Source organism: Pseudophryne corroboree, unplaced genomic scaffold (genome assembly GCF_028390025.1).
Source record: "Pseudophryne corroboree isolate aPseCor3 unplaced genomic scaffold, aPseCor3.hap2 scaffold_796, whole genome shotgun sequence".
NCBI lineage: Eukaryota > Metazoa > Chordata > Amphibia > Anura > Myobatrachidae > Pseudophryne > Pseudophryne corroboree.
This window is the reverse complement of record NW_026970375.1, coordinates 1-67,648: the sequence shown is the minus strand read 5'-3', so window position 1 is coordinate 67,648 and position 67,648 is coordinate 1. Positions and strand designations below refer to the sequence as shown.

General features: G+C 45.6%; 31 non-coding genes and 2 pseudogenes across 31 annotated transcripts; 12 read left to right on the top strand and 21 right to left on the bottom strand.

Moving 5' to 3' along the window:
* Nucleotides 1-25,683: 25,683 nt before the first annotated feature.
* On the bottom strand, nt 25,684-25,847 carry LOC135041170 (U1 spliceosomal RNA). Its single transcript, XR_010234887.1, has one exon. It is a non-coding gene; the product is annotated as a U1 spliceosomal RNA (small nuclear RNA).
* Nucleotides 25,848-26,518: 671 nt separating this feature from the next.
* On the bottom strand, nt 26,519-26,681 carry LOC135041228 (U1 spliceosomal RNA). The gene has a single exon (XR_010234934.1). It is a non-coding gene; the product is annotated as a U1 spliceosomal RNA (small nuclear RNA).
* Nucleotides 26,682-26,833: 152 nt separating this feature from the next.
* Nucleotides 26,834-26,997, bottom strand: LOC135041288 (U1 spliceosomal RNA). Its single transcript, XR_010234990.1, has one exon. It is a non-coding gene; the product is annotated as a U1 spliceosomal RNA (small nuclear RNA).
* A 668-nt stretch (nt 26,998-27,665) lies between these two features.
* Nucleotides 27,666-27,829, bottom strand: LOC135041214 (U1 spliceosomal RNA). The gene has a single exon (XR_010234923.1). It is a non-coding gene; the product is annotated as a U1 spliceosomal RNA (small nuclear RNA).
* Nucleotides 27,830-27,981: 152 nt separating this feature from the next.
* On the bottom strand, nt 27,982-28,145 carry LOC135041256 (U1 spliceosomal RNA). Its single transcript, XR_010234959.1, has one exon. It is a non-coding gene; the product is annotated as a U1 spliceosomal RNA (small nuclear RNA).
* A 670-nt stretch (nt 28,146-28,815) lies between these two features.
* Nucleotides 28,816-28,978, bottom strand: LOC135041227 (U1 spliceosomal RNA). The gene has a single exon (XR_010234933.1). It is a non-coding gene; the product is annotated as a U1 spliceosomal RNA (small nuclear RNA).
* Nucleotides 28,979-29,130: 152 nt separating this feature from the next.
* Nucleotides 29,131-29,294, bottom strand: LOC135041260 (U1 spliceosomal RNA). Its single transcript, XR_010234963.1, has one exon. It is a non-coding gene; the product is annotated as a U1 spliceosomal RNA (small nuclear RNA).
* A 702-nt stretch (nt 29,295-29,996) lies between these two features.
* On the bottom strand, nt 29,997-30,131 carry LOC135041224 (U1 spliceosomal RNA; annotated as a pseudogene).
* A 152-nt stretch (nt 30,132-30,283) lies between these two features.
* Nucleotides 30,284-30,447, bottom strand: LOC135041272 (U1 spliceosomal RNA). The gene has a single exon (XR_010234975.1). It is a non-coding gene; the product is annotated as a U1 spliceosomal RNA (small nuclear RNA).
* Nucleotides 30,448-32,808: 2,361 nt separating this feature from the next.
* LOC135041232 (U1 spliceosomal RNA) lies at nt 32,809-32,964 on the top strand. The gene has a single exon (XR_010234936.1). It is a non-coding gene; the product is annotated as a U1 spliceosomal RNA (small nuclear RNA).
* A 674-nt stretch (nt 32,965-33,638) lies between these two features.
* LOC135041188 (U1 spliceosomal RNA) lies at nt 33,639-33,802 on the top strand. Its single transcript, XR_010234903.1, has one exon. It is a non-coding gene; the product is annotated as a U1 spliceosomal RNA (small nuclear RNA).
* Nucleotides 33,803-33,954: 152 nt separating this feature from the next.
* On the top strand, nt 33,955-34,117 carry LOC135041221 (U1 spliceosomal RNA). The gene has a single exon (XR_010234929.1). It is a non-coding gene; the product is annotated as a U1 spliceosomal RNA (small nuclear RNA).
* Nucleotides 34,118-37,698: 3,581 nt separating this feature from the next.
* On the bottom strand, nt 37,699-37,862 carry LOC135041262 (U1 spliceosomal RNA). Its single transcript, XR_010234965.1, has one exon. It is a non-coding gene; the product is annotated as a U1 spliceosomal RNA (small nuclear RNA).
* Nucleotides 37,863-38,517: 655 nt separating this feature from the next.
* Nucleotides 38,518-38,680, bottom strand: LOC135041179 (U1 spliceosomal RNA). Its single transcript, XR_010234895.1, has one exon. It is a non-coding gene; the product is annotated as a U1 spliceosomal RNA (small nuclear RNA).
* A 152-nt stretch (nt 38,681-38,832) lies between these two features.
* On the bottom strand, nt 38,833-38,996 carry LOC135041281 (U1 spliceosomal RNA). Its single transcript, XR_010234984.1, has one exon. It is a non-coding gene; the product is annotated as a U1 spliceosomal RNA (small nuclear RNA).
* Nucleotides 38,997-39,669: 673 nt separating this feature from the next.
* Nucleotides 39,670-39,832, bottom strand: LOC135041201 (U1 spliceosomal RNA). Its single transcript, XR_010234912.1, has one exon. It is a non-coding gene; the product is annotated as a U1 spliceosomal RNA (small nuclear RNA).
* Nucleotides 39,833-39,984: 152 nt separating this feature from the next.
* On the bottom strand, nt 39,985-40,148 carry LOC135041277 (U1 spliceosomal RNA). The gene has a single exon (XR_010234980.1). It is a non-coding gene; the product is annotated as a U1 spliceosomal RNA (small nuclear RNA).
* A 6,779-nt stretch (nt 40,149-46,927) lies between these two features.
* On the top strand, nt 46,928-47,001 carry TRNAN-AUU (transfer RNA asparagine (anticodon AUU)). Its single transcript has one exon. It is a non-coding gene; the product is annotated as a tRNA-Asn (tRNA).
* A 1,381-nt stretch (nt 47,002-48,382) lies between these two features.
* LOC135041276 (U1 spliceosomal RNA) lies at nt 48,383-48,546 on the top strand. Its single transcript, XR_010234979.1, has one exon. It is a non-coding gene; the product is annotated as a U1 spliceosomal RNA (small nuclear RNA).
* A 152-nt stretch (nt 48,547-48,698) lies between these two features.
* LOC135041199 (U1 spliceosomal RNA) lies at nt 48,699-48,861 on the top strand. The gene has a single exon (XR_010234910.1). It is a non-coding gene; the product is annotated as a U1 spliceosomal RNA (small nuclear RNA).
* Nucleotides 48,862-49,535: 674 nt separating this feature from the next.
* Nucleotides 49,536-49,699, top strand: LOC135041280 (U1 spliceosomal RNA). Its single transcript, XR_010234983.1, has one exon. It is a non-coding gene; the product is annotated as a U1 spliceosomal RNA (small nuclear RNA).
* A 152-nt stretch (nt 49,700-49,851) lies between these two features.
* Nucleotides 49,852-50,014, top strand: LOC135041178 (U1 spliceosomal RNA). Its single transcript, XR_010234893.1, has one exon. It is a non-coding gene; the product is annotated as a U1 spliceosomal RNA (small nuclear RNA).
* A 655-nt stretch (nt 50,015-50,669) lies between these two features.
* Nucleotides 50,670-50,833, top strand: LOC135041261 (U1 spliceosomal RNA). Its single transcript, XR_010234964.1, has one exon. It is a non-coding gene; the product is annotated as a U1 spliceosomal RNA (small nuclear RNA).
* A 9,743-nt stretch (nt 50,834-60,576) lies between these two features.
* LOC135041209 (U1 spliceosomal RNA) lies at nt 60,577-60,739 on the bottom strand. The gene has a single exon (XR_010234918.1). It is a non-coding gene; the product is annotated as a U1 spliceosomal RNA (small nuclear RNA).
* Nucleotides 60,740-60,891: 152 nt separating this feature from the next.
* Nucleotides 60,892-61,055, bottom strand: LOC135041292 (U1 spliceosomal RNA). Its single transcript, XR_010234994.1, has one exon. It is a non-coding gene; the product is annotated as a U1 spliceosomal RNA (small nuclear RNA).
* Nucleotides 61,056-61,730: 675 nt separating this feature from the next.
* LOC135041210 (U1 spliceosomal RNA) lies at nt 61,731-61,893 on the bottom strand. Its single transcript, XR_010234919.1, has one exon. It is a non-coding gene; the product is annotated as a U1 spliceosomal RNA (small nuclear RNA).
* Nucleotides 61,894-62,045: 152 nt separating this feature from the next.
* LOC135041250 (U1 spliceosomal RNA) lies at nt 62,046-62,209 on the bottom strand. Its single transcript, XR_010234954.1, has one exon. It is a non-coding gene; the product is annotated as a U1 spliceosomal RNA (small nuclear RNA).
* A 674-nt stretch (nt 62,210-62,883) lies between these two features.
* On the bottom strand, nt 62,884-63,046 carry LOC135041183 (U1 spliceosomal RNA). Its single transcript, XR_010234899.1, has one exon. It is a non-coding gene; the product is annotated as a U1 spliceosomal RNA (small nuclear RNA).
* A 152-nt stretch (nt 63,047-63,198) lies between these two features.
* Nucleotides 63,199-63,362, bottom strand: LOC135041264 (U1 spliceosomal RNA). The gene has a single exon (XR_010234967.1). It is a non-coding gene; the product is annotated as a U1 spliceosomal RNA (small nuclear RNA).
* Nucleotides 63,363-63,955: 593 nt separating this feature from the next.
* Nucleotides 63,956-64,083, bottom strand: LOC135041230 (U1 spliceosomal RNA; annotated as a pseudogene).
* Nucleotides 64,084-64,227: 144 nt separating this feature from the next.
* On the top strand, nt 64,228-64,343 carry LOC135041241 (U5 spliceosomal RNA). The gene has a single exon (XR_010234945.1). It is a non-coding gene; the product is annotated as a U5 spliceosomal RNA (small nuclear RNA).
* A 282-nt stretch (nt 64,344-64,625) lies between these two features.
* On the top strand, nt 64,626-64,741 carry LOC135041243 (U5 spliceosomal RNA). Its single transcript, XR_010234947.1, has one exon. It is a non-coding gene; the product is annotated as a U5 spliceosomal RNA (small nuclear RNA).
* Nucleotides 64,742-65,027: 286 nt separating this feature from the next.
* On the top strand, nt 65,028-65,143 carry LOC135041246 (U5 spliceosomal RNA). The gene has a single exon (XR_010234950.1). It is a non-coding gene; the product is annotated as a U5 spliceosomal RNA (small nuclear RNA).
* Nucleotides 65,144-67,648: the final 2,505 nt, after the last annotated feature.

Genomic DNA, 67,648 nt, shown 5'->3' with positions numbered 1-67,648 from the left:
GCTATGTCGTGTAGATGATGGCCTAACAGGAGGCTTTAAAATGTTCTTTCTAGTGTCCTTCGTTTGGGAGAAAAATGCAATGGTACAAGACAGCTTTTCCTTGCCAATATCTCTCTTTTGCAAAGAGCTGCGCATTGGAAAATTCAGGGCTATGTCGTGTAGATGATGGCCTAACAGGAGGCTTTAAAATGTTCTTTCTAGTGTCCTTCGTTTGGGAGAAAAATTCAATGGTACAAGACAGCTTTTCCTTGCCAATATCTCTCTTTTGCAAAGAGCTGTGCATTGGAAAATTCAGGGCTATGTCGTGTAGATGATGGCCTAACAGGAGGCTTTAAAATTTTCTTTCTAGTGTCCTTCGTTTGGGAGAAAAATGCAATGGTACAAGACAGCTTTTCCTTGCCAATATCTCTTTTGCAAAGAGCTACTCATTGGAAAATTCAGGGCTATGTCGTGTAGATGATGGCCTAACAGGAGGCTTTAAAATTTTCTTTCTAGTGACCTTCGTTTGGGAGAAAAATGCAAAGGTACAAGACAGCTTTTCCTTGCCAATATCTCTCTTTTGCAAAGAGCTGCGCATTGGAAAATTCAGGGCTATGTCGTGTAGATGATGGCCTAACAGGAGGCTTTAAAATTTTCTTTCTAGTGACCTTCGTTTGGGAGAAAAATGCAAAGGTACAAGACAGCTTTTCCTTGCCAATATCTCTCTTTTGCAAAGAGCTACGCATTGGAAAATTCAGGGCTATGTCGTGTAGATGATGGCCTAACAGGAGGCTTTAAAATTTTCTTTCTAGTGTCCTTCGTTTGGGAGAAAAATGCAAAGGTACAAGACAGCTTTTCCTTGCCAATATCTCTATTTTGCAAAGAGCTACGCATTGGAAAATTCAGGGCTATGTCGTGTAGATGATGGCCTAACAGGAGGCTTTAAAATTTTCTTTCTAGTGACCTTCGTTTGGGAGAAAAATGCAAAGGTACAAGACAGCTTTTCCTTGCCAATATCTCTCTTTTGCAAAGAGCTGCGCATTGGAAAATTCAGGGCTATGTCGTGTAGATGATGGCCTAACAGGAGGCTTTAAAATGTTCTTTCTAGTGTCCTTCGTTTGGGAGAAAAATGCAATGGTACAAGACAGCTTTTCCTTGCCAATATCTCTCTTTTGCAAAGAGCTGTGCATTGGAAAATTCAGGGCTATGTCGTGTAGATGATGGCCTAACAGGAGGCTTTAAAATTTTCTTTCTAGTGTCCTTCGTTTGGGAGAAAAATGCAATGGTACAAGACAGCTTTTCCTTGCCAATATCTCTTTTGCAAAGAGCTACTCATTGGAAAATTCAGGGCTATGTCGTGTAGATGATGGCCTAACAGGAGGCTTTAAAATTTTCTTTCTAGTGACCTTCGTTTGGGAGAAAAATGCAAAGGTACAAGACAGCTTTTCCTTGCCAATATCTCTCTTTTGCAAAGAGCTGCGCATTGGAAAATTCAGGGCTATGTCGTGTAGATGATGGCCTAACAGGAGGCTTTAAAATTTTCTTTCTAGTGACCTTCGTTTTGGAGAAAATTGCAAAGGTACAAGACAGCTTTTCCTTGCCAATATCTCTCTTTTGCAAAGAGCTACGCATTGGAAAATTCAGGGCTATGTCGTGTAGATGATGGCCTAACAGGAGGCTTTAAAATTTTCTTTCTAGTGTCCTTCGTTTGGGAGAAAAATGCAATGGTACAAGACAGCTTTTCCTTGCCAATATCTCTCTTTTGCAAAGAGCTGCGCATTGGAAAATTCAGGGCTATGTCGTGTAGATGATGGCCTAACAGGAGGCTTTAAAATTTTCTTTCTAGTGTCCTTCGTTTGGGAGAAAAATGCAAAGGTACAAGACAGCTTTTCCTTGCCAATATCTCTCTTTTGCAAAGAGCTACGCATTGGAAAATTCAGGGCTATGTCGTGTAGATGATGGCCTAACAGGAGGCTTTAAAATTTTCTTTCTAGTGTCCTTCGTTTGGGAGAAAAATGCAATGGTACAAGACAGCTTTTCCTTGCCAATATCTCTCTTTTGCAAAGAGCTGCGCATTGGAAAATTCAGGGCTATGTCGTGTAGATGATGGCCTAACAGGAGGCTTTAAAATTTTCTTTCTAGTGTCCTTCGTTTGGGAGAAAAATGCAATGGTACAAGACAGCTTTTCCTTGCCAATATCTCTCTTTTGCAAAGAGCTGCGCATTGGAAAATTCAGGGCTATGTCGTGTAGATGATGGCCTAACAGGAGGCTTTAAAATTTTCTTTCTAGTGTCCTTCGTTTGGGAGAAAAATGCAAAGGTACAAGACAGCTTTTCCTTGCCAATATCTCTCTTTTGCAAAGAGCTACTCATTGGAAAATTCAGGGCTATGTCGTGTAGATGATGGCCTAACAGGAGGCTTTAAAATTTTCTTTCTAGTGACCTTCGTTTGGGAGAAAAATGCAAAGGTACAAGACAGCTTTTCTTTGCCAATATCTCTCTTTTGCAAAGAGCTGCGCATTGGAAAATTCAGGGCTATGTCGTGTAGATGATGGCCTAACAGGAGGCTTTAAAATTTTCTTTCTAGTGTCCTTCGTTTGGGAGAAAAATGCAATGGTACAAGACAGCTTTTCCTTGCCAATATCTCTCTTTTGCAAAGAGCTGCGCATTGGAAAATTCAGGGCTATGTCGTGTAGATTATGGCCTAACAGGAGGCTTTAAAATTTTCTTTCTAGTGACCTTCGTTTGGGAGAAAAATGCAAAGGTACAAGACAGCTTTTCCTTGCCAATATCTCTCTTTTGCAAAGAGCTGCGAATTGGAAAATTCAGGGCTATGTCGTGTAGATGATGGCCTAACAGGAGGCTTTAAAATTTTCATTCTAGTGTCTTTCGTTTGGGAGAAAAATGCAAAAGTACAATGCTGCTTTTCCTTGCCGATATCTCTCTTTTGCAAAGAGATAGGCATTGGAAAATGCAGGGCTATAACGTGTAGATGAAGCACTAACAGGAGGCTTTAAAATTTTCATTCTAGTGTCTTTCGTTTGGGAGAAAAATGCAAAGGTACAATACAGCTTTTCCTTGCCGATATCTCTCTTTTGCAAAGAGATAGGCATTGGAAAATTCAGGGCTATAACGTGTAGATGAAGCACTAACAGGAGGCTTTAAAATTTTCATTCTAGTGTCCTTCGTTTGGGAGAAAAATGCAAAGGTACAATACAGTTTTTGCTTGCCAATATATCTCTTTTGCAAAGAGATAGGCATTGGAAAATTCAGGGCTATAACGTGTAGATGAAGCACTAACAGGAGGCTTTAAAATTTTCATTCTAGTGTCTTTCGTTTGGGAGAAAAATGCAAAGGTACAAGACAGCTTTTCCTTGCCAATATCTCTCTTTTGCAAAGAGCTGCGCATTGGAAAATTCAGGGCTATGTCGTGTAGATGATGGCCTAACAGGAGGCTTTAAAATGTTCTTTCTAGTGTCCTTCGTTTGGGAGAAAAATGCAATGGTACAAGACAGCTTTTCCTTGCCAATATCTCTCTTTTGCAAAGAGCTGTGCATTGGAAAATTCAGGGCTATGTCGTGTAGATGATGGCCTAACAGGAGGCTTTAAAATTTTCTTTCTAGTGTCCTTCGTTTGGGAGAAAAATGCAATGGTACAAGACAGCTTTTCCTTGCCAATATCTCTTTTGCAAAGAGCTACTCATTGGAAAATTCAGGGCTATGTCGTGTAGATGATGGCCTAACAGGAGGCTTTAAAATTTTCTTTCTAGTGACCTTCGTTTGGGAGAAAAATGCAAAGGTACAAGACAGCTTTTCCTTGCCAATATCTCTCTTTTGCAAAGAGCTGCGCATTGGAAAATTCAGGGCTATGTCGTGTAGATGATGGCCTAACAGGAGGCTTTAAAATTTTCTTTCTAGTGTCCTTCGTTTGGGAGAAAAATGCAATGGTACAAGACAGCTTTTCCTTGCCAATATCTCTCTTTTGCAAAGAGCTGCGCATTGGAAAATTCAGGGCTATGTCGTGTAGATGATGGCCTAACAGGAGGCTTTAAAATTTTCTTTCTAGTGTCCTTCGTTTGGGAGAAAAATGCAAAGGTACAAGACAGCTTTTCCTTGCCAATATCTCTCTTTTGCAAAGAGCTACTCATTGGAAAATTCAGGGCTATGTCGTGTAGATGATGGCCTAACAGGAGGCTTTAAAATTTTCTTTCTAGTGACCTTCGTTTGGGAGAAAAATGCAAAGGTACAAGACAGCTTTTCCTTGCCAATATCTCTCTTTTGCAAAGAGCTGCGCATTGGAAAATTCAGGGCTATGTCGTGTAGATGATGGCCTAACAGGAGGCTTTAAAATTTTCTTTCTAGTGTCCTTCGTTTGGGAGAAAAATGCAATGGTACAAGACAGCTTTTCCTTGCCAATATCTCTCTTTTGCAAAGAGCTGCGCATTGGAAAATTCAGGGCTATGTCGTGTAGATTATGGCCTAACAGGAGGCTTTAAAATTTTCTTTCTAGTGACCTTCGTTTGGGAGAAAAATGCAAAGGTACAAGACAGCTTTTCCTTGCCAATATCTCTCTTTTGCAAAGAGCTGCGAATTGGAAAATTCAGGGCTATGTCGTGTAGATGATGGCCTAACAGGAGGCTTTAAAATTTTCATTCTAGTGTCTTTCGTTTGGGAGAAAAATGCAAAAGTACAATGCTGCTTTTCCTTGCCGATATCTCTCTTTTGCAAAGAGATAGGCATTGGAAAATGCAGGGCTATAACGTGTAGATGAAGCACTAACAGGAGGCTTTAAAATTTTCATTCTAGTGTCTTTCGTTTGGGAGAAAAATGCAAAGGTACAATACAGCTTTTCCTTGCCGATATCTCTCTTTTGCAAAGAGATAGGCATTGGAAAATTCAGGGCTATAACGTGTAGATGAAGCACTAACAGGAGGCTTTAAAATTTTCATTCTAGTGTCCTTCGTTTGGGAGAAAAATGCAAAGGTACAATACAGCTTTTCCTTGCCAATATATCTCTTTTGCAAAGAGATAGGCATTGGAAAATTCAGGGCTATAACGTGTAGATGAAGCACTAACAGGAGGCTTTAAAATTTTCATTCTAGTGTCTTTCGTTTGGGAGAAAAATGCAAAGGTACAAGACAGCTTTTCCTTGCCAATATCTCTCTTTTGCAAAGAGCTGCGCATTGGAAAATTCAGGGCTATGTCGTGTAGATGATGGCCTAACAGGAGGCTTTAAAATGTTCTTTCTAGTGTCCTTCGTTTGGGAGAAAAATGCAATGGTACAAGACAGCTTTTCCTTGCCAATATCTCTCTTTTGCAAAGAGCTGTGCATTGGAAAATTCAGGGCTATGTCGTGTAGATGATGGCCTAACAGGAGGCTTTAAAATTTTCTTTCTAGTGTCCTTCGTTTGGGAGAAAAATGCAATGGTACAAGACAGCTTTTCCTTGCCAATATCTCTTTTGCAAAGAGCTACTCATTGGAAAATTCAGGGCTATGTCGTGTAGATGATGGCCTAACAGGAGGCTTTAAAATTTTCTTTCTAGTGACCTTCGTTTGGGAGAAAAATGCAAAGGTACAAGACAGCTTTTCCTTGCCAATATCTCTCTTTTGCAAAGAGCTGCGCATTGGAAAATTCAGGGCTATGTCGTGTAGATGATGGCCTAATAGGAGGCTTTAAAATTTTCTTTCTAGTGACCTTCGTTTGGGAGAAAAATGCAAAGGTACAAGACAGCTTTTCCTTGCCAATATCTCTCTTTTGCAAAGAGCTACGCATTGGAAAATTCAGGGCTATGTCGTGTAGATGATGGCCTAACAGGAGGCTTTAAAATGTTCTTTCTAGTGTCCTTCGTTTGGGAGAAAAATGCAATGGTACAAGACAGCTTTTCCTTGCCAATATCTCTCTTTTGCAAAGAGCTGTGCATTGGAAAATTCAGGGCTATGTCGTGTAGATGATGGCCTAACAGGAGGCTTTAAAATTTTCTTTCTAGTGTCCTTCGTTTGGGAGAAAAATGCAATGGTACAAGACAGCTTTTCCTTGCCAATATCTCTTTTGCAAAGAGCTACTCATTGGAAAATTCAGGGCTATGTCGTGTAGATGATGGCCTAACAGGAGGCTTTAAAATTTTCTTTCTAGTGACCTTCGTTTGGGAGAAAAATGCAAAGGTACAAGACAGCTTTTCCTTGCCAATATCTCTCTTTTGCAAAGAGCTGCGCATTGGAAAATTCAGGGCTATGTCGTGTAGATGATGGCCTAACAGGAGGCTTTAAAATTTTCTTTCTAGTGTCCTTCGTTTGGGAGAAAAATGCAATGGTACAAGACAGCTTTTCCTTGCCAATATCTCTCTTTTGCAAAGAGCTGCGCATTGGAAAATTCAGGGCTATGTCGTGTAGATGATGGCCTAACAGGAGGCTTTAAAATTTTCTTTCTAGTGTCCTTCGTTTGGGAGAAAAATGCAAAGGTACAAGACAGCTTTTCCTTGCCAATATCTCTCTTTTGCAAAGAGCTACTCATTGGAAAATTCAGGGCTATGTCGTGTAGATGATGGCCTAACAGGAGGCTTTAAAATTTTCTTTCTAGTGACCTTCGTTTGGGAGAAAAATGCAAAGGTACAAGACAGCTTTTCCTTGCCAATATCTCTCTTTTGCAAAGAGCTGCGCATTGGAAAATTCAGGGCTATGTCGTGTAGATGATGGCCTAACAGGAGGCTTTAAAATTTTCTTTCTAGTGTCCTTCGTTTGGGAGAAAAATGCAATGGTACAAGACAGCTTTTCCTTGCCAATATCTCTCTTTTGCAAAGAGCTGCGCATTGGAAAATTCAGGGCTATGTCGTGTAGATTATGGCCTAACAGGAGGCTTTAAAATTTTCTTTCTAGTGACCTTCGTTTGGGAGAAAAATGCAAAGGTACAAGACAGCTTTTCCTTGCCAATATCTCTCTTTTGCAAAGAGCTGCGAATTGGAAAATTCAGGGCTATGTCGTGTAGATGATGGCCTAACAGGAGGCTTTAAAATTTTCATTCTAGTGTCTTTCGTTTGGGAGAAAAATGCAAAAGTACAATGCTGCTTTTCCTTGCCGATATCTCTCTTTTGCAAAGAGATAGGCATTGGAAAATGCAGGGCTATAACGTGTAGATGAAGCACTAACAGGAGGCTTTAAAATTTTCATTCTAGTGTCTTTCGTTTGGGAGAAAAATGCAAAGGTACAATACAGCTTTTCCTTGCCGATATCTCTCTTTTGCAAAGAGATAGGCATTGGAAAATTCAGGGCTATAACGTGTAGATGAAGCACTAACAGGAGGCTTTAAAATTTTCATTCTAGTGTCCTTCGTTTGGGAGAAAAATGCAAAGGTACAATACAGCTTTTCCTTGCCAATATATCTCTTTTGCAAAGAGATAGGCATTGGAAAATTCAGGGCTATAACGTGTAGATGAAGCACTAACAGGAGGCTTTAAAATTTTCATTCTAGTGTCTTTCGTTTGGGAGAAAAATGCAAAGGTACAAGACAGCTTTTCCTTGCCAATATCTCTCTTTTGCAAAGAGCTGCGCATTGGAAAATTCAGGGCTATGTCGTGTAGATGATGGCCTAACAGGAGGCTTTAAAATGTTCTTTCTAGTGTCCTTCGTTTGGGAGAAAAATGCAATGGTACAAGACAGCTTTTCCTTGCCAATATCTCTCTTTTGCAAAGAGCTGTGCATTGGAAAATTCAGGGCTATGTCGTGTAGATGATGGCCTAACAGGAGGCTTTAAAATTTTCTTTCTAGTGTCCTTCGTTTGGGAGAAAAATGCAATGGTACAAGACAGCTTTTCCTTGCCAATATCTCTTTTGCAAAGAGCTACTCATTGGAAAATTCAGGGCTATGTCGTGTAGATGATGGCCTAACAGGAGGCTTTAAAATTTTCTTTCTAGTGACCTTCGTTTGGGAGAAAAATGCAAAGGTACAAGACAGCTTTTCCTTGCCAATATCTCTCTTTTGCAAAGAGCTGCGCATTGGAAAATTCAGGGCTATGTCGTGTAGATGATGGCCTAATAGGAGGCTTTAAAATTTTCTTTCTAGTGACCTTCGTTTGGGAGAAAAATGCAAAGGTACAAGACAGCTTTTCCTTGCCAATATCTCTCTTTTGCAAAGAGCTACGCATTGGAAAATTCAGGGCTATGTCGTGTAGATGATGGCCTAACAGGAGGCTTTAAAATTTTCTTTCTAGTGTCCTTCGTTTGGGAGAAAAATGCAAAGGTACAAGACAGCTTTTCCTTGCCAATATCTCTATTTTGCAAAGAGCTACGCATTGGAAAATTCAGGGCTATGTCGTGTAGATGATGGCCTAACAGGAGGCTTTAAAATTTTCTTTCTAGTGACCTTCGTTTGGGAGAAAAATGCAAAGGTACAAGACAGCTTTTCCTTGCCAATATCTCTCTTTTGCAAAGAGCTGCGCATTGGAAAATTCAGGGCTATGTCGTGTAGATGATGGCCTAACAGGAGGCTTTAAAATGTTCTTTCTAGTGTCCTTCGTTTGGGAGAAAAATGCAATGGTACAAGACAGCTTTTCCTTGCCAATATCTCTCTTTTGCAAAGAGCTGCGCATTGGAAAATTCAGGGCTATGTCGTGTAGATGATGGCCTAACAGGAGGCTTTAAAATTTTCTTTCTAGTGTCCTTCGTTTGGGAGAAAAATGCAAAGGTACAAGACAGCTTTTCCTTGCCAATATCTCTCTTTTGCAAAGAGCTACGCATTGGAAAATTCAGGGCTATGTCGTGTAGATGATGGCCTAACAGGAGGCTTTAAAATTTTCTTTCTAGTGTCCTTCGTTTGGGAGAAAAATGCAATGGTACAAGACAGCTTTTCCTTGCCAATATCTCTCTTTTGCAAAGAGCTGCGCATTGGAAAATTCAGGGCTATGTCGTGTAGATGATGGCCTAACAGGAGGCTTTAAAATTTTCTTTCTAGTGTCCTTCGTTTGGGAGAAAAATGCAAAGGTACAAGACAGCTTTTCCTTGCCAATATCTCTCTTTTGCAAAGAGCTGCGCATTGGAAAATTCAGGGCTATGTCGTGTAGATGATGGCCTAACAGGAGGCTTTAAAATGTTCTTTCTAGTGTCCTTCGTTTGGGAGAAAACTGCAATGGTACATGACAGCTTTTCCTTGCCAATATCTCTCTTTTGCAAAGAGCTGCGCATTGGAAAATGCAGGGCTATGTCGTGTAGATGATGGCCTAACAGGAGGCTTTAAATTTTTCTTTCTAGTGTCCTTCGTTTGGGAGAAAAATGCAAAGGTACAAGACAGCTTTTCCTTGCCAATATCTCTCTTTTGCAAAGAGCTACTCATTGGAAAATTCAGGGCTATGTCGTGTAGATGATGGCCTAACAGGAGGCTTTAAAATTTTCTTTCTAGTGACCTTCGTTTGGGAGAAAAATGCAAAGGTACAAGACAGCTTTTCCTTGCCAATATCTCTCTTTTGCAAAGAGCTGCGCATTGGAAAATTCAGGGCTATGTCGTGTAGATGATGGCCTAACAGGAGGCTTTAAAATGTTCTTTCTAGTGTCCTTCGTTTGGGAGAAAAATGCAATGGTACAAGACAGCTTTTCCTTGCCAATATCTCTCTTTTGCAAAGAGCTGCGCATTGGAAAATTCAGGGCTATGTCGTGTAGATGATGGCCTAACAGGAGGCTTTAAAATTTTCTTTCTAGTGTCCTTCGTTTGGGAGAAAAATGCAAAGGTACAAGACAGCTTTTCCTTGCCAATATCTCTCTTTTGCAAAGAGCTACGCATTGGAAAATTCAGGGCTATGTCGTGTAGATGATGGCCTAACAGGAGGCTTTAAAATTTTCTTTCTAGTGTCCTTCGTTTGGGAGAAAAATGCAATGGTACAAGACAGCTTTTCCTTGCCAATATCTCTCTTTTGCAAAGAGCTGCGCATTGGAAAATTCAGGGCTATGTCGTGTAGATGATGGCCTAACAGGAGGCTTTAAAATTTTCTTTCTAGTGTCCTTCGTTTGGGAGAAAAATGCAAAGGTACAAGACAGCTTTTCCTTGCCAATATCTCTCTTTTGCAAAGAGCTGCGCATTGGAAAATTCAGGGCTATGTCGTGTAGATGATGGCCTAACAGGAGGCTTTAAAATGTTCTTTCTAGTGTCCTTCGTTTGGGAGAAAACTGCAATGGTACATGACAGCTTTTCCTTGCCAATATCTCTCTTTTGCAAAGAGCTGCGCATTGGAAAATGCAGGGCTATGTCGTGTAGATGATGGCCTAACAGGAGGCTTTAAAATTTTCTTTCTAGTGTCCTTCGTTTGGGAGAAAAATGCAAAGGTACAAGACAGCTTTTCCTTGCCAATATCTCTCTTTTGCAAAGAGCTACTCATTGGAAAATTCAGGGCTATGTCGTGTAGATGATGGCCTAACAGGAGGCTTTAAAATTTTCTTTCTAGTGACCTTCGTTTGGGAGAAAAATGCAAAGGTACAAGACAGCTTTTCCTTGCCAATATCTCTCTTTTGCAAAGAGCTGCGCATTGGAAAATTCAGGGCTATGTCGTGTAGATGATGGCCTAACAGGAGGCTTTAAAATTTTCTTTCTAGTGTCCTTCGTTTGGGAGAAAAATGCAATGGTACAAGACCGTTTTTCCTTGCCAATATCTCTCTTTTGCAAAGAGCTGCGCATTGGAAAATTCAGGGCTATGTCGTGTAGATGATGGCCTAACAGGAGGCTTTAAAATTTTCTTTCTAGTGTCCTTCGTTTGGGAGAAAAATGCAAAGGTACAAGACAGCTTTTCCTTGCCAATATCTCTCTTTTGCAAAGAGCTACTCATTGGAAAATTCAGGGCTATGTCGTGTAGATGACGGCCTAACAGGAGGCTTTAAAATTTTCTTTCTAGTGACCTTCGTTTGGGAGAATAATGCAAAGGTACAAGACAGCTTTTCCTTGCCAATATCTCTCTTTTGCAAAGAGCTGCGCATTGGAAAATTCAGGGCTATGTCGTGTAGATGATGGCCTAACAGGAGGCTTTAAAATTTTCTTTCTAGTGTCCTTCATTTGGGAGAAAAATGCAATGGTACAAGACAGCTTTTCCTTGCCAATATCTCTCTTTTGCAAAGAGCTGCGCATTGGAAAATTCAGGGCTATGTCGTGTAGATTATGGCCTAACAGGAGGCTTTAAAATTTTCTTTCTAGTGACCTTCGTTTGGGAGAAAAATGTAAAGGTACAAGACAGCTTTTCCTTGCCAATATCTCTCTTTTGCAAAGAGCTGCGCATTGGAAAATTCAGGGCTATGTCGTGTAGATGATGGCCTAACAGGAGGCTTTAAAATTTTCATTCTAGTGTCTTTCGTTTGGGAGAAAAATGCAAAAGTACAATGCTGCTTTTCCTTGCCGATATCTCTCTTTTGCAAAGAGATAGGCATTGGAAAATGCAGGGCTATAACGTGTAGATGAAGCACTAACAGGAGGCTTTAAAATTTTCATTCTAGTGTCTTTCGTTTGGGAGAAAAATGCAAAGGTACAATACAGCTTTTCCTTGCCGATATCTCTCTTTTGCAAAGAGATAGGCATTGGAAAATTCAGGGCTATAACGTGTAGATGAAGCACTAACAGGAGGCTTTAAAATTTTCATTCTAGTGTCTTTCGTTTGGGAGAAAAATGCAAAGGTACAATACAGCTTTTCCTTGCCAATATCTCTCTTTTGCAAAGAGCTACGGATTGGAAAATTCAGGGCTATGTCGTGTAGATGATGGCCTAACAGGAGGCTTTAAAATTTTCTTTCTAGTGTCCTTCGTTTGGGAGAAAAATGCAAAGGTACAAGACAGCTTTTCCTTGCCAATATCTCTCTTTTGCAAAGAGCTACGCATTGGAAAATTCAGGGCTATGTCGTGTAGATGATGGCCTAACAGGAGGCTTTAAAATTTTCTTTCTAGTGTCCTTCGTTTGGGAGAAAAATGCAATGGTACAAGACAGCTTTTCCTTGCCAATATCTCTCTTTTGCAAAGAGCTGCGCATTGGAAAATTCAGGGCTATGTCGTGTAGATGATGGCCTAACAGGAGGCTTTAAAATTTTCTTTCTAGTGTCCTTCGTTTGGGAGAAAAATGCAAAGGTACAAGACAGCTTTTCCTTGCCAATATCTCTCTTTTGCAAAGAGCTACGCATTGGAAAATTCAGGGCTATGTCGTGTAGATGATGGCCTAACAGGAGGCTTTAAAATTTTCTTTCTAGTGTCCTTCGTTTGGGAGAAAAATGCAAAGGTACAAGACAGCTTTTCCTTGCCGATATCTCTCTTTTGCAAAGAGATAGGCATTGGAAAATTCTGGGCTATAACGTGTAGATGAAGCACTAACAGGAGGCTTTAAAATTTTCATTCTAGTGTCCTTCGTTTGGGAGAAAAATGCAAAGGTACAATACAGCTTTTCCTTGCCGATATCTCTCTTTTGCAAAGAGATAGGCATTGGAAAATTCAGGGCTATAACGTGTAGATGAAGCACTAATAGGAGGCTTTAAAATTTTCATTCTAGTGTCCTTCGTTTGGGAGAAAAATGCAAAGGTACAATACAGCTTTTCCTTGCCGATATCTCTCTTTTGCAAAGAGCTAGGCATTGGAAAATTCAGGGCATTAACGTGTAGATGAAGCACTAACAGTAGGCTTTAAAATTTTCATTCTAGTGTCTTTCGTTTGGGAGAAAAATGCACAGGTACAATGCAGCTTTTCCTTGCCGATATCTCTCTTTTGCAAAGAGATAGGCATTGGAAAATGCAGGGCTATAACGTGTAGATGAAGCACTAACAAGAGGCTTTAAAATTTTCATTCTAGTGTCTTTCGTTTGGGAGAAAAATGCAAAGGTACAATACAGCATTTCCTTGCCGATATCTCTCTTTTGCAAAGAGATAGGCATTGGAAAGTTCAGGGCTATAACGTGTAGATGAAGCACTAACAGGAGGCTTTAAAGTTTTCATTCTAGTGTCTTTCGTTTGGGAGAAAAATGCAAAGGTACAATACAGCTTTTCCTTGCCGATATCTCTCTTTTGCAAAGAGATAGGCATTGGTAAATTCAGGGCTATAACGTGTAGATGAAGCACTAATAGGAGGCTTTAAAATTTTCATTCTAGTGTCTTTCGTTTGGGAGAAAAATGCAAAGGTACAATACAGCTTTTCCTTGCCGATATCTCTCTTTTGCAAAGAGATAGGCATTGGAAAATTCAGGGCTATAACGTGTAGATGAAGCACTAACAGGAGGCTTTAAAATTTTTATTCTAGTGTCCTTCGTTTGGGAGAAAACTGCAAAGGTACAATACAGCTTTTCCTTGCCGATATCTCTCTTTTGCAAAGAGATAGGCATTGGTAAATTCAGGGCTATAACGTGTAGATGAAGCACTAATAGGAGGCTTTAAAATTTTCATTCTAGTGTCCTTCGTTTGGGAGAAAAATGCAAAGGTACAATACAGCTTTTCCTTGCCGATATCTCTCTTTTGCAAAGAGATAGGCATTGGAAAATTCAGGGCTATAACGTGTAGATGAAGCACTAACAGGAGGCTTTAAAATTTTCATTCTAGTGTATTTCGTTTGGGAGAAAAATGCAAAGGTACAATACCGCTTTTCCTTGCCGATATCTCTCTTTTGCAAAGAGCTAGGCATTGGAAAATTCAGGTCTATAACGTGTAGATGAAGCACTAATAGGAGGCTTTAAAATGTTCAATCTAGTGTCCTTCGTTTGGGAGAAAAATGCAAAGGTACAAGACAGCTTTTCCTTGCCAATATCTCTCTTTTGCAAAGAGCTAGGCATTGGAAAATTCAGGGCTATAACGTGTAGATGAAGCACTAACAGGAGGCTTTAAAATTTTCATTCTAGTGTCTTTCGTTTGGGAGAAAAATGCAAAAGTACAATGCTGCTTTTCCTTGCCAATATCTCTCTTTTGCAAAGAGATAAGCATTGGAAAATTCAGGGCTATAACGTGTAGATGAAGCACTAACAGGAGGCTTTAAAATTTTCATTCTAGTGTCTTTCGTTTGGGAGAAAAATGCAAAGGTACAATACAGCATTTCCTTGCCGATATCTCTCTTTTGCAAAGAGATAGGCATTGGAAAATTCAGGGCTATAACGTGTAGATGAAGCACTAATAGGAGGCTTTAAAATTTTCATTCTAGTGTCCTTCGTTTGGGAGAAAAATGCAAAGGTACAATACAGCTTTTCCTTGCCGATATCTCTCTTTTGCAAAGAGATAGGCATTGGAAAATTCAGGGCTATAACGTGTAGATGAAGCACTAACAGGAGGCTTTAAAATTTTCATTCTAGTGTATTTCGTTTGGGAGAAAAATGCAAAGGTACAATACCGCTTTTCCTTGCCGATATCTCTCTTTTGCAAAGAGCTAGGCATTGGAAAATTCAGGTCTATAACGTGTAGATGAAGCACTAATAGGAGGCTTTAAAATGTTCAATCTAGTGTCCTTCGTTTGGGAGAAAAATGCAAAGGTACAAGACAGCTTTTCCTTGCCAATATCTCTCTTTTGCAAAGAGCTAGGCATTGGAAAATTCAGGGCTATAACGTGTAGATGAAGCACTAACAGGAGGCTTTAAAATTTTCATTCTAGTGTCTTTCGTTTGGGAGAAAAATGCAAAAGTACAATGCTGCTTTTCCTTGCCAATATCTCTCTTTTGCAAAGAGATAAGCATTGGAAAATTCAGGGCTATAACGTGTAGATGAAGCACTAACAGGAGGCTTTAAAATTTTCATTCTAGTGTCTTTCGTTTGGGAGAAAAATGCAAAGGTACAATACAGCATTTCCTTGCCGATATCTCTCTTTTGCAAAGAGATAGGCATTGGAAAATTCAGGGCTATAACGTGTAGATGAAGCACTAACAGGAGGCTTTAAAATTTTCATTCTAGTGTCTTTCGTTTGGGAGAAAAATTCAAAGGTACAATACAGCTTTTCCTTGCCGATATCTCTCTTTTGCAAAGAGATAGGCATTGGTAAATTCAGGGCTATAACGTGTAGATGAAGCACTAATAGGAGGCTTTAAAATTTTCATTCTAGTGTCTTTCGTTTGGGAGAAAAATGCAAAGGTACAATACAGCTTTTCCTTGCCGATATCTCTCTTTTGCAAAGAGATAGGCATTGGAAAATTCAGGGCTATAACGTGTAGATGAAGCACTAACAGGAGGCTTTAAAATTTTCATTCTAGTGTCCTTCGTTTGGGAGAAAACTGCAAAGGTACAATACAGCTTTTCCTTGCCGATATCTCTCTTTTGCAAAGAGATAGGCATTGGTAAATTCAGGGCTATAACGTGTAGATGAAGCACTAATAGGAGGCTTTAAAATTTTCATTCTAGTGTCCTTCGTTTGGGAGAAAAATGCAAAGGTACAATACAGCTTTTCCTTGCCGATATCTCTCTTTTGCAAAGAGATAGGCATTGGAAAATTCAGGGCTATAACGTGTAGATGAAGCACTAACAGGAGGCTATAAAATTTTCATTCTAGTGTATTTCGTTTGGGAGAAAAATGCAAAGGTACAATACCGCTTTTCCTTGCCGATATCTCTCTTTTGCAAAGAGCTAGGCATTGGAAAATTCAGGGCTATAACGTGTAGATGAAGCACTAATAGGAGGCTTTAAAATGTTCAATCTAGTGTCCTTCGTTTGGGAGAAAAATGCAAAGGTACAATACAGCTTTTCCTTGCCAATATCTCTCTTTTGCAAAGAGCTAGGCATTGGAAAATTCAGGGCTATAACGTGTAGATGAAGCACTAACAGGAGGCTTTAAAATTTTCATTCTAGTGTCTTTCGTTTGGGAGAAAAATGCAAAAGTACAATGCTGCTTTTCCTTGCCAATATCTCTCTTTTGCAAAGAGATAAGCATTGGAAAATTCAGGGCTATAACGTGTAGATGAAGCACTAACAGGAGGCTTTAAAATTTTCATTCTAGTGTCTTTCGTTTGGGAGAAAAATGCAAAGGTACAATACAGCTTTTCCTTGCCAATATCTCTCTTTTGCAAAGAGCTAGGCATTGGAAAATGCAGGGCTATAACGTGTAGATGAAGCACTAACAGGAGGCTTTACAATTTTCATTCTAGTGTCTTTCGTTTGGGAGAAAAATGCAAAGGTACAATGCTGCTTTTCCTTGCCGATATCTCTCTTTTGCAAAGAGATAGGCATTGGAATATGCAGGGCTATAACGTGTAGATGAAGCACTAACAGGAGGCTTTAAAATTTTCATTCTAGTGTCTTTCGTTTGGGAGAAAAATGCAAAGGTACAATACAGCTTTTCCTTGCCGATATCTCTCTTTTGCAAAGAGATAGGCATTGGAAAATTCAGGGCTATAACGTGTAGATGAAGCACTAACAGGAGGCTTTAAAATTTTCATTCTAGTGTCTTTCGTTTGGGAGAAAAATGCAAAGGTACAATACAGCTTTTCCTTGCCGATATCTCTCTTTTGCAAAGAGATAGGCATTGGAAAATTCAGGGCTATAACGTGTAGATGAAGCACTAACAGGGGGCTTTAAAATTTTCATTCTAGTGTCCTTCGTTTGGGAGAAAACTGCAAAGGTACAATACAGCTTTTCCTTGCCGATAGCTCTCTTTTGCAAAGAGATAGGCATTGAAAAATTCAGGGCTATAACGTGTAGATGAAGCACTAATAGGAGGCTTTAAAATTTTCATTCTAGTGTCCTTCGTTTGGGAGAAAAATGCAAAGGTACAATACAGCAGGGCCGGCTCGAGGCATGTTCGACTCGAGCGGCCGCGCAGGGCGCCACCCTTAATGGGCGCCGTGCGCTGGCGCCGCCATGTCGGAGCCTGGAGCCGGCCCTGATCTCCCCTGCTGTCCTCCGAGTCCCGGCTGGCACTGTGCGCTATGCGGCGCCGGCGTCTGATGTCAGACACCGGCGCCGCACAGACAGCGGGCGCGCACAGCAGCACTCACCCTCCCTCGGCAGCACAGCAGCACTCACCCTCCCTCGGCCTCGGCACAGCAGGTACTGGGGGCACATGTGGCACTGTGGGGGGCATTTATCTGGCACTGTGGGGGCACTGGGGGGCATTCATTTATCTGGCACTGTGGGGGGGGGGGGGGACATTTATCTGTGCACTGTGAGGGGGCATTACTGTATCTGGCACTGTGGGGGCATGTATGTATCTGGCACTGTGGGGGCATTTCTGTATCTGGCACTGGGGGGGTATATCTGCACTGTGGGGGCACTTATTTATCTGGCACTGGGGGCATTTATTTATCTGGCACTGGGGGCATTTATTTATCTGGCACTGTGGGGGCATTTATTTATCTGGCACTGGGGGGGCATATCGGCACTGTGGGGGTATTTATGTATCTGGCACTGTGGGGGTATATCTGCACTGTGGGGGCACTTATTTATCTGGCACTGGGGGGCATTCATTTATCTGGCACTGGGGGCATTTATTTATCTGGCACTGTGGGGGCACTTATTTATCTGGCACTGGGGGCATTTATTTATCTGGCACTGTGGGGGCATTTATCTGGCACTGTGGGGGCATTTCTGGCACTGTGGGGGCATATCTGCACTGTGGGGGCATTTATGTATCTGCGCTGTGGGGGCATTTATGTATCTGCACTGTGGGGGCATGTATGTATCTGGCACTGTGGGGGCATTTCTGTATCTGGCACTGGGAGGGCATATCGGCACTGTGGGGGTATTTATGTATCTGGCACTGTGGGGGTATATCTGCACTGTGGGGGCACTTATTTATCTGGCACTGGGGGCATTTATTTATCTGGCACTGTGGGGGCATTTATTTATCTGGCACTGTGGGGGGCATTTATTTATCTGGTACTGTGGGGACATATCTGGCACTGGGGGCATTAATGTATCTGGCACTGTGGGGGCATATCTGGCACTGGGGGCATTAATGTATCTGACACTGTGAGGGGCAATAATGCATCTGGCACTGTGTGGGCACTTATGCATCTGGCACTGGGGGCATTTATGCATCTGGCAATGTGTGGGCATTTATGTATCTGGCACTGGGGGCATTTATGTATCTGGCCCTTTGGGGGCATATCTGGCACTGTGGGGGCATTTTTATATATGGCACTGTGGGTGCATATCTGGCACTGTGTGGCCATTTATGTAGCTGGCACTGCTGGGGGGCATGTCACGTGTAGCTGGCACTGCTGGGGGGGGCATGTCACGTGTAGCTGGCACTGCTGGGGAGCATGTCGCGTGTAGCTGGCACTGCTGGGGAGCATGTCGCGTGTAGCTGGCACTGCTGGGGAGCATGTCGCGTGTAGCTGGCACTGCTGGGGAGCATGTCGCGTGTAGCTGGCACTGCTGGGGAGCATGTCGCGTGTAGCTGGCACTGCTGGGGAGCATGTCACGTGTAGCTGGCACTGCTGGGGGGCATGTCACGTGTAGCTGGCACTGCTGGGGAGCATGTCATGTAGTGTTCCCGCTAGGCGTCTGTGGCTAGGCAATGTGTCTCAGTGCTGTGCCTGGCGCAAAGTGTATAGGAGGTTCTACCTGGTGCAGTGTGTATTAGCTGCACTACTGTGTGGTGTAATGCAAATTGCCACTATTATGTGGCCACGTACCTTCCCCACGAAGTAACTCCCCTTAATTTTTGCTGCGCGCCTTCGGCGCGCACTGTCCATGCTTTGACATATAGGTATGAGAACAACAAGCAGTATGTACATCATTTTGCCCTCCTAACTTAAAAATGTGCCCTCCCTGTGATCAGCACCATGCCCTAAAAAGTGAACACTATCATGTGTAGCTGGCACTGCTGCGGGGCATGTCATGTGTAGCTGGCACTGCTGCGGGGCATGTCATGTGTAGCTGGCACTGGTGCGGGGCATGTCATGTGTAGCTGGCACTGCTGCGGGGCATGTCATGTGTAGCTGGCACTGCTGCGGGGCATGTCATGTGTAGCTGGCACTGCTGCGGGGCATGTCATGTGTAGCTGGCACTGCTGCGCTGCATGTCATGTGTAGCTGGCACTGCACATTATGTGTATCTGGCACTATACTGGAGACATTGTGTGTAAGGAACACTACTGTGGCTATGTGTAAGGCTGCTAATTGTGTGAAAATATGTTTATAGTTTGATGATATGAAGTTACGATGCCACGCCCACTTTTCCAGAGGCCACACCCACTTTTCCAGGAACGCGCGCGCGCCTTCGGCGCGCGCATGGGGGGGGGGGCACTTTTACATTTTCTCGCTCAGGGTACTAGTAGGCCTGGAGCCGGCCCTGCAATACAGCTTTTCCTTGCCGATAGCTCTCTTTTGCAAAGAGATAGGCATTGGAAAATTCAGGGCTATAACGTGTAGATGAAGCACTAACAGGAGGCTTTAAAATTTTCATTCTAGTGTATTTCGTTTGGGAGAAAAATGCAAAGGTACAATACCGCTTTTCCTTGCCGATATCTCTCTTTTGCAAAGAGCTAGGCATTGGAAAATTCAGGGCTATAACGTGTAGATGAAGCACTAATAGGAGGCTTAAAAATTTTCAATCTAGTGTCCTTCGTTTGGGAGAAAAATGCAAAGGTACAATACAGCTTTTCCTTGCCAATATCTCTCTTTTGCAAAGAGCTAGGCATTGGAAAATTCAGGGCTATAACGTGTAGATGAAGGACTAACAGGAGGCTTTAAAATTTTCATTCTAGTGTCTTTCGTTTGGGAGAAAAATGCAAAAGTACAATGCTGCTTTTCCTTGCCGATATCTCTCTTTTGCAAAGAGATAAGCATTGGAAAATTCAGGGCTATAACGTGTAGATGAAGCACTAACAGGAGGCTTTAAAATTTTCATTCTAGTGTCTTTCGTTTGGGAGAAAAATGCAAAGGTACAATACAGCTTTTCCTTGCCAATATCTCTCTTTTGCAAAGAGCTAGGCATTGGAAAATGCAGGGCTATAACGTGTAGATGAAGCACTAACAGGAGGCTTTACAATTTTCATTCTAGTGTCTTTCGTTTGGGAGAAAAATGCAAAGGTACAATGCTGCTTTTCCTTGCCGATATCTCTCTTTTGCAAAGAGATAGGCATTGGAAAATGCAGGGCTATAACGTGTAGATGAAGCACTAACAGGAGGCTTTAAAATTTTCATTCTAGTGTCCTTCGTTTGGGAGAAAAATGCAAAAGTACAATACAGCTTTTCCTTGCCAATATCTCTCTTTTGCAAAGAGCTAGGCATTGGAAAATTCAGGGCTATACCGTGTAGATGAAGCACTAACAGGAGGCTTTTAAATTTTCATTCTAGTGTCCTTCGTTTGGTAGAAAAATGCAAAGGTACAATACAGCTTTTCCTTGCCGATATCTCTCTTTTGCAAAGAGATAGGCATTGGAAAATTCAGGGCTATAACGTGTAGATGAAGCACTAACAGGAGGCTTTAAAATTTTCATTCTAGTGTCTTTCGTTTGGGAGAAAAATGCAAAGGTACAATACAGCTTTTCCTTGCCGATATCTCTCTTTTGCAAAGAGATAGGCATTGGAAAATTCTGGGCTATAACGTGTAGATGAAGCACTAACAGGAGGCTTTAAAATTTTCATTCTAGTGTCCTTCGTTTGGGAGAAAAATGCAAAGGTACAATACAGCTTTTCCTTGCCGATATCTCTCTTTTGCAAAGAAATAGGCATTGGAAAATTCAGGGCTATAACGTGTAGATGAAGCACTAATAGGAGGCTTTAAAATTTTCATTCTAGTGTCCTTCGTTTGGGAGAAAAATGCAAAGGTACAATAAAGCTTTTCCTTGCCGATATCTCTCTTTTGCAAAGAAATAGGCATTGGAAAATTCAGGGCTATAACGTGTAGATGAAGCACTAACAGGAGGCTTTAAAATTTTCATTCTAGTGTCTTTCGTTTGGGAGAAAAATGCAAAGGTACAATACAGCTTTTCCTTGCCGATATCTCTCTTTTGCAAAGAGCTAGGCATTGGAAAATTCAGGGCTATAACGTGTAGATGAAGCACTAACAGTAGGCTTTAAAATTTTCATTCCCAATGGGGGATGGCTTCCCGGGAGGTAACCCCTATTGAGTGAAGGGAGTATATAGGATACGACCCAGTGGTACCTGACGACATAGATACTAACAGCTATTTAATAACATTACGCTAGAAAGTGATTATTAGCAACATATATATCTATATAAACAACCCCGCCAGGGTTGTGCCTTCAAAAATAATCACACACGGACACGCTTTTTAAACCTTTTTTTCACATCTCTTTATTCTTCTTATGCACATGTATGTTAGTTCTGTGATTTTAACCTTTATGTTTCACTGCAGTTTGGGATAATAATATTAATATTTATCCAATTTTAATACATACTTAATAAAGGTTATATTTTATGATTCATTCATTCTGTCCAGTGCGTCAACAGTGCAGATTTCTTCTTGTTTTTTCTCCCAAATTCTATAACAATGACAGTAAATGTTGTTTCTTTTCAAACAGAACTTTCGTGACCATGCTACTTGCTTGAAAGATCTGGGAGCACATGGAAAACAGTACAAACCATGCAGTATCACAAGAGCCTTTATTTGATCTTTCATGAAGATAGAGCAGAATTGAGGACACGTCAACAATTTCTGCCGAAGGTGGTTCATCTTTCCACATGGTGCCTTTGGCCACTGACACCTTCGTTGAGTCAAAGTCTCTGGCTGTGGTCAGAACTTTGAAAATTTATGTCACCAGAACGGTTCAGATTAGGAAAACAGAGGCTCTGTTTGTCCTGTATGCTCCCAACAGGATTGGGTGTCCTGCTTCCATGTAGACCATTATGCGCTGGATCTGTGGTAAGATTCAGCATGCTCATTCCATGGCAGGATTGCCGTTACTGAATTAGGTGAAGACCCATTCTACTAGAAAGGTGGGTTCATCCTGGGCAGCTGGTCGGGGAGTCTCGGCATTGCAACTTTGCCGAGCAGCTATTTAGTAAACACTTTTGCTAAGTTTTACAAGTTTGATACCTTGGCTGATGATAACCTCAAGTTGGGTCATTCGACTGCAGAGTCGTACGCACTCTCCCACCCGTTCAAGAGCTTTGGTATAACCCCATGGTTCTTAATGTGACCCCAGCATCCTCTAGGTCGTATGAGAAAATAGGATTTTAATACCTACCGGTAAATCCTTTTCTCTTAGTCCGTAGAGGATGCTGGGCACCCGTCCCAGTCCATACTGTGTCTGCAGTTATTACTTGTGGTTATACACATGTTATGTTATGGTTCTGGTCAGCTTTTTGCTGCAATTGTTCATGCCGTTGGCTTGTGTTCTGTTGAATGCCACGTTCTGCGGCATGCTTAAGGTGTGAGCTGGTAAGATGCTCACCTTAGTTTAACAATAAATCCTTTCCTCGAAATGTCCGTCTCCCTGGGCACAGTTCCTATAACTGGAGTCTGGAGGAGGGGCATAGAGGGAGGAGCCAGTTCACACCCTTTGAAAGTCTTAAAGTGCCCATGTCTCTTGCGGATCCCGTCTATACCCCATGGTTCTTAATGTGACCCCAGCATCCTCTACGGACTAAGAGAAAAGGATGCCCTTGCGCACTATCCTGACTTCTCCTCCCGTCTGCTTACTTTGTGCCTTCCAACGCACAATGCGAACTACAGGTGGTGCTGCAGGGCCCACACCCTTTTACTTGCCTTACAGAACAGCTCTGGAGCTGTTACAGTGCCCAGCTGCTGCAAGAAATCAGCTTGAATGCTTCAGGGGATGGGGCATGGCCAACATGAGCCCCACACCAAAGGAGGGTGGGGGTGTTTAATGCGAACTAGGGGTCATCCAAGCACCGCAAAAGGCCGCCATGCCCTGCATGCCCCTTTTCTCTTTTCATATGCAGATGAGGGTTCCAGCCAACTTTGGCCCACATCTTGGATGACATCACCGTATGCAAATCCGTCTTCTGCAGACCTTCCCCCAGGAATGCTTGTACTAGTTGTTGCATATGGTTTGATATTTGATGGTGCTTCAATATTAGGCAGCCTTCCACCCTCCCATGTTCATCTGAACAGATGTGGTCTCCCTGCAGTTGTTGTCCCCAGACGAGAGTTCCCTTGTGCGTCCTCAGTTGAATCTCCTTAACTTGACGGGGGAGGGGCTGCCCGAGCAGCCACCCTCCCCAGCCCTATCCCAACTCATACTTATTTTGCATATGAGATCTCTTGATCATGAAGATTGTTCTCACAGGGTGAGGTTCATCCATTATATTTTAAAATAGGAAGGTACAAATTACATATTTGAATTGCATCTATGTGCTGGATTCAAATGTCCCCCCCCCCCCTTCCTTTCTCAATTGTGCCCGTCAGCAGCTATTCTAAGGTTGCTGCCAATGGGTGTGACACATTAATTTCTTCTGTGGGGTACACTGGACTCCACAAGGATTCACATTGGGGTGTAGAGTAGGATCTTGATCTGAGGCACCAACCGGCTCAAAGCTTTTGACTGTTCCCAAGATGCTCAGCGCATCCTCCTCTATAACCCCGCTTCCATGAACAGGGAGCTCAGTTTGTAGTTGGTGCCTTCAGTAGCAGGCCACTTAACAGGGGCCTGCCTCAGGCAGCCTATTCTTAGCTATTAATTTTGACAAGAAAAGAAGAACTTGTTTTATGAGAATCTACAAGGGCTGCAGCAGGCTAGGTCTAATAGACATCTTTACTGCAGCTTCATCACTCCCAGCGGCGCTGTATACTCCCGTGCCCTGGTTGCTGGGTCACTGCAGCGGAGGCTCCAGTTTCTTCCTAAGGTCAGTCACACACACACCGCCCTTCCGGATCACGAGGCCGCTGATGAAGGGGAGCGTGGCCGTAGGGGGTGGACCGTGTGCGCACTGGCGTGGACACTGATTACTGGGCAGCCGCTCCACTAGCCACCAGGTACAGTTAAGGAGCACAGGTCTGGGAGTTTTACTCCTATATTAACCCAATTTTGTACTGCCCGCAGCGCATTGTGATAGGTAATAGGGCCTGATTCAGGTTGGAATGCAATCACAATAAGCGATCCAACTGCAAAAATTGCTAACAGCATACGCATGTGCCTGCATTTTCTGCGGCACCCCGCAGAGAATGCGATCGCCTCTGCCTGTCAATCGGGGCGGGGGGGGGAGAGGGGGGTCAGCAACACTCCATTTCCAAGTCAGGGATGGAGCGGTGCGGGGGCAAGGCTTCAAAATGGGGTCTGCAACGGAGGAGACACAGGGGGCGTGGTCACAGCGGCTGTATGACATCACATTCAGCCGCTGTGATCACAAAAATGGTGGCGGCTTCCTGCGCGCACATACAGTTTGCACCAGCAGGAGGCTACACCATTTTTTATGATCACGCTGAACTGCAGTGCGACTGCAATTACAGCATGGTCAAGAATGGAGGCGTCATGCTGGGTGGCCATGCCCTGTCACTGTGCAGGAGCCAGCACCGCACACACACTAGTCCCCGGGTGCAGCCCCCAACCCCCGGGACACCCGGAGCAACAAAATGTAGATTCAGGCCACCAGGCCACGCCCCTACCTATGAAACCATGCCTCCTTTTTACCATTGCGCTGCTTATCTGCGCGCACTGCATTACAATCTCCTTCGCCACCTCTCTGGGTGTCACCAGTGATAGTGACACCTCTGCCATGCTTGTAGCAGCTGGTCCTAAGATCTACGCCTCAAGCCCTGAGTGTTTGCCCTTGTGACTTGTTGATCATCATAGCGAAGCAGATGCTTACAGAAAACTGCAGGGGCTTAGATTGAAAATAAAAAAATTGATGGGTATAAGGTAGAGAGGAGCGGGTTCGGTTCTCCGAGAACCGAATTCCCGACGAACTCCATGTGGTTTACACTGGTCCGAGGCAGGCTCGGTTGTTCCCGCCTGACTCGGAAAACCTGAACAAGGGAAAATGTCATCATCCCGCTGTCGGATTCTCTCGAGATTCGGATTCCATATAAAGAGCTGCGCGTTGCCGCCATTTTTACTCGTGCATTGAAGAAAGAGCGGAGAGGACGTGGCTATGTTCTCTCAGTGGAAATCTCAATATCAGTGCTCAGTATCAGTGGTTACTTATTGCTGCTCAGTAATACTAGTAGTGTGTCTCTCCTGCTCAGTGTCAGTTCTCAGTAGTATCCTCATCAGTGCTCAGTATCACTGCTCATTGTCTTGTGCTGCATTGTGGTGCTCAGCATACTACAGTACATTACTAATAGTCCAGTGCTGCATCTTGCTGCTCAGTGTCAGTTCTAGTATCCTCATCAGTGCTCACTATCACTGCTCATTACATTGTGGTGTTCTGTATACTACAGTAACATAGTAATATAGTAACATATAGTAACATAGTTTTTGAGGTTGAATAGAGGCAAATTGCCCATCGTGTTCAACCTGTTTTAAGTTGTGATGATTCTACATACTTGCTGAATAATGTTTTATGACTAGTTAGCTACTATAACTCATGTTACCCCCGGATTAACCATGTTGATATTTTAAGTATTATAACCTTGGATAGCTTTTTCATTCAGAAATGTATCCATTCCTTTTTTAAATCCAATTACAGAGTCCGCCATTACCACCTTCCCTGGCAGGGAATTCCACATCCTGATTGCCCTAACAGTGAACATCATAGTATCTCACCTGGCAGGTAAGTAGGAGTTGGGCTAGAGCTGTGGAGGATTGCTGCTCGGGCACCCCCTGTCAAGTGAAGGAGATCCAACTGAGGCAGCACAAGGGAACTCTCGAAAGAAGAACAAGGCTAGAGGAAGATCTGAGACAAAGAAATCTGACTTTTACCAGAGCTGACCAGAGGAAAGCACAAACGCAGTCCCCCACTACCACAAATAATGCAGTCGAGTTTCCCACATTTGGGGAAATCACAGGGGTCAGCATACCCAGAGTGCAATGAATGAACCTCACCCTGGGAGAACAATCTTCATGACCATGGTATCTCCTATGCAAAATAAGTATGATTTGGGATAGGGCTGGGGAGGGCCGCTGCTCAGGCACATCTCTGTCAAGTAAAGGAGATTCAACTGAGGCAACACAAGGGAACTCTCATCTGGGGACAACACCTGCAGGGAGAACACATATTTTCAGATGAACATGGGAGGGCAGAAGGCTGCCTAACACTGAAGCACCCCCAAACAACAAACCAAATGCAACTACTAGTGCAAGCATTCCTGGGGGAAGGCCTGCAGCAGATGGATTTGCATATGGTGATGTCATCCAAGCAGTGGGTCAAAGTTGGCTTCAACCCTCGTCTGCATATGAAAATAAAAAAGGGGTGTGCAGGGCATGGCGGCCTTTTGCGGCGCTTGGATGACCCCTAGTTTGCATTAAACACCTCCACCTTCCTTCGGTGTGGGGCTCATGTTGGCTATGCCCCAGCCCCTGAAGCATTCAAGCTGATTTCTTGCAGCAGCTGGGCACTGTAACAGCTCCAGAGCTGCTCTGTAAAGCAAGTAAAAGGGTGTGGGCCCTGCAGCACTACCTGTAGTTTGCATTGTGCGTTGGAAGGCACAAAGTAAGCAGACGGGAGAAGTCAGGATAGTGCACAAGGGCATAGAAGGGAGCGGCTCAAGAAAAGAGAAGTGGAAACAGACAGCAAACTAGGCTGGAGAGAGACCTGAGACAAAGAGATCTGAATTATACGAGAGCCGACCAGAGGAAACACAAATTATGTAATCAAGTGTCCCACATTTGGGGAAATCGTAGGAGCAGCACACCCAGAGTGCATTGGGTGAGCCTTGCCCTGGGAGAAGCACCTTCCTGATCATAGTATCTCACCTGGCAGGTAAGTAGGAGTTGGGCTAGAGCTGGGGAGGGTCGCTGTTCGGGCACCCCCCTGTCAAGTGAAGGAGATCCAACTGAGGCAGCACAAGGAAACTCTCGAAAAAAGAACAAGGCTAGAGGAAGATCTGAGACAAAGAAATCTGACTTTTACCAGAGCTGACCAGAGGAAAGCACAAACACAGTCCCCCACTACCACAAATAATGCAGTCGAGTTTCCCACATTTGGGGAAATGACAGGGGTCAGCATACCCAGAATGCAATGAATGAACCTCACCCTGGGAGAACAATCTTCATGACAATGGTATCTCCTATGCAAAATAAGTATGATTTGGGATAGGGCTGGGGAGGGCCGCTGCTCAGGCACATCTCTGTCAAGTAAAGGAGATTCAACTGAGGCAGCACAAGGGAACTCTCATCTGGGGACAACAACTGCAGGGAGAACACATATTTTCAGATGAACATGGGAGAGCAGAAGGCTGCCTAATACTGAAGCACCCCCAAACAACAAACCAAATGCAACAACTAGTACAAGCATTCCTGGGAAAAGGTCTGCAGAAGACGGATTTGCATACGGTGATGTCATCCAAGCAGTGGGCCACAGTTGGCTGGAACCCTCATCTGCATATGAAAAGAGAAAAGGGGTATGCAGGGCATGGCGGCCTTTTGCGGCGCTTGGATGACCCTTAGTTCGCATTAAACACCTCCACCTTCCTTCGGTGTGGGGCTCATGTTGGCTATGCCCCAGCCCCTGAAGCATTCAAGCTGATTTCTTGCAGCAGCTGGGCACTGTAACAGCTCCAGAGCTGCTCTGTAAGGCAAGTAAAAGGGTGTTGGCCCTGCAGCACTACCTGTAATTTGCATTGTGCGTTGGAAGGCACAAAGTAAGCAGACAGGAGAAGTCAGGAGAGTGCACAAGGGCAAGGGCAGGGGCTCAAGAAAAGAGAAGTGGAAACAGACAGCAAACTAGGCTGGAGAGAGACCTGAGACAAAGAGATCTGAATTATACGAGTAGCCGACCAGAGGAAACACAAATTATGTAGTCAAGTGTCCCACATTTGGGGAAATCGTAGGAGCAGCACACCCAGAGTGCAATGGGTGAGCCTTGCCCTGGGAGAAGCACCTTCCTGATCATAGTATCTCACCTGGCAGGTAAGTAGGAGTTGGGCTAGAGCTGGGGAGGGTCGCTGCTCGGGCACCCCCCTGTCAAGTGAAGGAAATCCAACTGAGGCAGCACAAGGAAACTCTCAAAAAAAGAACAAGGCTAGAGGAAGATCTGAGACAAAGAAATCTGACTTTTACCAGAGCTGACCAGAGGAAAGCACAAACACAGTCCCCCACTACCACAAATAATGCAGTCGAGTTTCCCACATTTGGGGAAATCACAGGGGTCAGCATACCCAGAATGCAATGAATGAACCTCACCCTGGAAGAACAATCTTCATGACCATGGTATCTCCTATGCAAAATAAGTATGATTTGGGATAGGGCTGGGGAGGGCCGCTGCTCAGGCACATCTCTGTCAAGTAAAGGAGATTCAACTGAGGCAGCACAAGAGAACTCTCATCTGGGGACAACAACTGCAGGGAGAACACATATTTTCAGATGAACATGGGAGAGCAGAAGGCTGCCTAATACTGAAGCACCCCAAACAACAAACCAAATGCAACAACTAGTACAAGCATTCCTGGGGGAAGGTCTGCAGAAGACGTATTTGCATACGGTGATGTCATCCAAGCAGTGGGCCAAAGTTGGCTGGAACCCTCATCTGCATATGAAAAGAGAAAAGGGGTATGCAGGGCATGGCGGCCTTTTGCGGCGCTTGGATGACCCTTAGTTCGCATTATACACCTCCACCCTCCGTCGGTGTGGGGCTCATGTTGGCTATGCCCCAGCCCCTGAAGCATTCAAGCTGATTTCTTGCAGCAGCTGGGCACTGTAACAGCTCCAGAGCTGCTCTGAAAGGCAAGTAAAAGGGTGTGGGCCCTGCAGCACTACCTGTAGTTTGCATTGTGCGTTGGAAGGCACAAAGTAAGCAGACAGGAGAAGTCAGGAGAGTGCACAAGGGCATAGAAGGCAGCGGCTCAAGAAAAGAGAAGTGGAAACAGACAGCAAACTAGGCTGGAGAGAGACCTGAGACAAAGAGATCTGAATTATACGAGAGCCGACCAGGGGAAACGCAAATTATGCAGTCAAGTTTCCCACATTTGGGGAAATCGCAGGAGCAGCACACCCAGAGTGCAATGGGTGAGCCTTGCCCTGGGAGAAGCACCTTCATGATCATAGTATCTCACCTGGCAGTTATGTAGGAGTTGGGCTAGAGCTGGGGAGGGTCGCTGCTCGGGTACCCCCCTGTCAAGTGAAGGAGATCAAACTGAGGCAGCACAATGGAACTCTCGAAAGAAGAACAAGGCTAGAGGAAGATCTGAGACAAAGAAATCTGACTTTTACCAGAGCTGACCAGAGGAAAACACAAACACAGTCCCCCACTACCACAAATAATGCAGTTGAGTTTCCCACATTTGGGGAAATCACAGGGGTCAGCATACACAGAATGCAATGAATGAACCTCACCCTGGGAGAACAATCTTTATGACCATGGTATCTCCTATGCAAAATAAGTATGATTTGGGATAGGGCTGGGGAGGGCCGTTGCTCAGGCACATCTCTGTCAAGTAAAGGAGATTCAACTGAGGCAGCACAAGGGAACTCTCATCTGGGGACAACAACTGCCGGGAGAACACATATTTTCAGATGAACATGGGAGGGCAGAAGGCTGCCTAATACTGAAGCACCCCCAAACAACAAACCAAATGCAACAACTAGTACAAGCATTCCTGGGGGAAGGTCTGCAGAAGACGGATTTGCATACAGTGATGTCATCCAAGCAGTGGGCCAAAGTTGGCTGGAACCCTCATCTGCATATGAAAAGAGAAAAGGGGTATGCAGGGCATGGCGGCCTTTTGCGGCGCTTGGATGACCCTTAGTTCGCATTAAACACCTCCACCCTCCGTCGGTGTGGGGCTCATGTTGGCTATGCCCCAGCCCCTGAAGCATTCAAGCTGATTTCTTGCAGCAGCTGGGCACTGTAACAGCTCCAGAGCTGCTCTGTAAGGCAAGTAAAAGGGTGTGGGCCCTGCAGCACTACCTGTAGTTTGCATTGTGCATCGGAAGGCACAAAGTAAGCAGACAGGAGGAGAAGTCAGGATAGTGCACAAGGGTATAGAAGGGAGGGGCTCAAGAAAAAAGAAGTGGAAACAGACAGCAAACTAGGCTGGAGAGAGACCTGAGACAAAGAGATCTGAATTATATGAGAGCCGACTAGGGGAAACACAAATTATGCAATCAAGTTTCCCATATTTGGGGAAATCGCAGGGGCAGCACACCCAGAGTGCAATGGGTGAGCCTTGCCCTGGGAGAAGCAACTTCATGATCATAGTATCTCACCTGGCAGGTAAGTAGGAGTTGGGCTAGAGCTGGGGAGGGTCGCTGCTCGGGCACCCCCCTGTCAAGTGAAGGAGATCCAACTGAGGCAGCACAAGGGAACTCTTGAAAGAAGAACAAGGCTAGAGGAAGATCTGAGACAAAGAAATCTGACTTTTACCAGAGCTGACCAGAGGAAAGCACAAACACAGTCCCCCACTACCACAAATAATGCAGTTGAGTTTCCCACATTTGGGGAAATCACAGAGGTCAGCATACCCAGAACGCAATGAATGAACCTAACCCTGGGAGAACAATCTTCATGACCATGGTATCTCCTATGCAAAATAAGTATGATTTGGGATAGGGCTGGGGAGGGCCGCTGCTCAGGCACATCTCTGTCAAGTAAAGGAGATTCAACTGAGGCAGCACAAGGGAACTCTCATCTGGGGACAACAACTGCAGGGAGAACACATATTTTCAGATGAACATGGGAGGGCAGAAGGCTGCCTAATACTGAAGCACCCCCAAACAACAAACCAAATGCAACAACTAGTGCAAGCATTCCTGGGGGAAGGCCTGCCGCAGATGGATTTGCATATGGTGATGTCATCCAAGCAGTGGGTCAAAGTTGGCTTCAACCCTCGTCTGCATATGAAAAGAGAAAAGGGGCATGCAGGGCATGGCGGCCTTTTGCGGCGCTTGGCTGACCCCTAGTTTGCATTAAACACCTCCACCCTCCGTCGGTGTGGGGCTCATGTTGGCTATGCCCCAGCCCCTGAAGCATTCAAGCTGATTTCTTGCTGCAGCTGGGCACTGTAACAGCTCCAGAGCTGCTCTGTAAGGCAAGTAAAAGGGTGTGGGCCCTGCAGCACTACCTGTAGTTTGCATTGTGCGTTGGAAGGCACAAAGTAAGCAGACAGGAGAAGTCTGGAGAGTGCACAAGGGCATAGAAGGCAGCGGCTCAAGAAAAGAGAAGTGGAAACAGACAGCAAACTAGGCTGGAGAGAGACCTGAGACAAAGAGATCTGAATTATACGAGAGCCGACCAGGGGAAACACAAATTATGCAGTCAAGTTTCCCACAGGAGTATATAGGATACGACCCAGTGGTACCTGACGACATAGATACTAACAGCTATTTAATAACATTACGCTAGAAAGTGATTATTAGCAACATATATATCTATATAAACAACCCCGCCAGGGTTGTGCCTTCAAAAATAATCACACACGGACACGCTTTTTAAACCTTTTTTTCACATCTCTTTATTCTTCTTATGCACATGTATGTTAGTTCTGTGATTTTAACCTTTATGTTTCACTGCAGTTTGGGATAATAATATTAATATTTATCCAATTTTAATACATACTTAATAAAGGTTATATTTTATGATTCATTCATTCTGTCCAGTGCGTCAACAGTGCAGATTTCTTCTTGTTTTTTCTCCCAAATTCTATAACAATGACAGTAAATGTTGTTTCTTTTCAAACAGAACTTTCTTGACCATGCTTCTTGCTTGAAAGATCTGGGAGCACATGGAAAACAGTACAAACCATGCAGTATCACAAGAGCCTTTATTTGATATTTCATGAAGATAGAGCAGAATTGAGGACACGTCAACTATTTCTGCCGAAGGTGGTTCATCTTTCCACATGGTGCCTTTGGCCACTGACACCTTCGTTGAGTCAAAGTCTCTGGCTGTGGTCAGAACTTTGAAAATTTATGTCACCAGAACGGTTCAGATTAGGAAAACAGAGGCTCTGTTTGTCCTGTATGCTCCCAACAGGATTGGGTGTCCTGCTTCCATGTAGACAATTATGCGCTGGATCTGTGGTAAGATTCAGCATGCTCATTCCACGGCAGGATTGCCGTTACTGAATTAGGTGAAGACCCATTCTACTAGAAAGGTGGGTTCATCCTGGGCAGCTGGTCGGGGAGTCTCGGCATTGAAACTTTGCCGAGCAGCTATTTAGTAAACACTTTTGCTAAGTTTTACAAGTTTTAGAGTAAAGGAGATTCAACTGAGGCAGCACAAGGGAACTCTCATCTGGGGACAACAACTGCAGTGAGAACACATATTTTCAGATGAACATGGGAGGGCAGAAGGCTGCCTAATACTGAAGCACCCCCAAACAACAAACCAAATGCAACAACTAGTACAAGCATTCCTGGGGGAAGGTCTGCAGAAGACGGATATGCATATAGTGATGTCATCCAAGCAGTGGGCCAAAGTTGGCTGGAACCCTCATCTGCATATGAAAAGAGAAAAGGGGTATGCAGGGCATGGCGGCCTTTTGCGGCGCTTGGATGACCCTTAGTTCGCATTAAACACCCCCACCCTCCTTCGGTGTGGGGCTCATGTTGGCCATGCCCCAGCCCCTGAAGCATTCAAGCTGATTTCTTGCAGCAGCTTGGCACTGTAACAGCTCCAGAGCTGCTCTGTAAGGCAAGTAAAAGGGTGTGGGCCCTGCAGCACTACCTGTAGTTTGCATTGTGCATTGGAAGGCACAAAGTAAGCAGACAGGAGGAGAAGTCAGGATAGTCCACAAGGGTATAGAAGGGAGGGGCTCAAGAAAAAAGAAGTGGAAACAGACAGCAAACTAGGCTGGAGAGAGACCTGAGACAAAGAGATCTGAATTATATGAGAGCCGACCAGGGGAAACATAAATTATGCAGTCAAGTTTCCCACATTTGGGGAAATCGCAGGGGCAGCACACCCAGGTGAGATACTATAATCAGGAAGGTGCTTCTCCCAGGGCAAGGCTCACCCATTGCACACTGGGTGTGCTGCTCCTACGATTTCCCCAAATGTGGGACACTTGACTGCATAATTTGTGTTTCCTCTGGTCGGCTCTCGTATAATTCAGATCTCTTTGTCTCAGGTCTCTCTCCAGCCTAGTTTGCTCTCTGTTTCCACTTCTTTTTTCTTGAGCCCCTCCCTTCTATACCCTTGTGCACTATCCTGACTTCTCCTCCCGTCTGCTTACTTTGTGCCTTCCAATGCACAATGCAAACTACAGGTAGTGCTGCAGGGCCCACACCCTTTTACTTGCCTTACAGAGCAGCTCTGGAGCTGTTACAGTGCCCAGCTGCTGCAAGAAATCAGCTTGAATGCTTCATGGGATGGGGCATGGCCAACATGAGCCCCACACCAAAGGAGGGTGGGGGTGTTTAATGCGATCTAGGGGTCATCCAAGCACCGCAAAAGGCCGCCATGCCCTGCACGCCCCTTTTCTCTTTTCATATGCAGATGAGGGTTGAAGCCAACTTTGACCCACTGCTTGGATAACATCACCATATGCAAATCCATCTGCTGCAGGCCTTCCCCCAGGAATGCTTGCACTAGTTGTTGCATTTGGTTTGTTGTTTGGGGGTGCTTCAGTATTAGGCAGCCTTCTGCCCTCCCATGTTCATCTGAAAATATGTGTTCTCCCTGCAGTTGTTGTCCCCATATGAGAGTTCCCTTGTGCTGCCTCAGTTGAATCTCCTTTACTTGACAGAGATGTGCCTGAGCAGCGGCCCTCCCCAGCCCTATCCCAAATCATACTTATTTTGCATAGGAGACACCATGGTCATGAAAATTGTTCACCCAGGGTGAGGTTCATTCATTGCATTCTGGGTATGCTGACCCCTGTGATTTACCCAAATGTGCGAAACTCGCCTGCATTATTTGTGGTAGTTGGGGACTGTGTTTGTGTTTTCCGCTGGTCAGCTCTGGTAAAAGTCAGATTTCTTTGTCTCAGATCTTCCTCTAGCCTTGTTCTTCTTTCGAGAGTTCCATTGTGCTGCCTCAGTTGGATCTCCTTCACTTGACAGGGGGGTGCCCGAGCAGCGACCCTCCCCAGCTCTAGCCCAACTCCTACTTACCTGCCAGGTGAGATACTATGATCTTGAAGGTGCTTCTCCCAGGGCAAGGCTCAACCATTGCACTCTGGGTGTGCTGCCCCTGCGATTTCCCCAAATATGGGAAACTTGACTGCATAATTTGTGTTTCCCCTGGTCGGCTCTCGTATAATTCAGATCTCTTTGTCTCAGGTCTCTCTCCAGCCTAGTTTGCTGTCTGTTTCCACTTCTCTTTTCTTGAGCCGCTCCCTTCTATGCCCTTGCGCACTATCCTGACTTCTCCCGTCTGCTTACTTTGTGCCTTCCAACGCACAATGCGAACTACAGGTAGTGCTGCAGGGCCCACACCCTTTTATTTGCCTTACAGAGCAGCTCTGGAGCTGTTACAGTGCCCAGCTGCTGCAAGAAATCAGCTTGAATGCTTCAGGGGCTGGGGCATAGCCAACATGAGCCCCACACCGAAGGAGGGTGGAGGTGTTTAATGCGAACTAGGGGTCATCCAAGCGCCGCAAAAGGCTGCCATGCCCTGCATAACCCTTTTCTCTTTTCATATGCAGATGAGGGTTCCAGCCAACTTTGGCCCACTGCTTGGATGACATCACCGTATGCAAATTCGTCTCCTGCAGACCTTCCCCCAGGAATGCTTGTACTAGTTATTGCATATGGTTTGATATTTGATGGTGCTTCAGTATTAGGCAGCCTTCCGCCCTCCCATGTTCATCTGAAAAAATGTGGTCTCCCTGCAGTTGTTGTCCCCAGACGAGAGTTCCCTTGTGCTTCCTCAGTTGAATCTCCTTAACTTGACGGGGGAGGGGCTTGCCCGAGCAGCCACCCTCCCCAGCCCTATCCCAACTCATACTTATTTTGCATATGAGATCTCTATATCATGAAGATTGTTATCACAGGGTGAAGTTCATCCATTATATTTTAAAATAGGAAGGTTCAAATTACATATTTGAATTGCATCTATGTGCTGGATTCAAATGTCCCCCCCCCTTCCTTTCTCAATTGTGCCCGTCAGCAGCTATTCTAAGGTTGCTGCCAATGGGTGTGACACATTAATTTCTTCTGTGGGGTACACTGGACTCCACAAGGATTCACATTGGGGTGTAGAGTAGGATCTTGATCTGAGGCACCAACCGGCTCAAAGCTTTTGACTGTTCCCAAGATGCTCAGCGCATTCTCCTCTATAACCCCGCTTCCATGAACAGGGAGCTCAGTTTGTAGTTGGTGCCTTCAGTAGCAGGCCACTTAACAGGGGCCTGCCTCAGGCAGCCTATTCTTAGCTATTAATTTTGACAAGAAAATAAGAACTTTTTTTATGAGAATCTACAAGGGCTGCAGCAGGCTAGGTCTAATAGACATCTTTACTGCAGCTTCATCACTCCCAGCGGCGCTGTATACTCCCGTGCCCTGGTTGCTGGGTCACTGCAGCGGAGGCTCCGGTTTCTTCCTAAGGTCAGTCACACACGCACCGCCCTTCCGGATCACGAGGCCGCTGATGAAGGGGAGCGTGGCCGTAGGGGGTGGACCGTGTGCGCACTGGCGTGGACACTGATTACTGGGCAGCCGCTCCACGAGCCACCAGGTACAGTTAAGGAGCACAGGTCTGGGGTTTTTTCTCCCATATTAAACCAATTTTGTACTGCCCGCAGCGCATTGTGATAGGTAATAGGGCCTGATTCAGGTTGGATTGCAATCACAGTAAGCGATCCAACTGCAAAAATTGCTAAGAGCATACGCATGTGCCTGCATTTTCTGCGGCACCCCGCAGAGAATGCGATCGCCTCTGCCTGTCAATCGGGGCAGGGGGGGAGAGGGGGGTCAGCAACACTCCATTTCCAAGTCAGGGATGGAGCCAGGTGTTTGTGTCGGCCACTTGGGTCGCTGAGCTTAGTCACACAGCTACCTCATTGCGCCTCTTTTTTTCTTTGCGTCATGTGCTGTTTGGGGAGTGTTTTTTGGAAGGGCCATCATGCGTGACACTGCAGTGCCACTCCTAGATGGGCCAGGTGTTTGTGTCGGCCACTTGGGTCACTGAGCTTAGTCATCCAGCGACCTCGGTGCAAATTTTAGGACTAAAAATAATATTGTGAGGTGTGAGGTGTTAAGAATAGACTGAAAATGAGTTGAAATTATGGTTATTGAGGTTAATAATACTTTGGGATCAAAATGACTCCCAAATTCTATGATTTAAGCTGTTTTTTAGGGTTTTTTGAAAAAAACACCCGAATCCAAAACACACCCGAATCCGATAAAAAAAATTCGGTGAGGTTTAGCCAAAACGCGTTCGAACCCAAAACACGGCCGCGGAACCGAACCCAAAACCAAAACACAAAACCCGAAAAATTTCCGGTGCACATCTCTAGTGGCCATGCCATGTCACTGTGCAGGAGCCAGCACCGCTCACACACTAGTCCCCGGTGCAGCCCCCAACCCCCGGGACACCCGGAGCAACAAAATGTAGATTCAGGCCACCAGGCAACGCCCCTACCTATGAAACCATGCCTCCTTTTTACCATTGCGCTGCTTATCTGCGCGCACTGCATTACAATCTCCCTCGCCACCTCTCTGGGTGTCACCAGTGATAGTGACACCTCTGCCATGCTTGTAGCAGCTGGTCCTAAGATCTACGCCTCAAGCCCTGAGTGTTTGCCCTTGTGACTTGTTGATCATCATAGCAAAGCAGATGCTTACAGAAAACTGCAGGGGCTTAGATTGAAAATAAAAAAAATTGATGGGTATAAGGTAGAGAGGAGCGGGTTCGGTTCTCCGAGAACCGAATTCCCCACGAACTCCACGTGGTTTACACTGGTACGAGGTAGGCTCGGTTGTTCCCGCCTGACTCGGAAAACCTGAACAAGGGAAAATGTCATCATCCCGCTGTCGGATTCTCGCGAGATTCGGATTCCATATAAAGAGCTGCGCGTTGCCGCCATTTTTACTCGTGCATTGAAGAGAGAGCGGAGAGGACGTGGCTATGTTCTCTCAGTGGAAATCTCAATATCAGTGCTCAGTATCAGTGGATACTTATTGCTGCTCAGTAATACTAGTAGTGTGTCTCTCCTGCTCAGTGTCAGTTCTCAGTAGTATCCTCATCAGTGCTCAGTATCACTGCTCATTGTCTTGTGCTGCATTGTTGTGCTCAGCATACTACAGTACATTACTAATAGTCCAGTGCTGCATCTTGCTGCTCAGTGTCAGTTCTAGTATCCTCATCAGTGCTCACTATCCCTGCTCATTGCATTGTGGTGTTCTGTATACTACAGTAACATAGTAATATAGTAACATATAGTAACAAAGTTTTTGAGGTTGAATAGAGGCAAATTGCCCATCGTGTTCAACCTGTTTTAAGTTGTGATGATTCTACATACTTGCTGAATAATGTTTTATGACTAGTTAGCTACTACAACTCATGTTACCCCCGGATTAACCATGTTGATATTTTAAGTATTATAACCTTGGATAGCTTTTTCATTCAGAAATGTATCCATTCCTTTTTTAAATCCAATTACAGAGTCCGCCATTACCACCTTCCCTGGCAGGGAATTCCACATCCTGATTGCCCTAACAGTGAAGATCATAGTATCTCACCTGGCAGGTAAGTAGGAGTTGGGCCAGAGCTGTGGAGGATTGCTGCTCGGGCACCCCCTGTCAAGTGAAGGAGATCCAACTGAGGCAGCACAAGGGAACTCTCGAAAGAAGAACAAGGCTAGAGGAAGATCTGAGACAAAGAAATCTGACTTTTACCAGAGCTGACCAGAGGAAAGCACAAACACAGTCCCCCACTACCACAAATAATGCAGTCGAGTTTCCCACATTTGGGGAAATCACAGGGGTCAGCATACCCAGAATGCAATGAATGAACCTCACCCTGGGAGAACAATCTTCATGACCATGGTATCGCCTATGCAAAATAAGTATGATTTGGGATAGGGCTGGGGAGGGCCGCTGCTCAGGCACATCTCTGTCAAGTAAAGGAGATTCAACTGAGGCAGCACAAGGGAAATCTCATCTGGGGACAACAACTGCAGGGAGAACACATATTTTCAGATGAACATGGGAGGGCAGAAGGCTGCCTAATACTGAAGCACCCCCAAACAACAAACCAAATGCAACAACTAGTACAAGCATTCCTGGGGGAAGTTCTGCAGAAGACGGATTTGCATACGGTGATGTCATCCAAGCAGTGGGCCAAAGTTGGCTGGAACCCTCATCTGCATATGAAAAGAGAAAAGGGGTATGCAGGGCATGGCGGCCTTTTGCGGCGCTTGGATGACCCTTAGTTCGCATTAAACACCCCCACCCTCCTTCGGTGTGGGGCTCATGTTGCCAATGCCCCAGCCCCTGAAGCATTCAAGCTGATTTCTTACAGCAGCTTGGCACTGTAACAGCTCCAGAGCTGCTCTGTAAGGCAAGTAAAAGGGTGTGTAGTTTGCATTGTGCATTGGAAGGCACAAAGTAAGCAGACAGGAGGAGAAGTCAGGATAGTGCACAAGGGTATAAAAGGGAGGGGCTCAAGAAAAAAGAAGTGGAAACAGACAGCAAACTAGGCTGGAGAGAGACCTGAGACAAAGAGATCTGAATTATACGAGAGCCGACCAGGGGAAACACAAATTATGCAGTCAAGTTTCCCACATTTGGGGAAATCGCAGGGGCAGCACACCCAGAGTGCAATGGGTGAGCCTTGCCCTGGGAGAAGCACCTTCATGATCATAGTATCTCACCTGGCAGGTAAGTAGGAGTTGGGCTTGAGCTGGGGAGGGTCGCTGCTCGGGCACCCCCCTGTCAAGTGAAGGAGATCCAACTGAGGCAGCACAAGGGAACTCTCGAAAGAAGAACAAGGCTAGAGGAAGATCTGAAACAAAGAAATCTGACTTTTACCAGAGCTGACCAGAGGAAAACACAAACACAGTCCCCCACTACCACAAATAATGCAGTCGAGTTACCCACATTTGGGGAAATCACAGGGGTCAGCATACCCAGAATGCAATGAATGAACCTCACCCTGGGAGAATAATCTTCATGACCATGGTATCTCCTATGCAAAATAAGTATGATTTGGGATAGGGCTGGGGAGGGCCGCTGCTCAGGCACATCTCTGTCAAGTAAAGGAGATTCAACTGAGGCAGCACAAGGGAACTCTCATCTGGGACAACAACTGCAGGGAGAACACATATTTTCAGATGAACATGGGAGGGCAGAAGGCTGCCTAATACTGAAGCACCCCCAAACAACAAACCAAATGCAACAACTAGTGCAAGCATTCCTGGGGGAAGGCCTGCCGCAGATTGATTTGCATATGGTGATGTCATCCAAGCAGTGGGTCAAAGTTGGCTTCAACCTTCGTCTGCATATGAAAAGAGAAAAGGGGCGTGCAGGGCATGGCGGCCTTTTGCGGTGCTTGGATGACCCTTAGTTTGCATTAAACACCCCCACCCTCCTTCGGTGTGGGTCTCATGTTGGCCATGCCCCAGCCCCTGAAGCATTCAAGCTGATTTCTTGCAGCAGCTTGGCACTGTAACAGCTCCAGAGCTGCTCTGTAATGCAAGTAAAAGGGTGTGGGCCCTGCAGCACTACCTGTAGTTTGCATTGTGCATTGGAAGGCACAAAGTAAGCAGACAGGAGGAGAAGTCAGGATAGTGCACAAGGGTATAAAAGGGAGGGGCTCAAGAAAAAAGAAGTGGAAACAGACAGCAAACTAGGCTGTAGAGAGACCTGAGACAAAGAGATCTGAATTATACGAGAGCCGACCAGGGGAAACACAAATTCTGCAGTCAAGTTTCCCACATTTGGGGAAATCGCAGGGGCAGCACACCCAGAGTGCAATGGGTGAGCCTTGCCCTGGGAGAAGCACCTTCATGATCATAGTATCTCACCTGGCAGGTAAGTAGGAGTTGGGCTAGAGCTGGGGAGGGTCGCTGCTCGGGCACCCCCCTGTCAAGTGAAGGAGATCCAACTGAGGCAGCACAAGGGAACTCTCGAAAGAAGAACAAGGCTAGAGGAAGATCTGAGACAAAGAAATCTGACTTTTACCAGAGCTGACCAGAGGAAAACACAAACACAGTCCCCCACTACAACAAATAATGCAGTCGAGTTACCCACATTTGGGGAAATCACAGGGGTCAGCATACCCAGAATGCAATGAATGAACCTCACCCTGGGAGAACAATCTTCATGACCATGGTATCTCCTATGCAAAATAAGTATGATTTGGGATAGGGCTGGGGAGGGCCGCTGCTCAGGCACATCTCTGTCAAGTAAAGGAGATTCAACTGAGGCAGCACAAGGGAACTCTCATCTGGGGACAACAACTGCAGGGAGAACACATATTTTCAGATGAACATGGGAGGGAAGAAGGCTGCCTAATACTGAAGCACCCCCAAACAACAAACCAAATGCAACAACTAGTGCAAGCATTCCTGGGGGAAGGCCTGCAGCAGATGGATTTGCATATGGTGATGTCATCCAAGCAGTGGGTCAAAGTTGGCTTCAACCCTCGTCTGCATGTGAAAAGAGAAAAGGGGCGTGCAGGGCATGGCGGCCTTTTGCGGCGCTTGGATGACCCCTAGTCCGCATTAAACACCTCCACCCTCCTTCGGTGTGGGGCTCATGTTGGCTATGCCTCAGCCCCTGAAGCATTCAAGCTGATTTCTTGCAGTAGCTGGGCTCTGTAACAGCTCCAGAGCTGCTCTGTACGGCAAGTAAAAGGGTGTGGGCCCTGCAGCACTACCTGTAGTTTGCATTGTGCATTGGAAGGCACAAAGTAAGCAGACGGGAGAAGTCAGGATAGTGCGCAAGGGCATAGAAGGGAGCAGCTCAAGAAAAGAGAAGTGGAAACAGACAGCAAACTAGGCTGGAGAGAGACCTGAGACAAAGAGATCTGAATTATACGAGAGCCGACCAGGGGAAACACAAATTATGCAGTCAAGTTTCCCACATTTGGGGAAATCGCAGGAGCAGCACACCCAGAGTGCAATGGGTGAGCCTTGCTGTCACGTTTGAATAGAGAAAGGAGGATCACAAATTATATGTGATCTAAGGTGTGGTGATTACCTGCAGGAATAATCACCAATAATGTTTTCAAGTGACTGTATATATATAATTTTGTATTCTTTCAGCCGAGATGTGACAACATGGCTGACATGCAATGTCCTGCATTTGACCCCCATAGGTCCAGGCCAAGAGAGATCTGCAGTCCATTTAAAGTAATCCAAAACTGGGATTGATATTTTAGCTTTTATTTTTACTTAAAGTACAATAACTTTTACCATTTTAATTTGTTTTAATAGTATATTGACAGTATTGTTTTCTTTCAAAAATCCACTTAATTTTCTTTACCCTATTATTAAAATGGTAATTGACAAAAACAAACTACATTGTCACCAGAAGAGCAATACAAAATGTACAAGTGATATATTAAAATCATCTTTCCAGCTTGAATTTCAATGATGCATTGGGGCAACAATTTTGTGAGAAACATCTTCACCCTTAAATAAAGATTTTCTTAATTCCTTACCTGTGTGCTAATTAGATATCACCTTGTTTTCACATTAAACAGACTTCCACATGAGAAAGCAGCATGAGAATGCTTATTAGCCTTTGTCAGTAAGTACTTTTGCAAAGTGTCGCTGTGGCGCAATCAGTTAGTGTGTACGGCTATTAACCAAAAGGTTTGTGGTTCAATCCCACCCAGGGATGTAATTGACCTTGTTATCAGATTTTGGTGATCTTTAAGTAGACAAGTCAAAATTTCGAAAACCCCTGTTATGGTGTAGGGTACCTGGCCTTCTTGCTGCAATTGTTCATGCCGTTGGCTTGTGTTCTGTTGAATGCCACGTTCTGCCACGTTCTGCGGCATGCTTAAGGTGTGAGCTGGTAAGATGCTCACCTTAGTTTAACAATAAATCCTTTCCTCGAAATGTCCGTCTCCCTGGGCACAGTTCCTATAACTGGAGTCTGGAGGAGGGGCATAGAGGGAGGAGCCAGTTCACACCCTTTGAAAGTCTTAAAGTGCCCATGTCTCTTGCGGATCCCGTCTATACCCCATGGTTCTTAATGTGACCCCAGCATCCTTTACGGACTAAGAGAAAAGGATGCCCTTGTGTACTATCCTGACTTCTCCTCCCGTCTGCCTACTTTGTGCCTTCCAACGCACAATGCGAACTACAGGTGGTGCTGCAGGGCCCACACCCTTTTACTTGCCTTACAGAGCAGCTCTGGAGCTGTTACAGTGCCCAGCTGCTGCAAGAAATCAGCATGAATGCTTCAGGGGATGGGGCATGGCCAACATGAGCCCCACACCAAAGGAGGGTGGGGGTGTTTAATGCGAACTAGGGGTCATCCAAGCACTGCAAAAGGCCGCCATGCCCTGCATGCCCCTTTTCTCTTTTTATATGCAGATGAGGGTTCCAGCCAACTTTGGCCCACTGCTTGGATGACATCACCGTATGCAAATCCGTCTGCTGCAGACCTTCCCCCAGGAATGCTTGTACTAGTTGTTGGATATGGTTTGATATTTGATGGTGCTTCAGTATTAGGCAGCCTTCCGCCCTCCCATGTTCATCTGAAAAGATGTGGTCTCCCTGCAGTTGTTGTCCCCAAACGAGAGTTCCCTTGTGCTTCCTCAGTTGAATCTCCTTAACTTGACGGGGGAGGGGCTGCCCGAGCTGCCACCCTCCCCAGCCCTATCCCAACTCATACTTATTTTACATATTAGATCTCTTGATCATGAAGATTGTTCTCACAGGGTGAGGTTCATCCATTATATTTTAAAATAGGAAGGTACAAATTACATATTTGAATTGCATCTATGTGCTGGATTCAAATGCCCCCCCCCTTCCTTTCTCAATTGTGCCCGTCAGCAGCTATTCTAAGGTTGCTGCCAATGGGTGTGACACATTAATTTCTTCTGTGGGGTACACTGGACTCCACAAGGATTCACATTGGGGTGTAGAGTAGGATCTTGATCTGAGGCACCAACCGGCTCAAAGCTTTTGACTGTTCCCAAGATGCTCAGCGCATCCTCCTCTATAACCCCGCTTCCATGAACAGGGAGCTCAGTTTGTAGTTGGTGCCTTCAGTAGCAGGCCACTTAACAGGGGCCTGCCTCAGGCAGCCTATTCTTAGCTATTAATTTTGACAAGAAAAGAAGAACTTGTTTTATGAGAATCTACAAGGGCTGCAGCAGGCTAGGTCTAATAGACATCTTTACTGCAGCTTCATCACTCCCAGCGGCGCTGTATACTCCCGTGCCCTGGTTGCTGGGTCACTGCAGCGGAGGCTCCGGTTTCTTCCTAAGGTCAGTCACACACACACCGCCCTTCCGGATCACGAGGCCGCTGATTAAGGGGAGCGTGGCCGTAGGGGGTGGGCCGTGTGCGCACTGGGGTGGACACTGATTACTGGGCAGCCGCTCCACTAGCCACCAGGTACAGTTAAGGAGCACAGGTCTGGGGGTTTTTCTCCTATATTAACCCAATTTTGTACTGCCCGCAGCGCATTGTGATAGGTAATAGGGCCTGATTCAGGTTGGATTGCAATCACAATAAGCAATCAAACTGCAAAAATTGCTAAGAGCATACGCATGTGCCTGCATGCGATCGCCTCTGCCTGTCAATCGGGGCAGGGGGGGAGAGTGGGGTCAGCAACACTCCATTTCCAAGTCAGGGATGGAGCAGTGCGGGGGCAAGGCTTCAAAATGGGGTCTGCAATGGAGGAGACACAGGGGGCGTGGTCACAGCGGCTGTATGACATCACATTCAGCCGCTGTGATCACAAAAATGGTGGCGGCTTCCTGCGCGCACATACAGTCTGCACCAGCAGGAGGCTACACCATTGTTTATGATCACGCTGAACTGCAGTGCGACTGCAATTACAGCATGGTCAAGAAGGGAGGTGTCATACTGGGTGGCCATGCCCTGTCACTGTGCAGGAGCCAGCACCGCTTACACACTAGTCCCCGGGTGCAGCCCCCAACCCCCGGGACACCCGGAGCAACAAAATGTAGATTCAGGCCACCAGGCCACGCCCCTACCTATGAAATCATGCCTCCTTTTTACCATTGCGCTGCTTATTTGCACGCACTGCATTACAATCTCCCTCGTTACCTCTCTGGGTGTCACCAGTGATAGTGACACCTCTGCCATGCTTGTAGCAGCTGGTCCAAAGATCTATGCCTCAAGCCCTGAGTGTTTGCCCTTGTGACTTGTTGATCATCATAGCGAAGCAGATGCTTACAGAAAACTGCAGGGGCTTAGATTGAAAATAAAAAAAATTGATGGGTATAAGGTAGAGAGGAGCGGGTTCGGTTCTCCGAGAACCGAATTCCCCACGAACTCCACGTGGTTTACACTGGTCTGAGGCAGGCTCGGTTGTTCCCGCCTGACTCGGAAAACCTGAACAAGGGAAAATGTCATCATCCCGCTGTCGGATTCTCGCGAGATTCGGATATTATATATAGAGCTGCGCGTTGCCGCCATTTTTACTCGTGCATTGAAGAGAGAGCGGAGAGGACGTGGCTATGTTCTCTCAGTGGAAATCTCAATATCAGTGCTCAGTATCAGTGGTTACTTATTGCTGCTCAGTAATACTAGTAGTGTGTCTCTCCTGCTCAGTGTCAGTTCTCAGTAGTATCCTCATCAGTGCTCAGTATCACTGCTCATTGTCTTGTGCTGCATTGTGGTGCTCAGCATACTACAGTACATTACTAATAGTCCAGTGCTGCATCTTGCTGCTCAGTGTCAGTTCTAGTATCCTCATCAGTGCTCACTATCACTGCTCATTGCATTGTGGTGTTCTGTATACTACAGTAATATAGTAACATATAGTAACATAGTTTTTGAGGTTGAATAGAGGCAAATTGCCCATCGTGTTCAACCTGTTTTAAGTTGTGATGATTCTACATACTTGCTGAATAATGTTTTATGACTAGTTAACTACTATAACTCATGTTACCCCCGGATTAACCATGTTGATATTTTAAGTATTATAACCTTGGATAGCTTTTTCATTCAGAAATGTATCCATTCCTTTTTTAAATCCAATTACAGAGTCCGCCATTACCACCTTCCCTGGCAGGGAATTCCACATCCTGATTGCCCTAACAGTGAAGAACCCTTTCCTCCATTGCATTCTGAATTTCCTCCAGTCGCAGCGAGTGACCACGTGTTCTTTTATTAAATAATTCCTCTGATAACTCTTTGTTATGTATCTTTACATATTTGAAGATATTAATAATATCTCCTCTTAGGCACCTCTTTTCTAGTGTATACATATTCAGCCTAGTAAGTCTTGGGTATGGGTGAAGATGTTTCTCACAAAATTGTTGCACCAAAGCATCATTGAAATTCAAGCTGGAAAGATGATTTTAATATATCACTTGTACATTTTGTACTGCTCTTCTGGTGACAATGTAGTTTGTTTTTGTCAATTACCATTTTAATAATAGGGTAAAGAAAATTAAGTGGATTTTTGAAAGAAAACAATACTGTCAATATACTATTAAAACAAATTAAAATGGTAAAAGTTATTGTACTTTAAGTAAAAATAAAAGAGCCAAAATATCAATCCCAGTTTTGGATTACTTTAATTAACAAAAAACAATGCATATAGCAGAGGATAGTTTCAATCTGCCTACCTCTGGGTTATGGGCCCAGCATGCTTCCGTTGCAGTACTCTGCTGCTCATGTAAGTGCAAGAGATCCTGAAGCACTCACTCATCATGGGAAAGTACCAATGTGTTTCTTACAAAAACTCTCCAGATTATTGACTTTTTAAAGTTTTTCTAGGAAACGTTCTAGATGAATGCTTATTAGCCTTTGTCAGTATATACTTTTACGAGGTGTCTCTGTGGTGCAATCGGTTAGCATGTTTGGCTATTAACCAAAAGGTTGGTGGTTCAATCCCACCCATGGATGTAATTGACCTTGTGATTAGATTTTGGTAATCTTTAAGTAGACAAGTCAAAATGTCAAACTCCCTTTTATGGTGTAGGGTACCTGGCCTTCTCTGATGTAATCAGAGTTAGATTTGATTAAGTGATTTTATAAAAAACAGCTAGGAAGCACAATTTAGCAGTGGGTTGCAGAGAAAAAAAACTATGCTGGCAGAAAAGTCCAATTGAGTGATTAAACAGCTCTTCATTTTCTGATTTTATGTTTATGCTAACAAATTTGCTCTCTGAAAAGTGTCCACAAAGTAAAGTCTCTGATTAACACCTTTGTAGGAATGGTTTTTCACCTATTACTGAATTAAACTTGCTTCATTGGAAAGGCAGCAAGATGCATCCTCATTTCAATGTCTACTGAAATAATACAGGTTGACACCAGGAAACATAAACGTCACTGCATCCTTGCTGCTTCCTCATGGGGAAGTCTGTTTAATGTGAAAACAAGGTGATATCTAATCAGCACACAGGTAAGGAATTAAGAAAATCTTTCTTTATGGGTGAAGATGTTTCTCACAAAATTGTTGCACCAAAGCATCATTGAAATTCAAGCTGGAATGATGATTTTAATATATCACTTGTACATTTTGTACTGCTCTTCTGGTGACAATGTAGTTTGTTTTTGTCAATTACCATTTTAATAATAGGGTAAAGAAAATTAAGTGGATTTTTGAAAGAAAACAATACTGTCAATATACTATTAAAACAAATTAAAATGGTAAAAGTTATTGTACTTTAAGTAAAAATAAAAGAGCCAAAATATCAATCCCAGTTTTGGATTACTTTAATTAACAAAAAACAATGCATATAGCAGAAGATAGTTTCAATCTGCCTACCTCTGGGTTATGGGCCCAGCATGCTTCCGTTGCAGTACTCTGCTGCTCATGTAAGTGCAAGAGATCCTGAAGCACTCACTCATCATGGGAAAGTAGCAATGTGTTTCTTACAAAAACTCTCCAGATTATTGACTTTTTAAAGTTTTTCTAGGAAACGTTCTAGATGAATGCTTATTAGCCTTTGTCAGAATGGACTTTTACGAGGTGTCTCTGTGGTGCAATCGGTTAGCATGTTTGGCTATTAACCAAAAGGTTGGTGGTTCAATCCCACCCAGGGATGTAATTGACCTTGTGATCAGATTTTGGTGATCTTTAAGTAGACAAGTCAAAATTTCAAACCCCCTCTTATGGTGTAGGGTACCTGGCCTTCTCTGATGTAATCAGAGTTAGATTTGATTAAGTGATTTTATAAAAAACAGCTAGGAAGCACAATTTAGCAGTGGGTTGCAGAGAAAAAAAAATTATGCTGGCAGAAAAGTCCAATTGAGTGATTAAACAGCTCTTCATTTTCTGACTTTATTTTTATGCTAACAAATTTGCTCTCTGAAAAGTGTCCACAAAGCCAAGTCTCTGATTAACACCTTTGTAGGAATGTTTTTTCACCTATTACTGAATTAAACTTGCTACATTGGAAAGGCAGCAAGATGCATCCTCATTTCAATGTCTACTGAAATAATACAGGTTGACACCAGGAAACATAAACGTTACTGCATCCTTGCTGCTTTCTCATGTGGAAGTCTGTTTAATGTGAAAACAAGGTAATATCTAATCAGCACACAGATAAGGAATTAAGAAAATCTTTCTTTATGGGTGAAGATGTTTCTCACAAAATTGTTGTCCCAATGCATCATTGAAATTCAAGATGGAAGATGATTTTAATATATCACTTGTACATTTTGCATTGCTCTTCTGGTGACAGATTTCCCCAAATGTGGGAAACTTGACTGCATAATTTGTGTTTCCCCTGGTCGGCTCTCGTATAAATCAGATCTCTTTGTCTCAGGTCTCTCTCCAGCCTAGTTTGCTGTCTGTTTCCACTTCTCTTTTCTTGAGCTGCTCCCTTCTATGCCCTTGCGCACTATCCTGACTTCTCTCGTCTGCTTACTTTGTGCCTTCCAATGCACAATGCAAACTACAGGTAGTGCTGCAGGGCCCACACCCTTTTACTTGCCGTACAGAGCAGCTCTAGAGCTGTTACAGTGCCCAGCTGCTGCAAGAAATCAGCTTGTATGCTTCAGGGGCTGGGGCATAGCCAACATGAGCCCCACACCGAAGGAGGGTGGAGGTGTTTAATGCGAACTAGGGGTCATCCAAGCGCCGCAAAAGGCCGCCATGCCCTGCACGCTCCTTTTCTCTTTTCATATGCAGACGAGGGTTGAAGCCAACTTTGACCCACTGCTTGGATGACATCACCATATGCAAATCCATCTGCTGCAGGCCTTCCCCCAGGAATGCTTGCACTAGTTGTTGCATTTGGTTTGTTGTTTGGGGGTGCTTCAGTATTAGGCAGCCTTCTTCCCTCCCATGTTCATCTGAAAATATGTGTTCTCCCTGCAGTTGTTGTCCCCAGATGAGAGTTCCCTTGTGCTGCCTCAGTTGAATCTCCTTTACTTGACAGAGATGTGCCTGAGCAGCGGCCCTCCCCAGCCCTATCCCAAATCATACTTATTTTGCATAGGAGATACCATGGTCATGAAGATTGTTCTCCCAGGGTGAGGTTCATTCATTGCATTCTGGGTATGCTGACCCCTGTGATTTCCCCAAATGTGGGTAACTCGACTGCATTATTTGTTGTAGTGGGGGACTGTGTTTGTGTTTTCCTCTGGTCAGCTCTGGTAAAAGTCAGATTTCTTTGTCTCAGATCTTCCTCTAGCCTTGTTCTTCTTTCGAGAGTTCCCTTGTGCTGCCTCAGTTGGATCTCCTTCACTTGACAGGGGGGTGCCCGAGCAGCGACCCTCCACAGCTCTAGCCCAACTCCTACTTACCTGCCAGGTGAGATACTATGATCATGAAGGTGCTTCTCCCAGGGCAAGGCTCACCCATTGCACTCTGGGTGTGCTGCCCCTGCGATTTCCCCAAATGTGGGAAACTTGACTGCAGAATTTGTGTTTCCCCTGGTCGGCTCTCGTATAATTCAGATCTCTTTGTCTCAGGTCTCTCTACAGCCTAGTTTGCTGTCTGTTTCCACTTCTTTTTTCTTGAGCCCCTCCCTTTTATACCCTTGTGCACTATCCTGACTTCTCCTCCTGTCTGCTTACTTTGTGCCTTCCAATGCACAATGCAAACTACAGGTAGTGCTGCAGGGCCCACACCCTTTTACTTGCCTTACAGAGCAGCTCTGGAGCTGTTACAGTGCCATGCTGCTGCAAGAAATCAGCTTGAATGCTTCAGGGGCTGGGGCATGGCCAACATGAGACCCACACCGAAGGAGGGTGGGGGTGTTTAATGCAAACTAAGGGTCATCCAAGCACCGCAAAAGGCCGCCATGCCCTGCACGCCCCTTTTCTCTTTTCATATGCAGACGAAGGTTGTAGCCAACTTTGACCCACTGCTTGGATGACATCACCATATGCAAATCCATCTGCGGCAGGCCTTCCCCCAGGAATGCTTGCACTAGTTGTTGCATTTGGTTTGTTGTTTGGGGGTGCTTCAGTATTAGGCAGCCTTCTGCCCTCCCATGTTCATCTGAAAATATGTGTTCTCCCTGCAGTTGTTGTCCCCAGATGAGAGTTCCCTTGTGCTGCCTCAGTTGAATCTCCTTTACTTGACAGAGATGTGCCTGAGCAGCGGCCCTCCCCAGCCCTATCCCAAATCATACTTATTTTGCATAGGAGATACCATGGTCATGAAGATTATTCTCCCAGGGTGAGGTTCATTCATTGCATTCTGGGTATGCTGACCCCTGTGATTTCCCCAAATGTGGGTAACTCGACTGCATTATTTGTGGTAGTGGGGGACTGTGTTTGTGTTTTCCTCTGGTCAGCTCTGGTAAAAGTCAGATTTCTTTGTTTCAGATCTTCCTCTAGCCTTGTTCTTCTTTCGAGAGTTCCCTTGTGCTGCCTCAGTTGGATCTCCTTCACTTGACAGGGGGGTGCCCGAGCAGCGACCCTCCCCAGCTCAAGCCCAACTCCTACTTACCTGCCAGGTGAGATACTATGATCATGAAGGTGCTTCTCCCAGGGCAAGGCTCACCCATTGCACTCTGGGTGTGCTGCCCCTGCGATTTCCCCAAATGTGGGAAACTTGACTGCATAATTTGTGTTTCCCCTGGTCGGCTCTCGTATAATTCAGATCTCTTTGTCTCAGGTCTCTCTCCAGCCTAGTTTGCTGTCTGTTTCCACTTCTTTTTTCTTGAGCCCCTCCCTTTTATACCCTTGTGCACTATCCTGACTTCTCCTCCTGTCTGCTTACTTTGTGCCTTCCAATGCACAATGCAAACTACACACCCTTTTACTTGCCTTACAGAGCAGCTCTGGAGCTGTTACAGTGCCAAGCTGCTGTAAGAAATCAGCTTGAATGCTTCAGGGGCTGGGGCATTGTCAACATGAGCCCCACACCGAAGGAGGGTGGGGGTGTTTAATGCGAACTAAGGGTCATCCAAGCGCCGCAAAAGGCCGCCATGCCCTGCATACCCCTTTTCTCTTTTCATATGCAGATGAGGGTTCCAGACAACTTTGGCCCACTGCTTGGATGACATCACCGTATGCAAATCCGTCTTCTGCAGAACTTCCCCCAGGAATGCTTGTACTAGTTGTTGCATTTGGTTTGTTGTTTGGGGGTGCTTCAGTATTAGGCAGCCTTCTGCCCTCCCATGTTCATCTGAAAATATGTGTTCTCCCTGCAGTTGTTGTCCCCAGATGAGAGTTCCCTTGTGCTGCCTCAGTTGAATCTCCTTTACTTGACAGAGATGTGCCTGAGCAGCGGCCCTCCCCAGCCCTATCCCAAATCATACTTATTTTGCATAGGCGATACCATGGTCATGAAGATTGTTCTCCCAGGGTGAGGTTCATTCATTGCATTCTGGGTATGCTGACCCCTGTGATTTCCCCAAATGTGGGAAACTCGACTGCATTATTTGTGGTAGTGGGGGACTGTGTTTGTGCTTTCCTCTGGTCAGCTCTGGTAAAAGTCAGATTTCTTTGTCTCAGATCTTCCTCTAGCCTTGTTCTTCTTTCGAGAGTTCCCTTGTGCTGCCTCAGTTGGATCTCCTTCACTTGACAGGGGGTGCCCGAGCAGCAATCCTCCACAGCTCTGGCCCAACTCCTACTTACCTGCCAGGTGAGATACTATGATCTTCACTGTTAGGGCAATCAGGATGTGGAATTCCCTGCCAGGGAAGGTGGTAATGGCGGACTCTGTAATTGGATTTAAAAAAGGAATGGATACATTTCTGAATGAAAAAGCTATCCAAGGTTATAATACTTAAAATATCAACATGGTTAATCCGGGGGTAACATGAGTTGTAGTAGCTAACTAGTCATAAAACATTATTCAGCAAGTATGTAGAATCATCACAACTTAAAACAGGTTGAACACGATGGGCAATTTGCCTCTATTCAACCTCAAAAACTATGTTACTATATGTTACTATATTACTATGTTACTGTAGTATACAGAACACCACAATGCAATGAGCAGTGATAGTGAGCACTGATGAGGATACTAGAACTGACACTGAGCAGCAAGATGCAGCACTGGACTATTAGTAATGTACTGTAGTATGCTGAGCACAACAATGCAGCACAAGACAATGAGCAGTGATACTGAGCACTGATGAGGATACTACTGAGAACTGACACTGAGCAGGAGAGACACACTACTAGTATTACTGAGCAGCAATAAGTATCCACTGATACTGAGCACTGATATTGAGATTTCCACTGAGAGAACATAGCCACGTCCTCTCCGCTCTCTCTTCAATGCACGAGTAAAAATGGCGGCAACGCGCAGCTCTTTATATGGAATCCGAATCTCGCGAGAATCCGACAGCGGGATGATGACATTTTCCCTTGTTCAGGTTTTCCGAGTCAGGCGGGAACAACCGAGCCTACCTCGTACCAGTGTAAACCACGTGGAGTTCGTGGGGAATTCGGTTCTCGGAGAACCGAACCCGCTCCTCTCTACCTTATACCCATCAATTTTTTTTATTTTCAATCTAAGCCCCTGCAGTTTTCTGTAAGCATCTGCTTTGCTATGATGATCAACAAGTCACAAGGGCAAACACTCAGGGCTTGAGGCGTAGATCTTAGGACCAGCTGCTACAAGCATGGCAGAGGTGTCACTATCACTGGTGACACCCAGAGAGGTGGCGAGGGAGATTGTAATGCAGTGCGCGCAGATAAGCAGCGCAATGGTAAAAAGGAGGCATGGTTTCATAGGTAGGGGCGTGGCCTGGTGGCCTGAATCTACATTTTGTTGCTCCGGGTGTCCCGGGGGTTGGGGGCTGCACCGGAGACTAGTGTGTGAGCGGTGCTGGCTCCTGCACAGTGACATGGCATGGCCACTAGAGATGTGCACCGGAAATTTTTCGGGTTTTGTGTTTTGGTTTTGGGTTCGGTTCCGCGGCCGTGTTTTGGGTTCGAACGCGTTTTGGCTAAACCTCACCGAATTTTTTTTGTCGGATTCGGGTGTGTTTTGGATTCGGGTGTTTTTTTCAAAAAACCCTAAAAAACAGCTTAAATCATAGAATTTGGGAGTCATTTTGATCCCAAAGTATTATTAACCTCAATAACCATAATTTCCACTCATTTTCAGTCTATTCTTAACACCTCACACCTCACAATATTATTTTTAGTCCTAAAATTTGCACCGAGGTCGCTGGATGACTAAGCTCAGTGACCCAAGTGGCCGACACAAACACCTGGCCCATCTAGGAGTGGCACTGCAGTGTCACGCATGATGGCCCTTCCAAAAAACACTCCCCAAACAGCACATGACGCAAAGAAAAAAAGAGGCGCAATGAGGTAGCTGTGTGACTAAGCTCAGCGACCCAAGTGGCCGACACAAACACCTGGCCCATCTAGGAGTGGCACTGCAGTGTCACGCAGGATGGCCCTTCCAAAAAACACTCCCCAAACAGCACATGACGCAAAGAAAAAAAGAGGTGCAATGAGGTAGCTGTGTGACTAAGCTCAGCGACCCAAGTGGCCGACACAAACACCTGGCCCATCTAGGAGTGGCACTGCAGTGTCACGCAGGATGGCCCTTCCAAAAACACTCCCCAAACAGCACATGACGCAAAGAAAAAAAGAGGCGCAATGAGGTAGCTGTGTGACTAAGCTCAGCGACCCAAGTGGCCGACACAAACACCTGGCCCATCTAGGAGTGGCACTGCAGTGTCACGCAGGATGGCCCTTCCAAAAAACACTCCCCAAACAGCACATGACGCAAAGAAAAAAAGAGGCGCAATGAGGTAGCTGTGTGACTAAGCTCAGCGACCCAAGTGGACGACACAAACACCTGGCCCATCTAGGAGTGTCACTGCAGTGTCACGCAGGATGGCCCTTCCAAAAAACACTCCCCAAACAGCACATGACGCAAAGAAAAAAAGAGGCGCAATGAGGTAGCTGTGTGACTAAGCTCTGCGACCCAAGTGGCCGACACAAACACCTGGCCCATCTAGGAGTGGCACTGCAGTGTCACGCAGGATGGCCCTTCCAAAAAACACTCCCCAAACAGCACATGACGCAAAGAAAAATAAAAGAAAAAAGAGGTGCAAGGTGGAATTGCCTTGGGCCCTCCCACCCACCCTTATGTTGTATAAACAGGACATGCACACTTTAACCAACCCATCATTTCAGTGACAGGGTCTGCCACACGACTGTGACTGAAATGACGGGTTGGTTTGGACCCCCACCAAAAAAGAAGCAATTAATCTCTCCTTGCACAAACTGTCTCTATAGAGGCAAGATGTCCACCTCATCATCATCCTCCGATTCATCACCGTGTACATCCCCCTCCTCACAGATTATCAATTCGTCCCCACTGGAATCCACCATCTCAGCTTCCTGTGTACTTTGTGGAGGCAATTGCTGCTGGTCAATGTCTCCACGGAGAAATTGATTATAATTCATTTTAATGAACATCATCTTCTCCACATTTTCTGGAAGTAACCTCGTACGCCGATTGCTGACAAGGTGAGCGGCGGCACTAAACACTCTTTCGGAGTACACACTTGTGGGAGGGCAACTTAGGTAGAATAAAGCCAGTTTGTGCAAGGGCCTCCAAATTGCCTCTTTTTCCTGCCAGTATACGTACGGACTGTCTGACATGCCTACTTGGATGCGGTCACTCATATAATCCTCCACCATTCTTTCAATGGTGAGAGAATCATATGCAGTGACAGTAGACGACATGTCCGTAATCGTTGGCAGGTCCTTCAGTCCGGACCAGATGTCAGCATCAGCAGTCGCTCCAGACTGCCCTGCATCACCGCCAGCGGGTGGGCTCGGAATTCTGAGCCTTTTCCTCGCACCCCCAATTGCGGGAGAATGTGAAGGAGGAGCTGTTGACCGATCAAGTTCCGCTTGACTTGATAATTTTCTCACCAGCAGGTCTTTGAACCCCTGCAGACTTGTGTCTGCCGGAAAGAGAGATACAACGTAGGTTTTAAATCTAGGATCGAGCACGGTGGCCAAAATGTAGTGCTCTGATTTCAACAGATTGACCACCCGTGAATCCTGGTTAAGCGAATGAAGGGCTCCATCCACAAGTCCCACATGCCTAGCGGAATCGCTCTGTCTTAGCTCCTCCTTCAATGTCTCCAGCTTCTTCTGCAAAAGCCTGATGACGGGAATGACCTGACTCAGGCTGGCAGTGTCTGAACTGACTTCACGTGTGGCAAGTTCAAAAGGTTGCAGAACCTTGCACAACGTTGAAATCATTCTCCACTGCGCTTGAGACAGGTGCATTCCACCTCCTATATCGTGGTCAGATGTATAGGCTTGAATGGCCTTTTGCTGCTCCTCCATCCTCTGAAGCATATAGAGGGTTGAATTCCACCTCGTTACCACTTCTTGCTTCAGATGATGGCAGGGCAGGTTCAGGCGTTTTTGGTGTTGCTCCAGTCTTCTGTACGTGGTGCCTGTACGCCGAAAGTGTCCCGCAATTCTTGTGGCCACCGACAGCATCTCTTGCACGCCCCTGTCGTTTTTTAAATAATTCTGCACCACCAAATTCAAGGTATGTGCAAAACATGGGACGTGCTGGAATTTGCCCAGATATAATGCACGCACAATATTGCTGGCGTTGTCCGATGCCACAAATCCACAGGAGAGTCCAATTGGGGTAAGCCATTCTGTGATGATCTTCCTTAGTTGCCGTAAGAGGTTTTCAGCTGTGTGCGTATTCTGGAAAGCGGTGATACAAAGCGTAGCCTGCCTAGGAAAGAGTTGGCGTTTGCGAGATGCTGCTACTGGTGCCGCCGCTGCTGTTCTTGCGGCGGGAGTCAATACATCTACCCAGTGGGCTGTCACAGTCATATAGTCCTGAGTCTGCCCTGCTCCACTTGTCCACATGTCCGTGGTTAAGTGGACATTGGGTACAACTGCATTTTTTAGGACACTGGTGAGTCTTTTTCTGAGGTCTGTGTACATTTTCGGTATCGCCTGCCTAGAGAAATGGAACCTAGATGGTATTTGGTACCGGGGACACAGTACCTCAATCAAGTCTATAGTTGGCTCTGAAGTAATGATGGATACCGGAACCACGTTTCTCACTGCCCAGGATGCCAAGGCCTCAGTTATCCGCTTTGCAGCAGGATGACTGCTGTGATATTTCATCTTCCTTGCAAAGGACTGTTGGACAGTCAATTGCTTGGTGGAAGTAGTAAAAGTGGTCTTACGACTTCCCCTCTGGGATGACCATCGACTCCCAGCAGCAACAACAGCAGCGCCAGCAGCAGTAGGCGTTACACTCAAGGATGCATCGGAGGAATCCCAGGCAGGAGAGAACTCGTCAGAATTGCCAGTGACATGGCCTGCAGGACTATTGGCATTCCTGGGGAAGGAGGAAATTGACACTGAGGGAGTTGGTGGGGTGGTTTGCGTGAGCTTGGTTACAAGAGGAAGGGATTTACTGGTCAGTGGACTGCTTCCGCTGTCGCCCAAAGTTTTTGAACTTGTCACTGACTTATGATGAATGCGCTGCAGGTGACGTATAAGGGAGGATGTTCCGAGGTGGTTAACGTCCTTACCCCTACTTATTACAGCTTGACAAAGGCAACACACGGCTTGACACCTGTTGTCCGCATTTCTGTTGAAATACTTCCACACCGAAGAGCTGATTTTTTTGGTATTTTCACCAGGCATGTCAATGGCCATATTCCTCCCACGGACAACAGGTGTCTCGCCGGGTGCCTGACTTAAACAAACCACCTCACCATCAGAATCCTCCTTGTCAATTTCCTCCCCAGCGCCAGCAACACCCATATCCTCCTCATCCTGGTGTACTTCAACACTGACATCTTCAATCTGACTATCAGGAACTGGACTGCGGGTGCTCCTTCCAGCACTTGCAGGGGGCGTGCAAATGGTGGAAGGTGCATGCTCTTCACGTCCAGTGTTGGGAAGGTCAGGCATCGCAACCGACACAATTGGACTCTCCTTGTGGATTTGTGATTTTGAAGAACGCACAGTTCTTTGCTGTGCTTTTGCCAGCTTAAGTCTTTTCATTTTTCTAGCGAGAGGCTGAGTGCTTCCATCCTCATGTGAAGCTGAACCACTAGCCATGAACATAGGCCAGGGCCTCAGCCGTTCCTTGCCACTCCGTGTGGTAAATGGCATATTGGCAAGTTTACGCTTCTCCTCCGACGATTTTTATTTAGATTTTTGAGTCCTTTTTTTACTGATCTTTTGTGTTTTGGATTTTACATGCTCTGTACTATGACATTGGGCATCGGCCTTGGCAGACGACGTTGATGGAATTTCATCGTCTCGGCCATGACTAGTGGCAGCAGCTTCAGCACGAGGTGGAAGTGGATCTTGATCTTTCCCTATTTTTGGAACCTCAACATTTTTGTTCTCCATATTTTAATAGGCACAACTAAAAGGCACCTCAGGTAAACAATGGAGATGGATGGATACTAGTATACTTATGGATGACGAGTGACTGACGACACAGAGGTAGCTACAGCCGTGGACTACCGTACTGCGTCTGCTAGTATAGAGATGATAATTAATGATATAAAAAAATATATATATAACTACTGTAGGTATATATAATATAATGACGGACCTGGTGGACACTGTCAGCAGACTGCTAAACTACTAGTATGAAGAAGATAGAAAAAAACTTGCACCACAGGTAGGTAGGTATACAATTATGGACGAGCACTGACGACACAGAGATAGCCACAGCCGTGGCCTACCGTACTGCGTCTGCTAGTATAGAGATGATAATTAATGATATAAAAAAAAATATATATAACTACTGTAGGTATATATAATATAATGATGGACCTGGTGGACACTGTCAGCAGACTGCTAAACTACTAGTATGAAGAAGATAGAAAAAAAAACCCACCACAGTTAGGTATACAATTATGGACGAGTGACGACACAGAGGTAGGTACAGCCGTGCACTACCGTACTGCGTCTGCTAGTATAGATAATATACTAAATATATTACTACTGTAGGTATATAATATAATGACGGACCTGGTGGACACTGTCAGCAGACTCCTAAACTACTAGTATGAAGAAGATAGAAAAAAAAACCCCACCACAGGTAGGTATACAATTATGGACGAGCACTGACGACACAGAGGTAGGTACAGCCGTGGACTACCGTACTGCGTCTGCTAGTATAGATAATATAATAAATATATTACTACTGTAGGTATATAATATAATGACGGACCTGGTGGACACTGTCAGCAGACTGCTAAACTACTAGTATGAAGAAGATAAAAAAAAAACCCCACCACAGGTAGGTAGGTATACAATTATGGACGAGCACTGACGACACAGAGATAGCCACAGCCGTGGACTACCGTACTGCGTCTGCTAGTATAGATAATATAATAAATATATTACTACTGTAGGTATATAATATAATGATGGACCTGGTGGACACTGTCAGTAGACTCCTAAACTACTAGTATGAAGAAGATAGAAAAAAAAAAACCACCACAGGTAGGTAGGTATACAATTATGGACGAGCACTGACGACACAGAGATAGCCACAGCCGTGGACTACCGTACTGCGTCTGCTAATATAGAGATGATAAAGATGAAAAAAAAAATATAACACTACTGCAGATAAATATTTATATAATATATGTATGACGGACCTGCTGGACACTGTCAGCAGAATGCGTTTATAGAATAAAAAAAAAACACCACAGGAGTGTTTAACTTTTTCAGGCAGACAATATACTGGTGGTCACACTGGCAGCAAAAGTGTGCACTGTACTCCTGCTATAACTGCTCCCCAGTCTCCCCCACAATTAAGCTGTGTGAGCAGTGAGCACTCAGCACAGTCAGATATACATAGATGATATATCATGCAGCACACTGAGGCTGAGCACAGATATGGTATGTGTATCGTTTTTTTTCAGGCAGAGAACGGATTATAAATAATAAAACTGGTGGTCACTATCAGCAAAACTCTGCACTACTGAGTACTCCTGACAAGTTCAACTGCTCCCCAAATTAGTAGTAAATCAAATGTCACTCGTCTCTATCTTCTAATCTAAACGGAGAGGACGCCAGCCACGTCCTCTCCCTATCAATCTCAATGCACGTGTGAAAATGGCGGCGACGCGCGGCTCCTTATATAGAATCCAAGTCTCGTGAGAATCCGACAGCGGGATGATGACGTTCGGGCGCGCTCGGGTTAACCGAGCAAGGCGGGAGGATCCGAGTCTGCTCGGACCCGTGCAAAAAAGGGTGAAGTTCGGGCGGGTTCGGATTCCGAGGAACCGAACCCGCTCATCTCTTATGGCCACCCAGCATGACGCCTCCCTTCTTGACCATGCTGTAATTGCAGTCGCACTGCAGTTCAGCGTGATCATAAAAAATGGTGTAGCCTCCTGCTGGTGCAGACTGTATGTGCGCGCAGGAAGCCGCCACCATTTTTGTGATCACAGCGGCTGAATGTGATGTCATACAGCCGCTGTGACCACGCCCCCTGTGTCTCCTCCATTGCAGACCCCATTTTGAAGCCTTGCCCCCGCACCGCTCCATCCCTGACTTGGAAATGGAGTGTTGCTGACCCCCCTCTCCCCCCCTGCCCCGATTGACAGGCAGAGGCGATCGCATTCTCTGCGGGGTGCCGCAGAAAATGCAGGCACATGCGTATGCTCTTAGCAATTTTTGCAGTTGGATCACTTATTGTGATTGCAATCCAACCTGAATCAGGCCCTATTACCTATCACAATGCGCTGCGGGCAGTACAAAATTGGGTTAATATAGGAGAAAAACCCCCAGACCTGTGCTCCTTAACTGTACCTGGTGGCTAGTGGAGCGGCTGCCCAGTAATCAGTGTCCACGCCAGTGCGCACACGGTCCACCCCCTACGGCCACGCTCCCCTTCATCAGCGGCCTCGTGATCCGGAAGGGCGGTGTGTGTGTGACTGACCTTAGGAAGAAACCGGAGCCTCCGCTGCAGTGACCCAGCAACCAGGGCACGGGAGTATACAGCGCCGCTGGGAGTGATGAAGCTGCAGTAAAGATGTCTATTAGACCTAGCCTGCTGCAGCCCTTGTAGATTCTCATAAAACAAGTTCTTCTTTTCTTGTCAAAATGAATAGCTAAGAATAGGCTGCCTGAGGCAGGCCCCTGTTAAGTGGCCTGCTACTGAAGGCACCAACTACAAACTGAGCTCCCTGTTCATGGAAGCGGAGTTATAGAGGAGGATGCACTGAGCATCTTGGGAACAGTCAAAAGCTTTGAGCCGGTTGGTGCCTCAGATCAAGATCCTACTCTACACCCCAATGTGAATCCTTGTGGAGTCCTGTGTACCCCACAGAAGAAATTAATGTGTCACACCCATTGGCAGCAACCTTAGAATAGCTGCTGATGGGCACAATTGAGAAAGGAAGGGGGGGGGGGACATTTGAATCCAGCACATAGATGCAATTCAAATATGTAATTTGTACCTTCCTATTTTAAAATATAATGGATGAACTTCACCCTGTGAGAACAATCTTCATGATCAAGAGATCTCATATGCAAAATAAGTATGAGTTGGGATAGGGCTGGGGAGGGTGGCTGCTCGGCCCCTCCCCCGTCAAGTTAAGGAGATTCAACTGAGGAAGCACAAGGGAACTCTCGTCTGGGGACAACAACTGCAGGGAGACCACATCTTTTCAGATGAACATGGGAGGGCAGAAGGCTGCCTAATACTGAAGCACCATCAAATATCAAACCATATGCAACAACTAGTACAAGCATTCCTGGGGGAAGGTCTGCAGCAGATGGATTTGCATACGGTGATGTCATCCAAGCAGTGGGCCAAAGTTGGCTGGAACCCTCATTTGCATATGAAAAGAGAAAAGGGGCATGCAGGGCATGGCGGCCTTTTGCGGTGCTTGGATGACCCCTAGTTCGCATTAAACACCCCCACCCTCCTTTGGTGTTGGGCTCATGTTGGCTATGCCCCAGCCCCTGAAGCATTCAAGCTGATTTCTTGCAGCAGCTGGGCACTGTAACAGCTCCAGAGCTGCTCTGTAAGGCAACTAAAAGGGTGTGGGCCCTGCAGCACTACCTGTAGTTCGCATTGTGTGTTGGAAGGCACAAAGTAAGCAGACGGGAGAAGTCAGGATAGTGCGCAAGGGCATAGAAGGCAGTGGCTCCAGAAAAGAGAAGTGGAAACAGACAGCAAACTAGGCTGGAGAGAGACCTGAGACAAAGAGATCTGAATTATACGAGAGCCGACCAGGGGAAACACAAATTATGCAATCAAGTTTCCCACATTTGGGGAAATCGCAGGAGCAGCACACCCAGAGTGCAATGGGTGAGCCTAGCCCTGGGAGAAGCACCTTCATGATCATAGTATCTCACCTGGCAGGTAAGTAGGAGTTGGGCTAGAGCTGGGGAGGGTCACTACTCGGGCACCCCCCTGTCAAGTGAAGGAGATCCAACTGAGGCAGCACAAGGGAACTCTCGAAAGAAGAACAAGGCTAGAGGAATATATGAGACAAAGAAATCTGACTTTTACCAGAGCTGACCAGAGGAAAACACAAACACAGTCCCCCACTACCACAAAAAATGCAGGCGAGTTTCCCACATTTGGGGAAATCACAGGGGTCAGCATACCCAGAATGCAATGAATGAACCTCACCCTGGGTGAACAATCTTCATGACCATGGTGTCTCCTATGCAAAATAAGTATGATTTGGGATAGGGCTGGGAGGGCCGCTGCTCAGGCACATCTCTGTCAAGTAAAGGAGATTCAACTGAGGCAGCACAAGGGAACTCTCATCTGGGGACAACAACTGCAGGGAGAACACATATTTTCAGATGAACATGGGAGGGCAGAAGGCTGCCTAAAACTGAAGCACCCCCAAACAACAAACCAAATGCAACAACTAGTGCAAGCATTCCTGGGGGAAGGCCTGCCGCAGATGGATTTGCATATGGTGATGTCATCCAAGCAGTGGGTCAAAGTTGGCTTCAACCCTCATCTGCATATGAAAAGAGAAAAGGGGCGTGCAGGGCATGGCGGCCTTTTGCGGTGCTTGGATGACCCCTAGTTCGCATTAAACACCCCCACCCACCTTTGGTGTGGGGCTCATGTTGGCCATGCCCCATCCCCTGAAGCATTCAAGCTGATTTCTTGCAGCAGCTGGGCACTGTAACAGCTCCAGAGCTGCTCTGTAAGGCAAGTAAAAGATTGTGTGGGCCCTGCAGCACTACCTGTAGTTTGCATTGTGCATTGGAAGGCACAAAGTAAGCAGACGGGAGGAGAAGTCAGGATAGTGCACAAGGGTATAGAAGGGAGGGGCTCAAGATAAAAGAAGTGGAAACAGACAGCAAACTAGGCTGGAGAAAGACCTGAGACAAAGAGATCTGAATTATACGAGAGCCGACCAGAGGAAACACAAATTATGCAGTCAAGTGTCCCACATTTGGGGAAATCGTAGGAGCAGCACACCCAGAGTGCAATGGGTGAGCCTTGCCCTGGGAGAAGCAACTTCCTGATCATAGTATCTCACCTGGCAGGTAAGTAGGAGTTGGGCTAGAGCTGGGGAGGGTCGCTGCTCGGGCACCCCCCTGTCAAGTGAAGGAGATCCAACTGAGGCAGCACAAAGAAACTCTCGAAAGAAGAACAAGGCTAGAGGAAGATCTGAGACAAAGAAATCTGACTTTTACCAGAGCTGACCAGAGGAAAGCACAAACACAGTCCCCCACTACCACAAATAATGCAGTCGAGTTTCCCACATTTGGGGAAATCACAGGGGTCAGCATACCCAGAATGCAATGAATGAACCTCACCCTGGGAGAACAATCTTCATGACCATGGTAACTCCTATGCAAAATAAGTATGATTTGGGATAGGGCTGGGGAGGGCCGCTGCTCAGGCACATCTCTGTCAAGTAAAGGAGATTCAACTGAGGCAGCACAAGGGAACTCTCATCTGGGTACAACAACTGCAGGGAGAACACATATTTTCAGATGAACATGGGAGGGCAGAAGGCTGCCTAATACTGAAGCATCCCCAAACAACAAACCAAATGCAACAACTAGTAAAAGCATTCCAGGGTGAAGGTCTGCAGAAGACGGATTTGCATACGGTGATGTCATCCAAGCAGTGGGCCAAAGTTGGCTGGAACCCTCATCTGCATATAAAAAGAGAAAAGGGTTATGCAGGGCATGGCGGCCTTTTGCGGCACTTGGATGACCCCTAGTTTGCATTAAACACCTCCACCCTCCTTCGGTGTGGGGCTCATGTTGGCTATGCCCCAGCCCCTGAAGCATTCAAGCTGATTTCTTGCAGCAGCTGGGCACTGTAACAGCTCCAGAGCTGCTCTGTAAGGCAAGTAAAAGGGTGTGGGCCCTGCAGCACTACCTATAGTTCGCATTGTGCGTTGGAAGGCACAAAGTAAGCAGAAAGGAGGAGAAGTCAGGATAGTGCGCAAGGGCATAGAAGGGAGCGGCTCAAGAAAAGAGAAGTGGAAACAGACAGCAAACTAGGCTGGAGAGAGACCTGAGACAAAGAGATCTGAATTATACGAGAGCCGACCAGGGGAAACACAAATTATGCAGTCAAGTTTCCCACATTTGGGGAAATCGCAGGAGCAGCACACCCAGAGTGCAATGGGTGAGCCTTGCCCTGGGAGAAGCACCTTCATGATCATAGTATCTCACCTGGCAGGTAAGTAGGAGTTGGGCGAGAGCTGGGGAGGGTCGCTGCTCGGGTACTTCCCTGTAAAGTGAAGGAGATCCAACTGAGGCAGCACAAGGGAACTCTCGAAAGAAGAACAAGGCTAGAGGAAAATCTGAGACAAAGAAATCTGAGTTTTACCAGAGCTGACCAGAGGAAAGCACAAACACAGTCCCCCACTACCACAAATAATGCAGTTGAGTTTCCCACATTTGGGTAAATCACAGGGGTCAGCATACCCAAAATGCAATGAATGAACCTCACCCTGGGAGAACAATCTTCATGACCATGGTATCTCCTATGCAAAATAAGTATGATTTGGGATAGGGCTGGGGAGGGCCGCTGCTCATGCACATCTCTGTCAAGTAAAGGAGATTCAACTGAGGCAGCACAAGGGAACTCTCATCTGGGGACAACAACTGCAGGGAGAACACATTTTTTCAGATGAACATGGGAGGGCAGAAGGCTGCCTAATACTGAAGCACCCCCAAACAACAAACCAAATGCAACAACTAGTACAAGCATTCCTGGGGGAAGTTCTGCAGAAGACGGATTTGCATACGGTGATGTCATCCAAGCAGTGGGCCAAAGTTGGCTGGAACCCTCATCTGCATATGAAAAGAGAAAAGGGGTGTGCAGGGCATGGCGGCCTTTTGCGGCGCTTGGATGACCCTTAGTTCGCATTAAACACCCCCACCCTCCTTCGGTGTGGGGCTCATGTTGGCCATGCCCCATCCCCTGAAGCATTCAAGCTGATTTCTTGCAGCAGCTTGGCACTGTAACAGCTCCAGAGCTGCTCTGTAAGGCAAGTAAAAGGGTGTGGGCCCTGCAGCACTACCTGTAGTTTGCATTGTGCATTGGAAGGCACAAAGTAAGCAGACAGGAGGAGAAGTCAGGATAGTGCACAAGGGTATAAAAGCGAGTTTCCCACATTTGGGAAAATCACAGGGGTCAGCATACCCAGAATGCAATGAATGAACCTCACCCTGGGAGAACAATCTTCATGACCATGGTATCTCCTATGCAAAATAAGTATGATTTGGGATAGGGCTGGGGAGGGCCGCTGCTCAGGCACATCTCTGTCAAGTAAAGGAGATTCAACTGAGGCAGCACAAGGGAACTCTCATCTGGGGACAACAACTGCAGGGAGAACACATATTTTCAGATGAAAATCTTGGTCATGCTCTGGTTTCTCTTCAGAACGAACAAATCTTTCGCCTTTTACTAAAGATTTCTGTGGAGAGGAGCAAAACCGAGTTTTATCTCAATCTTTGCATGCCCCATATTATTGGGGTTTCTTTTATCAGTTTAAAGACAGAACGAGTGTGCTTTCTTGTTAGCTTTAATGTAAGCTCATTTGCATAGAAATGACAGTAAATGTTTGTTTCTTTTCAAACAGAACTTTCTTGACCATGCTACTTGCTTGAAAGATCTGGGAGCACATGGAATACAGTACAAACCATGCTTATAGCAAGGAGAAGCCAGGTGAGAAATCTGCTTTCTTTCAAGTTGGGCGCTCACTTTGATCTGAATGAGGACTGCTGGCACAGCATTTAGGCGACAGGTGGAATCTTGGTCATGCTCTGGTTTCTCTTCAGAACGAACAAATCTTTCGCCTTTTATTAAAGATTTCTGTGGAGAGGAGCAAAACTGAGTTTTATCTCAATTTTTGCATGCCCCATATTATTGGGGTTTCTTTTATCAGTTTAAAGACAGAACGAGTGTGCTTTCTTGTTAGCTTTAATGTAAGTTTATTTGCATAACAATGACTATAAATGTCTGTTTCTTTTCAAGCAGAACTTTCTTGACCATACTAATTGCTTGAAAGATCTGGGAGCACATGGAAAAGAGTACAAACCATGTTTATAGCAAGGGGAAGCCTGGTGAGAAATCTGCTTTCTTTCATTCAAATTGGGTGCTCACTTTGATCTGAATGAGAACTGCTGGCATGGCACTCAGGCGACAGGTGGAATCTTGGTCATGCTCTGGTTTCTCTTCAGAACTAACAAATATTTCGCCTTTTATTAAAGATTTCCGTGGAGAGGAGCAAAACTGAGTTTTATCTCAATTTTTGCATGCCCCATATTATTGGGGTTTCTTTTATCAGTTTAAAGACAGAACGAGTGTGCTTTCTTGTTAGCTTTAATGTAAGTTTATTTGCATAACAATGACAGTAAATGTTTGTTTCTTTTCAAACAGAACTTTCTTGACCATGCTACTTGCTTGAAAGATCTGGGAGCACATGGAAAACAGTACAAACCATGCAGTATCACAAGAGCCTTTATTTGATCTTTCATGAAGATAGAGCAGAATTGAGGACACGTCAACAATTTCTGCCGAAGGTGGTTCATCTTTCCACATGGTGCCTTTGGCCACTGACACCTTCGTTGAGTCAAAGTCTCTGGCTGTGGTCAGAACTTTGAAAATTTATGTCACCAGAACGGTTCAGATTAGGAAAACAGAGGCTCTGTTTGTCCTGTATGCTCCCATCAGGATTGGGTGTCCTGCTTCCATGTAGACCATTATGCGCTGGATCTGTGGTAAGATTCAGCATGCTCGTTCCACGGCAGGATTGCCGTTACTGAAGTAGGTGAAGACCCATTCTACTAGAAAGGTGGGTTCATCCTTGGCAGCTGGTCGGGGAGTCTCGGCATTGCAACTTTGCCGAGCAGCTATTTAGTAAACACTTTTGCTAAGTTTTACAAGTTTGATACCTTGGCTGATGATAACCTTAAGTTGGGTCATTCGGTGCTGCAGAGTCGTACGCACTCTCCCACCCGTTCAAGAGCTTTGGTATAACCCCATGGTTCTTAATGTGACCCCAGCATCCTCTAGGTCGTATGAGAAAATAGGATTTTAATACCTACCGGTAAATCCTTTTCTCTTAGTCTGTAGAGGATGCTGGGCACCCGTCCCAGTCCATACTGTGTCTGCAGTTATTACTTGTGGTTATACACATGTTGTGTTATGGTTCTGGTCAGCTTTTTGCTGCAATTGTTCATGCCGTTGGCTTGTGTTCTGTTGAATGCCACTTTCTGCGGCATGCTTAAGGTGTGAGCTGGTAAGATGCTCACCTTAGTTTAACAATAAATCCTTTCCTCGAAATGTCCGTCTCCCTGGGCACAGTTCCTATAACTGGAGTCTGGAGGAGGGGCATAGAGGGAGGAGCCAGTTCACACCCTTTGAAAGTCTTAAAGTGCCCATGTCTCTTGCGGATCCCGTCTATACCCCATGGTTCTTAATGTGACCCCAGCATCCTCTACGGACTAAGAGAAAAGAATGCCCTTGCGCACTATCCTGACTTCTCCTCCCGTCTGCTTACTTTGTGCCTTCCAACGCACAATGCGAACTACAGGTGGTGCTGCAGGGCCCACACCCTTTTACTTGCCTTACAGAACAGCTCTGGAGCTGTTACAGTGCCCAGCTGCTGCAAGAAATCAGCTTGAATGCTTCAGGGGATGGGGCATGGCCAACATGAGCCCCACACCAAAGGAGGGTGGGGGTGTTTAATGTGAACTAGGGGTCATCCAAGCACTGCAAAAGGCCGCCATGCCCTGCATGCCCTTTTTCTCTTTTCATATGCAGATGAGGGTTCCAGTCAACTTTGGCCCACTGCTTGGATAACATCACCGTATGCAAATCCGTCTGCTGCAGACCTTCCCCCAGGAATGCTTGTACTAGTTGTTGCATATGGTGCTTCAGTATTAGGCAGCCTTCCGCCCTCCCATGTTCATCTGAAAAGATGTGGTCTCCCTGCAGTTGTTGTCCCCAGACGAGAGTTCCCTTGTGCTTCCTCAGTTGAATCTCCTTAACTTGACGGGGGAGGGGCTGCCCGAGCAGCCACCCTCCCCAGCCCTATCCCAACTCATCCTTATTTTGCATATGAGATCTCTTGATCATGAAGATTGTTCTCACAGGGTGAGGTTCATCCATTATATTTTAAAATAGGAAGGTACAAATTACATATTTGAATTGCATCTATGTGCTGGATTCAAATGTCCCCCCCCCCCTTCCTTTCTCAATTGTGCCCGTCAGCAGCTATTCTAAGGTTGCTGCCAATGGGTGTGACATATTAATTTCTTCTGTGGGGTACACTGGACTCCACAAGGATTCACATTGGGGTGTAGAGTAGGATCTTGATCTGAGGCACCAACCGGCTCAAAGCTTTTGACTGTTCCCAAGAAGCTCAGTGCATTCTCCTCTATAACCCCGCTTCCATGAACAGGGAGCTCAGTTTGTAGTTGGTGCCTTCAGTAGCAGGCCGCTTAACAGGGGCCTGCCTCAGGCAGCCTATTCTTAGCTATTAATTTTGACAAGAAAAGAAGAACTTGTTTTATGAGAATCTACAAGGGCTGCAGCAGGCTAGGTCTAATAGACATCTTTACTGCAGCTTCATCACTCCCAGCGGCGCTGTATACTCCCGTGCCCTGGTTGCTGGGTCACTGCAGCGGAGGCTCCGGTTTCATCCTAAGGTCAGTCACACACACACCACCCTTCCGGATCACGAGGCCGCTGATGAAGGGGAGCGAGGCCGTAGGGGGTGGGCCGTGTGCGCACTGCGGTGGATACTGATTACTGGGCAGCCGCTCCACTAGCCACCA